The 72,089-nt window shown below is 42.2% G+C and overlaps 1 protein-coding gene across 1 annotated transcript; it reads right to left on the bottom strand.

The window, feature by feature from the left end:
• Window positions 1-36,917: 36,917 nt before the first annotated feature.
• On the bottom strand, window positions 36,918-61,955 carry ntmt2 (N-terminal Xaa-Pro-Lys N-methyltransferase). Its single transcript, XM_060916046.1, has 4 exons — window positions 61,772-61,955; window positions 56,940-57,112; window positions 41,631-41,883; window positions 36,918-37,174 (listed from the first exon to the last, which is right to left on the bottom strand). Exons 1-4 carry the CDS (start codon window positions 61,923-61,925, stop codon window positions 36,918-36,920), a joined length of 837 nt encoding a protein of 278 aa, XP_060772029.1. The 5' UTR covers window positions 61,926-61,955.
• Window positions 61,956-72,089: the final 10,134 nt, after the last annotated feature.

Genomic DNA, 72,089 nt, shown 5'->3' with positions numbered 1-72,089 from the left:
TTAGTACATACAGTCAGTACATTTACATGCACATGAATATTCCACAGTTATTCCAAATATGAAGATATTCAGACTTTGATAAGGGTCAAATACATAAACACCATTCTCCGTTTGGATATTCCAAATTTGGACTTATTCTGAATTTAGCATTTTCTGATTAAGACATGTGGGATATGCTGATATTATTAAGGTTTTAGGAGCAATCTTTGGACATGTGTACAGTGCATTCGGAATATGTGACTCGATTGGGGTTTTTATGGCAGTTTGCGACACATGGCCTCTTGCCTATTTACAGTCTGCTCTGTGCATTGTACACAAACCACCTTGACAGTCAAATGGGAATATTACTGGAATATAAATTTTCATTAGCCATGTAAACAGCTTAGTCGGAATATTGGTGGGTTTTTTTTTTTCAGAATAAGAGCAAAAAAAATGGAATATGTTGTGTTCAGTGTAGTAGTCGAGTCACTAAACCTCGAGTCTGAGTCCAGTCTCGAGTTTCCAGCGTTCAAGTCCAAGTCATTAAAAAAAATATCAAGTCGAGTTCACTATTGATTTGAGTCGAGTCCGAGAACAAGACTCCAACCGCGCCATTTGATGATGGCTGTTTTAGCACTATTAACATTAGTAGTTTGTTCCTGAACATGACGTACGGTATGAACAGGTGAACATGCATTCTCTTTGTCAGAGAGTGTGAAGTATTCTGTCAGAGATGGTTGGGAGATGGAAGTGTAAGTGTAGAAGGTGTGTTTATTAATACAAGTGAAGACAGGTAAACAATCCAGAATGGCAGGCAAAATCGTGAAACAGGTCAAGCGAGGCACAAACAGGCTATCATAGACTCAGCAGAATCAAAGACAAGAAACAGGAAATCAAGGCTGAGGAAACCAAACAAGGAAATAAGGCTAGGTAATGTGTCAGCAACGCAACTCAATACTTTGCAAAGTAAGTGTGTTTTCACAGTTTTTATGCACATTCTCTTACAGAAATTAGTATAAAAATCAATGAAATTAATGTAGATATAAATATCTTATGCCAAATAATTATGGCATTTTACAAAAAATAAAGAAAAAATCTGAGTCCTCATCTCCATTTTACAAGTCCAAATGCAGTTAATGCACGAGTCCGAGTCCAAGTGCGAGTCATCAGTGCTCAAGTGCGAGTCAAGTCACGAGTCCTTAAAATTAGGGCACAAGTCGGACTCAAGTACTACAAACCTGGTTGTGTCTATAAACATAGTGAATGTCAGTTAAGTTTTTGGAAACAATGGTCTTTAATTAGACTTTAAATTAGTGCTTTATTAAAGGCAAGTGAATATGTTTGATGAACCAGTTCCTTTAAGATTGTTAGAAAGTTAGTGTTAGTTTATATCTATCTTATTAAATATGAACCATGTATATTAAAGAGTGTATGTGTATATATATATATATATATATATATATATATATATATATATATACTGCCTTTCTGTGCGGAGTTTGCATGTTCTCCCCGTGTCCGCGTGGGTTTCCTCCGGGTGCTCCGGTTTCCCCCACAGTCCAAAGATATGCAGGTTAGGTTAACTGGTGACTCTAAATTGAGCGTAGGTGTGAATGTGAGTGTGAATGGTTGTCTGTGTCTATGTGTCAGCCCTGTGATGACCTGGCGACTTGTCCAGGATGTACCCCACCTTTCGCCCGTAGTCAGCTGGGATAGGCTCCAGCTTGCCTGCAACCCTGTAGAACAGGATAAAGCGGCTAGAGATAATGAGATGAGATGAGAAGATTATACGGTTGCACGAAGATATGAAGTTTATCTGTAAGTGGTGAACATATTTAACATATTCACAAGCGAATGAAGGAAACAAGTGAAAATATTTTCAACACGAGAAGATAAACTTCATATCTTCATGCCACCGTGTAATGTTCTTTATATTATAGGGATACATCAACAACAATAGGCAAGTTAATCAAAAGAATTTTAATCTCGAACTGGTTCTCCATTTTGACAATGTGCGTCTAGTCAGTGGAAAAACACTGGGAGTGATGTCATCAGAGTGGAATATTGGGAATTATTATGCATACAGGACTCTTTTTTGATGGAATAAAAACACATATTCTATTCCCTTCTAGCGGGGTTCATTCATTTGGTTTGATAGCATGCAATATTGTTAGCATATCACTTATCCTACATGTATTACGTCAGTCTACCCAATGGAGAATGAGTGTTGAATATGGTTTACGATATTGCATGGGGGGCGGCACAGTAGTGAAGTGGTTAGCACTGTCGCCTCACAGCAAAAAGGTCCGGGTTCGAGCCCCGTGGCCGGCGAGGTCCTTTCTGTGTGGAGTTTGCATGTTCTCCCCATGTCCGCGTGGGTTTCCTCCGGGTGCTCCGGTTTCCCCCACAGTCCAAAGACATGCAGGTTAGGTTAACTGGTGACTCTAAATTGACCGTAGGTGTGAATGTGAGTGTGAATGGTTGTCTGTGTCTATGTGTCAGCCCTGCGATGACCTGGCGACTTGTCCAGGGTGTACCCCGCCTTTCGCCCGTAGTCAGCTGGGATAGGCTCCAGCTTGCCTGCGACCCTGTAGAACAGGATAAAGTGGCTACAGATAATGAGATATTGCATGGTTGTCAAGACAATATGACAAAACACATCAGCACTGATGCGCATGTCCAATGAGAGAGTTTTCTGCTGCGCGTGCACAGAAGCATTTCTTTGTTCGCCGGGAAAGAGAAAGACACATTGAACACCCAAAAAGCTACCAAAACTTTATTAGATATTCTTCACGCATATTTACAAGAGAAAAACATACCAACAGACATTGAAAAACTGGAAAAGAGACACATCGGAGACATAAAGCTTCCGTGCTAGCGAGCGACTGTGACAATTTGTAAACAAACATGGCCGCCAGGTTTGCTTCGTTAAAAACAGAAGATTTTGAGAGAATTTTGGCTGCCAGGTCACTCCATTGTGTGTAGTTGTCGATGTAGATTTTAAAAGTAATGAAGTAAATTACATCGGGAAATGAATACTTAAGTATGGATGAAAAATACTGTTGCAAGCATGCGTGGAAGAAGAATCTGGAGACAGAAATCTTAGTTTCTTGGTTGTTAGCCTGTGCTACTTGCTCTTGATAGCACTGATTTGACTGCTTTATCAGCATTCGCTAACATTACTGATGAACACTACACCGGCTGGAAGGCTACTTCACTGCCTGTACCAAGCCACAGGTAAGCTTGAGTTGGCCTTCGAGAATGCTGATATGCTGATATGGATAAAGTGTTTATGTATAATAATACTATTAGCTGGCTTTTTTTGTGGTATATCAGATATATTCCATTTAGCTAGCATGATACTGAACTCATCTTCAATGTGTTCAATATCATGCTAGCTGAATGGAATATATCTGATATACCATGAAAAAAAGCCAGCCAATATTATTATGTATATTACAGTATATGGTGTGCTACAAGTGTTTAAGGTGGTGCCTAGATTTCCAGTTCCCTTACTGATGAAGTTTAACCAAAAACATATTAAAGTTAAAAACACATTTGACTTTTTACATTACAGTGTACATTTTTTTTGCTTTGTAATTTGATTTTTTTCTAGCAATAAATGCTTGAAATAAGTTTCATTATCTGCCAATAAAACAAGACTAATACAACTAATTTCTAGAAATGTGTAAAAAAATATATTTATATTTAGTCATAGGATCATAATTGCAAAAAAAACATCTTTGCTAGTCAAAGTATTAGTATTATATGTATGGATTATACAAATGACCGTCAACAAAATATAAGATTATTAACTTAATTCTTAGCCATTTGTACTTATTTCAAGCTTTCAATAATCTTATTCTATTGGCAGATCATTTTGTTTCTTTCGAGAAATAGACGCCTGAAATAAAATTATTTTTATCTCTAGAAATTGAAAAGTTACCAAATTAAAATGTCTAGAAATAAGTTTAACAATCTTCTATTTGATTTTGTGTAATCTTATTGTAGGAAATACTCCATACATTTGATTATATTGAAGACTTGATCAAATCGCAATGAGCTTTCTATCTAGTTTTGCAGCATTTGGTTCTATAAAGAACCTTTTTCTTTTTCTCTATTATTGATAGATAAACGTTCTATACCAAGTACAAGTACAAAAATTTAATAAAACTGTTTTTTCCTCCTCATAGTTTATCATGTCCTGAAGCCAACAGTTCCAGTGTTGACGCCAACTGTGAATATGAGATGATCCAGGAACACAAATGTGGGCCATGTTCCCATGAAGGGAAGACTGCAGTTGAAGAAGAAATGAAGAAGTTTAATCTGATATCTGTACAGCCCCCATACAGTGCACTGCATGACTCCACTCCACTCACTGACTTCCACTTTCCAGTCTGTAAAGATGAATTGCCTTGTCGAGGATCGTCTGACACGTGAGAAAAGCAAACATTCGTATTGTTTTTCACTATTAAGGAAAGAAGGATGATCTAAGCATGATTAGGATACAGGATATGATGTGTCATTACAGATCTTAGACAGATACACAGAGGATTTTTCACCTTTTTGATCTGCCACATTAGTGAAGTTACTGTCTGATTGGTTCATGTCTTTCATCTCTCTCTCTCTCTCTCTCTCTCTCTCTGTCTGTCTGTCTCTCCATGTGTGTGAGTGTGTGCATCTGGACATAATCTGTACAGGAGAGGAGGAACAGGAGAACAAATGAATTCCATTCCTCATTCTCATCACTGATATCATCGCGATGACAGTCACAGCCGTGAAGGAAAACTCTTTGCTAGAATTTACACATCAGTGTTGCTTCTGTAGTTACTATAATGCTCCAAATGTTAGTGCCAAATTTACAGTACCACTCAAATTTCTACACGCCTTCTAATCCAATGGGTTTTCTTTATTTTTATTAATTAAAAGTCACTTAATGTCTTAAAGTAATGATGGACGTCATTTCTCTTTACTTAGTTGAACGGTTCTTGACATAATATGGATTACTACAGTTATGGAATAGGACTATTTACTGTATATTTATTATTTACTATTTGATCGCAAACGCATTAAGAAGGCAACAAATTGCACTAATTAGCTTTTGACAAAGCATAGCTGTTAATTGAAAAACATGAAGCTGGTTAAGGTAATGCCAGTAGTGTGCAAAGCGTCATCAATGTAAACAGTAGCGACTTTGAAGAATCAAAAAGATCAAACGCTTTTTGTTTACCACATAATTCCATATATTTTCTATATGTTATTTCATAGTTTTGATGTCTTCAGTATTGTTCTACAATGTATCCAAGCATTATCCATAACCACTTATCCTGTGCAGGGTTGTGGGCAAGCTGGAGCCCATCCCAGCTGACTATGGGCGAGAGGCAGGGTACACCCTGGACAAGTCGCCAGGTCATCACAGGGCTGACACATAGACACAGACAACCATTCACACTCACATTCACACCTACGGTCAATTTAGAGTCACCAGTTAACCTAACCTGCATGTCTTTGGACTGTGGGGGAAACCGGAGCACCCGGAGGAAACCCATGCAGACACGGGGAGAACATGCAAACTCCACACAGAAAGGCCCTCGCCGGCCACTGGGCTCGAACCCGGAACCTTCTTACTGTGAGGCGACAGCGCTAACCACTACACCACCGTGCCGCCCTGTTTTACAATGTAGAAAATACAAAATACAGAAAAACCTATGCATGAGTAGGGATGTACTAACTTTTGAATGGTACTGTATATCTTTTCTTATTCAGAACTACTGGTTAAATCTCTTGCATATTTATATGGGATGAATAGCTGATCTCAAATACTACAATTATTTTTATTTCCAATTCAACAGTAGACAGAAAGGTCCTGTTAAATAAGGAAAAAAATTCCCCTTCATAAAACGAGAGGTCATCAGAGCACTTACTGTTTATGTAAACGCAACTAAAGTACAGTACTTTGTTAGTGTTTGGTTAAAACAGACATTACGGATTGTGTGATTCATTGCCTTGCTGTGGGACTAATAGACAAAAAAACAACAGCAAAAAAAAAAAAAAAATCCTGAAACTTCCTGAAAAAAAGGAGGGCTTAGATCTCAAACAGCTCTCAAACATAATAACATTTCCTTGCTAAATCTGTTACGAGGCTGAATAAATGTAATTTTAAATCTGTGCAAATCTTTCACTTCAATAGTCTGTATTTTTTCTGGCATACAAACTTCATTATGTCAGCTTCTTGGTAAAAGCTTTTATTTGGACCATGTGTTGTAGCTGGACTACTGGAAAACAGTGGTGTGACATTTAAGTAAGGGATTTTGTTTTTTTGCATTTCTGTTTTTTCTTTTTCTTCCCCAAGCTTGTAGGCATAGCTAATGCAGCGATAGTAGACTTATGGACTGTAACATAGTAAATTTGTTTATGGGGGAACACTGCAGTTTTGGAGTTGCTTGTAAATTTTAGACTTTAGGCTGAAAAGATTCAGTGCCTCCTTACACTCAGGAGACATGGATATCTGACTTCAAGCCAAAACCAGAAGACTCATAACCAGAAGAAGAAGAAGAAGAAGAAGAAAACCAATGCTGGGAACCAACCCTGCGTCCGAAATCACTCACTCATTCACTACTCCCTACTCACTATCTAGGGAATTCTATATAGTGAGCTCATTGGTAAAGTGAAAAACACTTCCGGACACTACTCCGCCACGCAGAGTATTTACGTCATTACTGTCGCACAGTTAAAACGTGCCGGATCAGTTGGCTGGTGGGTTTTCAAAATAATAAATACATGCATGTATTTTTGTGGGCGGCACGGTGGTGTAGTGGTTAGCGCTGTCACCTCACAATAAGAAGGTCCGGGTTCGAGCCCCGTGGCCGGCGAGGGCCTTTCTGTGCGGAGTTTGCATGTTCTCCCTGTGTCCGCGTGGGTTTCCTCCAGGTGCTCCGGTTTCCCCCACAGTCCAAAGACATGCAGGTTAGGTTAACTGGTGACTCTAAATTGAGCGTAGGTGTGAATGTGAGTGTGAATGGTTGTCTGTGTCTATGTGTCAGCCCTGTGATGACCTGGCGACTTGTCCAGGGTGTACCCCGCATTTCGCCCGTAGTCAGCTGGGATAGGCTCCAGCTTGCCTGCGACCCTGTAGAAGGATAAAGCGGCTAGAGATAATGAGATGAGATGTATTTTTGTGATAAATCCATATTATACTGAGCGTATTTCCCACATTAATCAATACAAAGTACTTTGTGTCTGCTGCATCTTTCAGTTCTTTTAAATCAAGGCTGAATACTTTTTTCTTTGCCGCTGCCTTTTATTAAATCAAATTTGAGGCTTTTGATTAATTCCTCGCTCTGCGCTGTAACTTTTATTCTCATCTCATTATCTCTAGCCGCTTTATCCTGTTCTACAGGGTCGCAGGCAAGCTGGAGCCTATCCCAGCTGACTACGGGCGAAAGGCGGGGTACACCCTGGACAAGTCGCCAGGTCATCACAGGGCTGACACATAGACACAGACAACCATTCACACCTACGGTAACTTTTATTTTTGTATTTTATCTCTTATTCTATTTTAGTTTTTTTCTATTCTCTTACTATTTTTAATTGTACTTGAATGTCCATTTGCTGTATAATGTCTTTCTTCAACACACTTTTTTTTTTCAGCGTGACTGCAATGCATGATGGTATATATTGCTTGGTCAGTGACCATCAGTTGTACACTACTTTTCACAGTGCATTGTGGGATACTTTGAGTGCACTATATAGGGTGTAATAATTTTCACTATACATTCAGACAGCACTACAAAATGGCGAACTCACTATATGTATAGTCCACTATATAGTGAGTAATGAGTGATTTCAGACACAGGCCAAGATTGTCTTACGCCTCAAGCATTTTGAGGTTGGCTTTTCAATGTCACAAGGAAGACGGCTGATTCTGAATCTTAGATACTGATTTATACTGATATACAGTACAGGTGTCGTCCATTTCATGCTGTGAAAGTCTGATCTTCCATTATCTACTGTACATACAGTACTGTGCAAAAGTCTTAGGCACCCTATTTTTTTCATACAAGCTTTGTTACAGATTTCTATTTTATGACTTCTACATTATCGAGTCGGTACAAAAGCATTTTAGAGTCCAAATGTTCATTTTCCAGCACAAAATTAAATGTTACAGAAAAAAAATGTTTGTATCTGAGCAGCATATTACATAAGCGAGCACTATTCAGATTAAAAAAGGAAATATAATGAAGGCTGCTGGGTTTTGGTGCAAAATGAAGAAGCGAGTGTGACAGTCAAAGTGTCCAGAAGAACTGGGGCTGCTTCTGTAAGACGCTCAGTAAAACCTACAGCTCATTTCCTTATCAAACTGCACTCATTGTACCACAGACCACTATTTTTTTTTTAAAGCAAAGGGCCGTCTCACACCAAATATGGACTTTGTTTCATTTATTATGGCTTACTGCTGTTTATCATATTGTTTTAATGTTGAAACATTTCATTTCATTATTTTTAAGCCAAGGGCGGCACGGTGGTGTAGTGGTTAGTGCTGTCGCCTCATGGCAAGAAGTTCCGGGTTCGAGCCCCGTGGCTGGCGAGGGCCTTTCTGTGCGGAGTTTGCATGTTCTCCCCGTGTCCGTGTGGGTTTCCTCCGGGTGCTCCGGTTTCCCCCACAGTCCAAAGACATGCAGGTTAGGTTAACTGGTGACTCTAAATTGACCGTAGGTGTGAATGGTTGTTTGTGTCTATGTGTCAGCCCTGTAATGATATGGCGACTTGTCCAGGGTGTACCCCGCCTTTCGCCCGTAGTCAGCTGGGATAGGCTCCAGCTTGCCTGCGACCCTGTAGAACAGGATAAGCGGCTAGAGATAATGAGATGAGATGAGATTTTTAAGCCATTTTTGGTCTACAGCATTTCTTTACATGTGCCTAAGATTTTTGCACAATACTGTATATACATTTTCCTCTAAAGTGCGATCATTATTGAGCATTCTTGATCTCCCGTGTGAGTTGCCAAGCCTTCTTTTGCTGCAGGTTTGTCTAGGTTGCTCTCATGTGTGTTGGTCTAAAAGAAGTGGCATCAGGCTACACATCCTACCCTTTCTCCTCCAGATGTTGGCATAATGCACGAGTAAACAGAGGTTTTGCTACTGATGCCTGGCACTGGAGGTCCTTCGATGGCACCTATTGTTCCAGGAGCTGAGGAGCATGGAACTGTGGGTACCAGCCAGGCAAAGATCACATGCTACAACTATTTCTCTCTGTTCTCTCCCTCAGCTGTCTACTAAAGGCCCATTAATGAACATCTGGTCATAATTATTGAAGTGTAACCATCAGCAGGATGGAATTGGCCAGCTCTCAACCCCAGTTAGCAGACCTCTGTCTCTCTCTCTCTCTCTCTCTCTCTCTCTCTCTCTCTCTCTCTTTCCACTCCCAGATCCAGAGCTACACCACCCCCAACCCCCCAGTGCCTAAAATAGTTTATATAAGACTGTTTAATGCATTTATTACAGAAAAAAATAATAAACTGGCACAGTTAACTCCACCACAAGCCACACCAGTGTGCTCATTGTTATGGGCTCGCAGCCCTACCAGACATCATATTTACTGAATTGCATTGTGTTTAGACTGGTTCTCACTGACTTGCATACGTGTAGTTTAAAAACACCAACCAGTACACACACCCAGTACAGTAAAGCCTCACACACCCTGGGTGATTTACTGCTTCCATTTATTTTATGAAGGTAATTAAAGATATGCAGTTATTTTTCACTGTCCAAAAAAGTGCAGCTTGTGTGTTTTGTGGATGGTTTACTGCGAGCATGAGATGTTGCTGGCTTTTTACAAGAAGCCACAGGGTTTCCGTGATGTGTCAGGAACACAAATGGGGGGGGGGGGGGGGGTTTGGTTAGCAAAAAGTATGTGAGCCTAGGTTGTTTTTTTGTTTTTTTTGTATCGTGGCCTGTTTTTTTATGTATCATCAGTGTCACAAGTTATATGCTTAGGCTAATATGTTGCTTCGCAAGTTTAGCATGTGCTCTGTCGGTGTGAAATGCTCCTTATTTAGATCCTTCTGTACACCCATGTACACTGCCCATCTCTGGTATAGCTACAGAGGAAAACTACAGGAAAAGTAGTTTGCAGAGGCTCACAGTGGCTTATAATGATGCTATGATGGTGCTGCATCAGGTACCTTGGTGGTGTAGTGCCAGTCATCTGTTTGTGTTCTCTGAGGTGCCTACATGTGAGGCAGTTCACAGGAATCTTATGTATAAGTTCATGTGTCACTTGGATGAATCAGAGAACAGAATCATAGAGGCTTTAACTAGCCCTAGGAAGAGATATCTAAGGTAAACATCCAGGCTTAGAAAACACTGGCGATATAATCTATATTGATGATTGATTGATATATCTCTCATCTCATCTCATTATCTCAAGCCGCTTTATCCTGTTCTACAGGGTCGCAGGCAAGCTGGAGCCTATCCCAGCTGACTACGGGCGAAAGGCGGGGTACACCCTGGACAAGTCGCCAGGTCATCACAGGGCTGACACATAGACACAGACAACCATTCACACTCACATTCACACCTACGGTCAATTTAGAGTCACCAGTTAACCTAACCTGCATGTCTTTGGACTGTGGAGGAAAACGGAGCACCTGGAGGAAACCCACGCGGACACGGGGAGAACATGCAAACTCCGCACAGAAAGGCCCTCGCCGGCCACGGGGCTCGAACCCGGACCTTCTTGCTGTGAGGCGACAGCACTAACTACTACACCACCGTGCCGCCCACTTTGAAGAATCTAAAATATGAAATATTTTGGGGCTTTTTAACACATTGTTTGTTTAGCACATAAATCCATTCATGTTCTAGATGTTATTTCATAGTTTTGATGTCTTCAGTATTGTTCTACAGTGTAGAAAATACAAAATACAGAAAAACCTATGAATGGGTACGGGTGTACAAACTTTTAACTGCTACTATATATCACAAATATATATTTTAAAAGTATATATATATAACTTTGGCATTTGAATCTGAACTGTGTTTCATCCGAACAACAAACATGGTACATACTGTAGAAGAGTTGGAACCAAAAATTTGTAACCCTTTTATTCAAATTAAAAACCAGTAAACTTATAGTTTTATCATCTGTCCTTTTGTGTAATTTGTACTTTGATTAGACAGTGTGTGCTCAGTCTATTAGGTTCTCCTCCCAATATATATTCACTGGCCACTTTATTAGATACACCCACACACCTGCTGTTTTATGCAGTTCTCTAATCAGCCGATCCCTTGACAGCAGCACAATGCATAATATCACGCAGATACAAATCAAGAGCTTCAGTTAATGTTCACTTCAAACATCAGAATGGGAAACACTGTGATCTCAAAGTGTGACTTTCACTGTAGCATGGGTGTTGGTTTGAGCCAGATGGACTGGTTTGAGTATTTCAGAACTTGCTGATCTCCTGGGGGTTTCACACACAGCAGTCTCTAGAGTTTACACAGAATGGTGCGAAAAACAAATAACATTGAGTGAGCGACAGTTCTGTGGGTGGAAACAGAAGCCTTGCTGATAAGAGAGGTCAGAGGAAAATGGCCAGCTTGGTTCAAGCTGCCAGGAAGGATATAGCAGCTCATATAATCACTCTTTACAAGTGTGGTGAGCAGAAAAGCATCTCAGCACGCAACAGCAGAAGACCACATTGGTTCCACTCCTGCAGCCAAGAACAGGAATCTTAGAATCAAGAACAAGTTCCTATTAAAGTAGCCAGTGAGTGAATTTCAGTGGAAAAATAATGATAAATAAGTAAGTATTCCACTTTGTTCACGTTTATGAAACCTGCGACTGAGTCTGTATATGCCTACTGGTGATAAATAACAGAAACATCACCAAAATGGGGTAGAATATATTATCCCATTAGAGCTCAAAACTAGGTGGGCGTGTCACGCTGTGTAATCAGGTTTAGGACTGTCCGCTGATTGGCTGTATGAACCTACAGCACTGGGCTTGTTGCAGTTAGCCCACAGCCTCACATCATATCACTCTGTGTGTTTATTTGTACGATCACTAGCGGTGCTATTACAACTTGGTTTATAAAATAATCACAGATAAGATGATGTAGATGCCCTAAAATATGAAACATTATATTGATCATTCTTTTACCTTTGAAAGATGGGCCTGTTAGCACATTGATACAAGCCACCCCCTGGCTAATTTATTGACCTTTCTCAGTTTGCTCGCTAAATCAGCATTAAAATATGAAAAACTTTGATGAACATGTGACTGTATCACAGGTTGGGTGTAAAAAGAAACCTAATATAGTCAATTCAGCTTGCTCACAAGTGAAAAAGGAGTATGTCAGGGCGGTGTAGGAGGAAATCGATTTCAAATGCTCTTTTTGATTTTGTTTTAAGAAGTTTAATTTTTCAGATCATGACAATTAATTATGGGTGCCACGGTGGTGTAGGAGTTAGTGTCGCCTCACAGCAAGAAGGTCCTGGGTTCGAGCCCAGCGGCCGGCAAGGGCCTTTCTGTGTGAGTTTGCATGTTCTCCCCGTGTCTGCGTGGGTTTCCTCTGGGTGCTCCGGTTTCCCCCACAGTCCAAGGACATGCAGGTTAGGTTAACTGGTGACTCTAAATTGACCGTAGGTGTGAATGTGAGGTGTGAATGGTTGTCCGTGTCTATGACTACGTTCAGACTGCACCCTGAAACGACCCATATCTGATTTTTTTGCCCATATGCGACCTGTATCCGATTTGTTATTGACAATCTGAACGACACAGATCCGATTTTTTTCACATGCGACCCAGGCCGCTTGGATATGTGGTCCTAATTCCGATGCATATCCGTTATTTTCACATGCGACTGCAGTCTGACCGGACAGGTCGCATTCATGCGACCTACACGTCATCAACAAGAGACAAACGTCACTATTCTCTGCATTGGCTAATCCCGCCTCTTTGGAAGAGTGCGCTTTTTTTTTGTTTACGTAATACGTAGATGTGCTTATTACGTGTCAATTTGCGCATGCGGGACACTTTTGGTCGTTTTCCAGTTCATATTGGAGATCGCATACAAGTCTCATAATTGGTAATTGTGAACAGCCTAACAAAAAAATCGGATTTCACAACAAATCGGATATGGGTCGTTTCAGGTTGCAGTCTGAACGTAGTGAAAGTGTCAGCCCTGTGATGACCTGGCGACTTGTCCAGGATGTACCCCTGCCTCACGCCCATAGTCAGCTGAATAGGCTCCAGCTTGCCTGCGACCCTGTAGAACAGGCTAAGCGGTTACAGATAATGGATGGATTGACAATTAATTATCTATTGCATATCTATTTAGATTGCCCAATATGAAGTAGCCAGCATCAGAGAAATCAGAAAAAAAATTACAGAAAACAAGAAAAATGGTTTGATTATTCAGACCTGGCAGCCATGATGTCATAGGCCAGGTGTCATCAATACAACGTCCACTATGGATGATCTAATGGCAGTCTGGATGTGTCAACCTCAACCTCAACCTCATTCTCCTCTGATAACTCTCATTACATATTCAGCAGGACTGGCTGACATCAGCAAGCTCTCTCTTTCTGGTTGGATATTTGAGAGCAGCGCTTAGACATCTGTACAGACCTGCAGGGAGATATACTGAGCATGTGAAAATGTGTTTCTGGTTAGCGTGGCTAGATTGGAGCAAGCAGCAAAGAAATAGAGGCAGATGTCTTTATTTTACTGTAAGTTATTAACAAGCAAAAATGACTAAATGCTTCAGTTTTCCTGTAATGACCTGGAGAGATTTAATCAGGTCCATATTGGTTGCTTTATTTTGGAACATTACTGTATTAGTCGTGTGTGTGTGTGTGTGTGTGTGTGTGTGTGTGTGTGTGTGTGTGTGTGTGTGTGTGTGTGTGTTTATATTGTTCTCACCACTATTTTTCTTTCTTTCATTCTTTATGTATAGTAATATACATAATATAGTTTTACAGGTAGGAATATCAGTAATGATATTGCAGTGGATGCAGTATCACTGTGTAATTTCACCACAGAACCCTTCAGTGTTTTAACACATAACAGACAATATGGGATTAATTTCAAAATAAGGGGCATATTTTTCCTCAACACAAAATTCTAACAGAGGTTTTTGTGACCTCATATTAACAGAAACTGAGTATCTAGAGTATAATAAGAGCTCAGTTGCACGAGAGCAGAGCGGCAGAGGAGAGATCGGAAGTGTGGGTTTGCAGTAACAAAAGAAAAGTCATAGCACAGATGGTGTGAACAAAAGTAGGCAAATAGCATAGCTATGGAGAAGAGAAGAGAAGAGAAGAGAAGAGAAGAGAAGAGAAGAGAAGAGAAGAGAAGAGAAGAGAAGAGAAGAGAAGAAAGAACAAATGAGAAAAAAGAAAAGACAAGAAAAAAGAGAAGAAAAGAAAAGAGAGGGGAAGAGTAAAGAAGAGAAGAAATGAGAATAAAAGAAAAGAGAGAAGAGGAGAGAGAAGAAAAGAGAGGAGAAGAGTAAATAAGAGAAGAAATGAGAATAAAAGAAAAGAGAGGAGAAGAGAAAAGAGGAGAGGAGAAGAGAATGAAAGAAAAGAGAAGAAAAGAGAGGCGAACAGAAAAGAAGAGAAGAAATGAGAATAAAAGAAAAGAGAGAAGAGGAGAGAGAAAAAAGAGAGGGGAAGAGAAAAGAAGAGAAGAAATGAGAATAAAAGAAAAGAGAGAAGAGGAGAGAGAAGAAAAGAGAGAAGATAAAAGAGAGGAAATGAGAAGAAAAGAGAAAAGAAAAGAGAAGAAATGAGAATAAAAGAAAAGAGAAGCAAAGAGAGAAGAGAAAAGAAGAAATGAGAATAAAAGAAAAGAGAAGAGAAAAGAAGAGAAAAAATGAGAAGAGAAGAGAAGAGAAGAGAAGAGAAGAGAAGAGAAGAGAAGAGAAGAGAAGAGAAGAGGCTTTCATGCTCCCCATCTGGCAGCCAATGAAGAACAAAACCCCACAGTTACTTATGGGCTTTGTGGCAGATTCTCTATTCTAAACTCCAAACTTTAAACCCGTGGTCTCTTGAGATGGCAAATTGGGACAGTCTCCATATTACCCCTAACCCCCCCCCCCCCCCCCCCCCCCCCCACACACACACACACACACACACACAAACACACACATACACACACAAACACACTCGCATGCAATTCTCTCTGGGCAGCAGGGAATGCATTTCATGTTCATGGGAAAACCCTTGAAGAGAACGAAGACCCACAGGACTCCAGCTCATCTGCAGCGGCCCACCTCTTTCACAATGCATCCCGCAGCAGTCCTGTATTATCTCATTACCTCATTAGACAAATTACACACACAGAAAAAAATACAGCGTGTGTGTGCATAGAGGGGACTGAAGAGTAAAGCAAATCTGTGAACTGCCAAACCTGATGAGTTATGAAGCTCTGAAGTGGCAGATGTGACACAAGTGTGATTTCAATCGATAAACACACACACACACACTCACACACACACACACACACACACACACTTTATCAGCCGATATCAGTACAGATCTGATATTGTTTCTACTAAGCTTGAGAAAAAGTGTGATTGAAACACTTCACAGATAAACTCGTGTACAAATTACTCACACTGTACAGATAAAAATATCATAAAGTATAATTATTGACTGAGTTTTTTTTCTTGTTTTAGGATTAATTTCCTCACATTTTTCGTTTACAAACGAAAAATGTGAGGAAATTAATCCTAAAACAAGAAAAAAAAAAACAGTCAATCCTCTCTATATGTAAACATTTCCAATTCCAAAAGTAAGTTTGTTTTCCAAATCCAATTCCAATCCTTGCCATTCCGATATCCGGAATGTTTCCCCTGATATCCAATCCACCTTTTTTCAGGTTATCAGATCAGGGGCATCTCTAATAAAAGTTCCAATGGATCTCCATTTAACAGTTATTCCACAAAATCGAATTGTACATGACCTGATAGCTGATGAGGCGCGTCTAGCATCCATTCATCCATCCATTATCTGTAGCCGCTTTATCCTGTTCTACAGGGTTGCAGGCAAGCTGGAGCCTATCCCAGCTGACTATGGGCAAGAGGCGCGGTACACCCTGGACAAGTCACCAGGTCCGCGTCTAGCATTTTTATTTTTTGCAAATTCGATAAATAAAAACTTTATACAAAACGTCCGACAAAATCATTTCCACTTAGAATGTAAACAAATCAGTGAAATGACAGGAGCAATTTGTGAAAAATGCTATAATAATAATTCTTGAAAAATAAAAAGATACGTTCTTACCATCAAATACTTTTATTCCACGTTTTGTTGCTTTTTTGTAATTTTGGGGGTTTTGTTTTCGAGTAGAGTTTTTATTTCATCCTCAGTTGGTTCAGCAGCACACTCCGCCATTTTGTTTTCTCTACTCGCTGTATATGAGCTGATAGCCTTGTAGTAGAGTAGCCAATCAGACTGCAAGATTGATGATATCCAGTGAATGTGGATAGAATAATCATCTTTATTCATTCCTACATCTTCAGTAACCAACTGCTTTAGCCTGAACAGGCTCATAGTGGATCCAGAGTCTAACCCGGGAACCTTGGATACGAAGCAGGAATACATCCTGGAACATCAAAAGTACATTTTCTACTATTTGTTTTTACTGTTTTATGAAATTGTAAGGGCTGAAATGGGTCAAAATGTTTGAGTCAAGGATGCGATCATTTTAGCAAGCATGCTAAACTAATTGCTGCTCATGAATTGCTCGCTATTGATAGGCACAGATCTCTAGCAAAAATGCAAAGGAAAAATTTTGACAAAAGTCAAACACCTGCTTTGAAAGTAAGTGGGAACTTCAATTGGGTGAATTTGATTTCCACCCAAACCATTTCTTTAAATCACTCAGCAGCTAGTTTTTATTTAATGCGGTGTGACGCTGTGTAAAGCCAGACTTCAACCCGCAATGGCAAAGTCTGATGAGAAACGAAGACATGTTTTTTCTTTGTCTTTTAAGGCAGCTGGTCGGCCCTTATTTGCAACGGTTTGATATTTTCCACGCTGTACATCCGGGGCCTTTTTTAAAGTCGGCGTCAGCGTGTGCAGCAGGTCGGAGAGCGGCAGCTTTGAAGTGTGACTCCACAGTCTCGCCACATCTGCTGGCAAGATGTGTGTTTGTGGGGGATGTGGAGCACTGAGGGGGTTTGGGGGAGATGGGGTGGGGTGAGGTGGGGGTGGCGGTGTATGGGCGGGTTTATCTGTATTTTTCAATGTCATGTGACAATGAACAACACTTCTTCACACAGTCCCAGAAAGTGAGGTCCTGAAAGTGAGAAACCATGTTGTGGAATGTTTTAGAGCATAGAGTAGCATTCATTTAGCATGGTGTGGCATTGTTACACTATATACAGTACATTGCAGCAATAAAAAATCAGCACTAGTCAAAAGTTTGGACACCCCTACTCATTCATTCATAGGTGTTTCTGTATTTTGTATTTTTTTACATTGTAGAACAATACTGAAGACATCAAAATTATCAAATAATATATGGAACAAAGATGGAATTAAACAAAAAAGTTGAAAAACAAACCCAAAATACTTCATATTTTAGATTCTTCAAAGTAGCCACCATTTACCTTGATGATGCTTTGCACACTATTGGCATTATCTTAACCAGCTTCATGAGGTAGTCACTTGGAATGCTTTTGAATTAACAAGGGTGCCTCCATCCATCCATTATCTGTAGCTGCTTATCCAGTTCTACAGGGTCGCAGGCAAGCTGGAGCCTATCCCCTGACTACGGGTGAGAGGCGGGGTACACCCTGGGCAAGTCGCCAGGTTATCGCAGGGCTGACACACAGACACAGACAACCATTCACACTCACATTCACACCTACTGTCAATTTAGAGCCACCAATTAGCCTAACCTGCATGCTTTGGACTGTGGGGGAAACCGGAGCACCCAGAGGAAACTAACGCAGATATGGGGAGAACATGCAAACTCCACACAGAAAGGCCCTCGCCAGCCTCTGGGCTCAAACCCAGGGCCTTCTTGCTGTGAGGAGACAGTGCTAACCACTACACCACCGTGCCACCCACAAGGGTGCCTTGTTACATGTTAATTAGTGCAATTTCTTGCCTTCTTAATGTGTTTGAGATCAAACAGTAAATAATAAATAATAAAAATACAGTAAATAGTAAAATACAGTAAATTCCATAACTGTAGTGATCCATATTATGTCAAGAACCACTCAACTAAGTAAAGAGAAATGACATCCATCATTACTTTAAGACATGGTGTCTTTTATTTAATAAAAAATAAAAATAAAAAAATGAATTATAATGTGTGTCCAGACTTTTGACTGGTCCTGTAGATAAATGTGGGATAGGAAGTATGTAGAATTAGCAGGAAATAGTGCACATAATCTCACTTCCTGACATTGGTGTAGTTACCTCACCTGGGAAGGAGTCCACCGGGGGGCAAGGTATTGTTTTCAGTCGGGTTTCTTTCTTAGTTTTTTTGTTAACGATATTACCGGACAACAGCTGGATCAATTTTCATGAAACTTTCAGGATAGATGGGCATTGGTCTCAAATAGAACCTCCAACATTTTGAAGGTCATCCGGTCAAGGTCACCAAAAAGGTCAAAATTGTTTTTGTTGTGACTACTGCCTCGTATAGAGGCGCTAACCACTACGTCATCGTGCTGTAAGAGTGTAACACTCGTGCACTGCGCATGTGCATACATGTGTTCCAATTAAAATGGCCGGTGGGTGTATACAATTCAGTTCACCATTCAAAATAAATGGACTAAAGAAATCGCTTTCAGACATGTTTATGGTTATTACAAAGGGAAAGTGCGTTCCACTGAGCTCTAGCGCTGGGCCATTTCCGGGAAATAAGAGTTTGGGTCATAGTGACAGTGTGTGTATGTCAGCCTCGGTTCGGAGGTTTCAGTTTTGAAAACTGTTAGAGGTAAGAGTAGAATAATATAAAGCACAGACACTTGGTATATTTTACTTCTCTGATTTTTAAATTGTTCATATATATATGCAATATTCACTGTAAGGACATGGTATCAGAAAATAATTTTATTTATAAGCAGTAGCCACATGAACCCATAGGGTACCTATTTTTTTTTCGCAATATCTTCCTTCATATTCATCATAAGTGCTACCGGGCGAGGTTTGTTTTGCCTGGCAACACTTGTTTTACAGTTTAATTTGAATACAAAAAGTCAGTCTGTGTTTTAAAACTTGGTCCAAACCAAAACAACAAAAATGCTTTAAGGCTGTTGTAACTTTTTTTTTTTTGCTATTCTCTTCAGAACTTAAAACACTTCACACTTTTGAGGCCAAGGGTGAACCGTAATGATGTAAAGAGCCACAAAAATCTGTCTGAAGCTTGTCAGGCGCGGTCATGCTATCTTAATCCCACTCACCTCCATGTAGCCGCAGCTCTGACTACCTCCAAGACATCACTTCTTGAGTAAATGGTGGTGAAACCACCGAGACAGTGGTTTAATCATGAGTTTATGGAGCCGGCTTTCAGCAATGCCAGTGTGTGACACGCCGCATAGCAATTTCACATTTAGTTCGCCAAGACTGGTTGGCCTACGAACAGTTACTTTTTTCTCAAGGCAGCAGTGTCAGTAACACACTCTGATCCATTTGTAATCGTTATTAAAGTCATATTTCTCAGCTTGGCTCGTAAAATTTGTTCAAAATGAGCCTGGCCTTCACGCCATGAGCCCTTTGCTGCCACTGTAGAGCTGTTGTTTGTCAAAGAGGCTAATATTTCAGCTTTGTGCAAATTTTGTCATCATCTAAGCCTAGTTTATGTCAACGTGAGGACATGAATTAGGTGAAGTAACATTAGTTCCAAGGATTAGACTGCTTCGCTGATGACGACTCGTCATCCTTTACTTCTTCACATTTTTTTGTGTGTCATGCACTGTATTCTAACCAAGTTTGACAAAATCTTTCAAGTATTATACATGTGAAATGAACCCAAATTCAAATGCTTCAATGGATCAACACTGCTATACAAAGATGGAGGATAAACAAGTGAGATGCTGCTTCTCACTTCCTCAAAGCTTCCAATGTGGTCACGAAAGAACCAACAGCTGAAAAAATTTTTGCAGGCTGAAAACGGACATCTGACAGCATGAATGAGATGTACAGAAGATGTACAGAGGCTTAGACGTGAAAACACAATATAAAACAACTTTGTACTTCAGAAAAGAAGGAATAATACATTTCAGAGCAAATTCCAACTACAACCCCGATTCCAAAAAAGTTGGGGCAAAGTATAAATTGTAAATAAAAACAGAATGCAATAATTTACAAATCTCAAAAACTGATATTGTATTCACAATAGAACATAGACAACATATCAAATGTCGAAAGTGAGACATTTTGAAATTTCATGCCAAATATTGGCTCATTTGAAATTTCATGACAGCAACACATCTCAAAAAAGTTGGGACAGGGGCAATAAGAGGCTGGAAAAGTTAAAGGTACAAAAAAGGAACAGCTGGAGGACCAAATTGCAACTCATTAGGTCAATTGGCAATAGGTCATTAACATGACTGGGTATAAAAAGAGTATCTTGGAGTGGCAGCGGCTCTCAGAAGTAAAGATGGGAAGAGGATCACCGATCCCCCTAATTCTGCACTGACAAATAGTGGAGCAGTATCAGAAAGGAGTTCGACAGTGTAAAATTGCAAAGAGCTTGAACATATCATCATCTACAGTGCATAATATCATCAAAAGATTCAGAGAATCTGGAAGAATCTCTGTGCGTAAGGGTCAAGGCCAGAAAACCATACTGGGTGCCTGTGATCTTCGGGCCCTTAGACGGCACTGCATCACATACAGGCATGCTTCTGTATTGGAAATCACAAAATGGGCTCAGGAATATTTCCAGAGAACATTATCTGTGAACACAATTCACTGTGTCATCCGTCGTTGCCAGCTAAAACTCTATAGTTCAAAGAAGAAGCCGTATCTAAACATGATCCAGAAGCGCAGACGTCTTCTCTGGGCCAAGGCTCATTTAAAATGGACTGGGGCAAAGTGGAAAACTGTTCTGTGGTCAGACGAATCAAAATTTGAAGTTCTTTATGGAAATCAGGGACGCCGTGTCATTCGGACTAAAGAGGAGAAGGACGACCCAAGTTGTTATCAGCGCTCAGTTCAGAAGTCTGCACCTCTGATGGTATGGGGTTGCATTAGTGCGTGTGGCATGGGCAGCTTACACATCTGGAAAGACACCATCAATGCTGAAGGGTATATCCAGGTTCTAGAGTAACATATGCTCCCATCCAGATGACGTCTCTTTCAGGGAAGACCTTGCATTTTCCAACATGACAATGCCAAACCACATACTGCATCAATTACAGCATCATGGCTGCGTAGAAGAAGGGTCCGGGTACTGAACTGGCCAGCCTGCAGTCCAGATCTTTCACCCATAGAAAACATTTGGCGCATCATAAAATGGAAGAAACGACAAAAAAGACCTAAGACTGTTGAGCAAATAGAATCCTACATTAGACAATAATGGATTAACATTCCTATCCCTAAACTTGAGCAACTTGTCTCCTCAGTCCCCAGACATTTACAGACTGTTGTAAAGAGAAAAGGGGATGTCTCACAGTGGTAAACATGGCCTTGTCCCAACTTTTTTGAGATGTCTCACAGTGGTAAACATGGCCTTGTCCCAACTTTTTTGAGATGTGTTGTTGTCATGAAATTTAAAATCACTTAATTTTTCTCTTTAAATGATACATTTTCTCAGTTTAAACATCTGATATGTCATCTATGTTCTATTCTGAATAAAATATGGAATTTTGAAACTTCCACATCATTGCATTCCGTTTTTATTTACAATTTGTACTTTGTCCCAACTTTTTTGGAATTGGGGTTGTATTTTTAAAGACCTAAGGCAGTTGTATCGAGGGAAAAACAGGGAGTACCTGCTGTATTAGTTATCATTTTAGTGGATTTGATGGTGTTTCCTGTCAAATACTTATTATCCTATAGACATTCACTGGATATGAGCAATTACATGTTCTGATTGGCTACTGTACTACTAGGCTATCAGCTCATATACAGTGAGTAGAGAAAAACAAAATGGCGGAGCATGTTACTGAACCAACCGAGGACGAAATAAAAACTCTGCTTGAAAACAAAACACAAAAAATATGAAAAAAGCAACAAAAAATGGAATAAAAGTATTTGATGGTAAGATCGTATCTTTTTTAATTTTTCAAGAATTCTTATTATAGCATTTTTCACAAATTGTTACTGTCATTTCACCGGTTTGTTTACATTCTTCATCTTTAAGCATTAAAGGGCGGCACGGTGGTGTAGTGGTTAGCACTGTTGCCTCACAGCAAGAAAGTTCTGGGTTCGAGCCCCGTGGCCGGCGAGGGCCTTTCTGTGTGGAGTTTGCATGTTCTCCCCGTGTCTGCGTGGGTTTCCTCCGGGTGCTCCAGTTTCCCCCACAGTCCAAAGACATGCAGGTTAGGCTAATTGGTGGCTTTAAATTGACTGTACAGTAGGTGTGAATGTGAGTGTGAATGGTTGTTTGTCTCTATGTGTCAGCCCTGTGATGATCTAGTGACTTGTCCAGGGTGTACCCCGCCTCTTGCCCGTAGTCAGCTGGGATAGGCTCCAGCTTGCCTGCGACCCTGCACAGGATAAGCAACTACAGATAATGGATGGATCTTTAAGCATTAAAATTACGCACGTATGCAATTCGTCACATGTCTGCTAAGCGGAAATGATTTTGTCGGACGTTTTGTATAAAGTTTTTATTTATCAAATTTGCAAAAAAATAAAAATGCTCTGTTTCTCAAAATCCAGTCAATTTGGATAGAATAAAACAGTTTTTTCAGTCAAGCTCGTCATACATGGCTTATAGCCAACTCGGGGCTACATGCCTCGTCGGCTATCAGCTCATGTACGACTTGATTTCATAGAATAATTGTTAATTATGCTTGATTGTGGTAGTTCTGTAAAACATCCATCCATCCATCCATCCATCCATTCATCCATTATCTGTAGCCGCTTATCCTGTGCAGGGTCACGGGCAAGCTGGAGCCTATCCCAACTGACTATGGGCAAGAGGCGGGGTACACCCTGAATAAGTCACCAGATCATCGCAGGGCTTCTGTAAAACATAGAAAAATAAATAAATAAATAAATAAATAAAAACCCAACCACCACTGTCCTTCTTGACTCACTTGCTTTGGAAAACAATATGTTTGAATCACAGGCCTAAACGGCTTTGGCAGAAAAATGATTGAAGTGGGCATAAAATGCATGTGAGATTCATTTGGGCTCATTATTGTATCATCTTAAATGTCAAGGAATTGAAACCAGCATGGGGAGCACATTCGAGAGTCTGAAAGAGAAGGAAAAGGTGGTTGCACATGGTTTTAGTAGACAACAGAACCAAACTATGAAAAACAGGAGGTTCTGCGTTATTTCTGCCTCTCTCCTCTGAAACTAATTTAATAACTCTACTGTTAAACCTCATCCACTGACATTTAAATGAGGTGTGTTGCGTAGCAAATGAAGCTAAATTTAGGTTGCATATGCAAGCGTAAAAGAATGCTTTGCTTTCAAACCAGCATTGTATTATGCACAATACATACAAGACTACATGTAACTAACACACACACACACACGAGCTATTTTGGTGTTAGCGTATCAAGTGCTTTTATTTGAGCACAGTTAGCTGCAGGCAGATTAAGACATAGAAGTTAGTATGTAGGAGTGTTGACTTGGTTTACAGCTTGTGCACCCCTTTGGGCACCGGTTATTCCCTACGCCATAAAAAAAACAAGCAGCTCGAATCACCAAGACAGACGTCTGACCACATCAGGCTGAGTCAGACATACTCACTGATGGAGCAGCCATGGTTTATGGCACCCATTTAACATTAACCATAACTTTGTTTTGCCCTGTACAGCCCTTTTGACCACAGTGGTAAAGCTCAGCTAGACTGGTAGTTAATTTTCTACTTAATTTCTACTAATTTGTCTAGTATTAAAGGTTCAGCAAATCATTTCAAAAGGATAATGTGATGTATTGATGATGCGATGATTTTATACCGGTTGTAATACAGCAGAAGTATCTCATGGCTTTTCTATTAAAGCTCCTGCTCAAATGTTTTTAGGGAGAAGTTTTTCCAGGTCGAAAGGTGTGCACATTTCAACACGAGCGTTCATTCAGGTCCAAGAACATGCTGAACTCCTGGAGGTCTCCTTTAGCCAATGGGAGTAACCGCAAATGTTCAGAAGTCTTATTATGGAAAACGTTTGCACTTGCGTGTACTTTCTTTTCTTTGTGCAAGGCCAAATCCCCAGACGGACACAACTCATGGCTAGCGGATTTGTATGGAACTCGAAATACATACAACCTGAAATCAGAAAAAGTTGGGACAGTATGCTGAAATTGAAATTAAAACTGAAAAAAAAGATGTGTGAATAATCTTTGACCTTCCATCCATCCATCCATCCATCCATCCATCCATCCATCCATTATCTGTATATATTATGTTCTACATGGTCGCAGGCAAGCTGGAGCCTATCCCAGCTGACTATGGGCGAGAGGCGGGGTACACCCTGGACAAGTCGCCAGGTCATCGCAGGGCCGACACACAGAGACGAACAACCATTCACACTCACGTTCACACCTACGGTCAATTTAGAGTCACCAGTTAACCTAACCTGTATGTCTTTGGACCGTAGGGGAAACCGGAGCACCCGGAGGAAACCCACGCGGACACGGGGAGAACATGAAAACTCCACACAGAAAGGCCCCCATTGGCCAATGGGCTCGAACCCAGGACCTTCTTGCCGTGAGGCCACAGTGCTAACTACTACACCACCGTGCCACCCTAACCTTTGACCTGTATTTTCAAAATAAACACTTAAATCAATTTTGATTCTTGTTAAAACATTTTTAAAAAATTAGGACGGTAAAGCGTTTACCATTTTGTAATGTTTGCCATGTTCAGTAAATAATACTACATTTGGTTTACCTCAGAAGTGGAATGACGCCATTATGCACTAGAAGGTGACATGGGCGTGACTGTTCACTCCCATCCCATCCCACACCCACAAAAATACTGTCTCAATTCCAGGAAGAATGACTCCTGTCCTGTCTCAATCCTGTGTTCAAAATAAAGAAAATGGATTCATATTAGAACTGCATTTATTAATTTAATCATATTAGAATTGCACATTTATATCTTGCCCGGGGGGTGGCACAGTGGTGTAGTGGTTAGCACTGTCACCTCACAGCAAGAAGGTCCAGGTTCGAGCCCCGTGGCCGGTGAGGGCCTTTTTGTGCGGAGTTTGCATGTTCTCCCCGTTTCCTCCGGGTGCTCTGGTTTCCTCCACAGTCCAAAGACATGCAGGTTAGGTTAACTGGTGACTCTAAATTGACCGTAGGTGTGAATGGGAGTGTGAATGGTTGTCTGTGTCTATGTGTCAGCCCTGTGATGACCTGGCGACTTGTCCAGGGTGTACCCCGCCTTTCACCCGTAGTCAGCTGGGATAGGCTCCAGCTTGCCTGCGACCCTGTAGAACAGGATAAAGCGGCTAGAGATAATGAGATGAGATGAGATATCTTGCCCGCTCCGTTGTCTTTTTCTTTTTCCTGTCCCAGCCAAGTGATGCAGTGAAATTGACTACCAACCTGTGGAAATCCCACACAAATCCCATCACCTACAGGATCCCCCCCCCCCCCCCCCCCCCAGTCAGCTTCGACACTCACCTGCCACTTTATTAGGTACACCCATATCCCTGCTGTTTTATGCAGTTCTCTAATCAGCCAATCCCTTGACAGCAGCACAATGCATAAAATCATGCAGATACAAATCAAGAGCTTCAGTTAATGTTCACTTCAAACATCAGAATGGGAAACATTGTGATCTCAAAGTGTGACTTTCTTTCACTGTGGCATGGGTGTTGGTCTGAGCCAGATAGACTGGTTTGAGTATTTCAGAAACTGCTGATCTCCTGGAGTTTTCATACACAACAGTCTCTAGAGTTTACACAGAATGGTGTGAAAAACCAAGAACATTGAGTGAGCGACAGTTCTGCGGGTGGAAACATCTTGTTGATATGAGAGGTCAGAAGAAAATGGCCAGATTCATTCAAGCTTCCAGGAAGGCTATAGCAACTCATATAATCACTCTTTACAAGCATGGTGAGCAGAAAAGCATCTCAGCATGCAACAGCAGAAGACCACATTGGGTTCCACTCCTGCAGCCAAGAACAGGAATCTTAGACTCAAGAACAAGTTCCTATTAAAAGTAGACGGCCTTTCGATTTCATAAAATCGGTGAAATTTAGTTCCCTCTAAAATTTGGTCATTTTGATATATGTTTATTTCTGTAATATCTTTTTTAAAAAAAACAGGCCATTCTGTGGCTGGGAAGCAGGGGCGATTCTAGCATCTGATCTTTGGGGGTGCTTAGCCCCCAGAGCTGACAGAGGCACCTGACTTGAACGACAGTGTTTCCACATTTATTCCGCATTTAGACTAGACTTAACTAGACAAGAAGACTAGACTAGGGGCGGCACGGTGGTGTAGTGGTTAGCGCTGTCGCCTCACAGCAAGAAGGTCCTGGGTTCGAGCCCCGTGGCCGGCGAGGGCCTTTCTGTGCGGAGTTTGCATGTTCTCCCCGTGTCCGCGTGGGTTTCCTCCGGGTGCTCCGGTTTCCCCCACAGTCCAAAGATATGCAGGTTAGGTTAACTGGTGACTCTAAATTGACCGTAGGTGTGAATGGTTGTCTATGTGTCAGCCCTGTGATGACCTGGCGACTTGTCCAGGGTGTACCCCGCCTTTCGCCCGTAGTCAGCTGGGATAGGCTCCAGCTTGCCTGCGACCCTGTAGAAGGATAAAGCGGCTAGAGATAATGAGATGAGAATGAGAAGACAAGACTAGACTTATGCAATGTTTTAACAGAAGCTGACCTAATAAACTATGATATCTACACATTTACAACCACTGACACAAATATTTACGTTATATTTTTAACTAAACAAGACCTACTACTGCATTTGTAATGTTGGAGCTATTCATTTTGAACAGTGGTAATTGTTAATTAATGTGTTATTGTGTATTGTGTAATAAGTGTCTATTATTATGATTTTACATTAGTTTACATTAGTAAACACTATGTTACATTAAATAAAATTGACTAACACACGGTGGTCTAGCACCGTAGCACTTGTACAGCTCTGCACAAAAGTATCTCGATATGGATGATAAATGTCGTTTTTATCATTCTGTTCATAGACCAGGGAACATCAATATTGCATTATGCATATTATTGTGTTGTGTTTAACAATTGTAACTCCAGTCCGTACTTTCACATCTCGCTATGTCAGTAATACTCAGGTGCTACTTTGAGTTCCTCATCGGCGTGGAATCCAGTTTAAAAAAACACCATGTCGTAGCAAGCACTCGCGCGGACAGGCAACCCAATCAGAGGGGACGCAAGGGGGGGGGGGGGGTATTTTACTGCTCATAGAACTATCACGTAACAGGTGAATTCAAGAACACACACACGCCCGCGCTGCCGCGCACACATTCATTGCGCAGTGCGCGAGGGCACTTATTTCTGAAAATTACTTCCAAAAGCAGTGTTTTTGAGGGTGCTGAGCTAGGGGGTGCTCAGCTCGTTTTTGGGGGTGCTTGAGCACCCCCAAAAATAGGCTAAACACGCCCCTGCTGGGAAGTTATTTAATTTTGAGGGGATTCCCTAGCAAATAATGTGCATGAAATTGCTCTCTTCACACAGTCAAGCAGACAGAAGAAGTCCATGTGCGCATGCCCAGGTTTATCTTTGTCTTTCTTCTTCTTTTTCTTCATCTTTTGGGTTTTACGGCAGCTGACATCCAGTGTTGCATTACAGCCAAATACAGGTTTACCTCGACTATGCACTGACAGTTCCATCATTCTGTCGCTAAACGAACAGCTGATCACACCAAGGTGCTCGCTGACTGCCGATATTTATTAGTTTGGTCTTGCGTTTCCTTTCCTTCGCAACATAATGTCTTTTCTCCTCGCTTTCCGTTACTGTAGTCAGTCTTTCACGTTTCATTCGCACACTCACGTCCTCCATTTTTCTCTCCCGTTTCAAATTTGTATCCCACAATGCCTTGCGCAAACAGGGAAAGCCCACCACGTGATGCATGACGTAGTATCTTGTATTGCGTCATGGTGAAGCAGGAAAAAATAGCAGATAATTTAGGGCCACGTGGCCCTGAATTCATTAATTGTTCTATTTTTTTAAAAAATGAATAAAATTGGAAGTCTGTGATTCGAATTCAGTAGCTTTTGCTCACACTAAACAAAAATAATTGGATGTCAGGGAAAATTCTTTTTATGACCTACACTTGAAAACTCTGAAAGACAGTATAGCTTTAAAGTGGCCGGTGAGTATATTTCCATCCTCTGTGCTTTAGAGCTACAAAGTGGGGTAAAAAAAAAACATGGACACCTCTATGTGCATCTTTTGTTAGCAACAAGCTCGCTAACTATCTGTGACAAGTGATGTATATTTTCCTCCTCAAAACAGTGAACTATATAGTCAGTGTTAGAGATTTAACAAGCAAATATGTTGATTGATCTCAAGCAAACACTTGTATATACAATATTTAAAGGTAATTAGTGCTGCTGTGATTATTGATGATGATGCCGCCGCTGCTGCTGATGTTGATTTGAGATTACTTGTTGAATACGAGGTCGTGAAGAGGAGATTATAAGGAGGAATTACAAATTGAGGGGGGGATTTTCTTTGGCATTTCCTGACCGAAAGCCGCGAATTATGAGTTACGACCTTTATTTGGATGCAGCATAAATCTGTACTGAGGGTCAGTGAAATTAATTTTACACTTAAGGGGATCCCTGGCTCCAAAATGTTTGAGAACTCCTCATCTAAAGAACTGTTTGAATAATGTACCTTCTACAATTATTTATGATGGCAAAGAAAACTAAGAAAATATCCAACTATGTGGTGAAAAATAAATCTTTTGGAAACAACAAAACATGAATCTCAGGAATCAGGTCCAGAAAAAAATCTCCAGGGAACTAAAAAAGGCTCGTCTAAAAACGTCTTCTATGGGAATTCTGTAAAATAACCTTATCTAGCATCTTTATTTTTAAGAGTCTAAACGCATGCTAGTTCAATACTGCAGTAGAGCCATTGATGGCTAATGCATGTTATGGTCTGTTGTAACTGCATCCAGTGCTGAACGTCTCTTTTTAACAAAATTACTGTTCTCCATAGAACATAATTCAGGAAAAAGCAATGCTGTTGTGAGAACAGCCCAGTAAAAAGATTTCAGCTGACAAGGAGCATAAGGTTAAATGCTTTCCCTAGGCAGCATGTAGTGTGTGTTTATGACCACAGTAGCCAACTCCAAATCACCAAGACTATCCCTCTTAATCATTTATAGTGAGGTGTCCATGACTTAATATCCCTAGAAACCTTACTCCTGATTTGTCCCTTGGCAGGAAGGGATTGAATTCCATAGGAATAGAACAGCCTCCAGCTATTTGAGCTTCCTGTCTGAGTTCTACTGCAACACACGAGGAAGAAAAGCCGCATCAAATTCAGACGTCATAACATGATGTTTAAAAACCTGCTGGATTTCTTAAGTTCAAAGGAGAACTCTCATCTTAGATTTACTTATTTATCTTTTGTTATTGGGCGGCACGGTGGTGTAGTGGTTAGCGCTGTCGCCTCACAGCAAGAAGGTCCGGGTTCGAGCCCCGTGGCCGGCAAGGGCCTTTCTGTGTGGAGTTTGCATGTTGTCCATGTGGGTTTCCTCCGGGTGCTCCGATTTCCCCCAAAGACATGCAGGTTAGGTTAACTGGTGACTCTAAATTGACTGTAGGTGTGAGTGTGAATGGTTGTCTGTGTCTATGTGTCAGCCCTGCGATGACCTGGTGACTTGTCCAGGGTGTACCCCACCTTTCGCCTGTAGTCAGCTGAGATAGGCTCCAGCTTGCCTGCGACCCTGTAGAACAGGATAAAGCGGCTAGAGGAGATGAGATGAGATGAGATCTTTTGTTATCATCACGTTGAGCTTCACTGCGCACTGTTTGCTGATTGACTTTTCAGACTAATTACAGCATCTGTGTTGGGTAAAGACCCCAATTAGCTGTCGTTCAATTTCAAGTTTCAGTAGGTAGAGTTTTCGCCAGGCGCCAATTACCAACTGTGCATACCATCACCAAAAATACAGTGCCTCCAAAAATTATTCACCCCTCCCCCCATGTTGTATATCAGAGTAGGATTTTTTCTGCTCCTATTGAAGTGCATTTCTACAGAAATACATTTAAATAAAACTATTTAGACATCTTCAGAATGATTAAAAAATGCTCAGTTGATAAATATTCACCTATATGAGCCAATGTGTTTCTTAACTGTAGCACAAGACATGCTGGGTCAGGTTTGTTTGTGCCAAGGGTTCACAGTAGTATTGCAAAAAAAACTTTTTCTGCTATGATGGTGCAGTTTTGTTCAATAGTCTCCCTTCACCAATTCAGAATTGTAAAACTTTTAGAGTACAAATTGCTCTGCATCCAGTATTTTACTTCTTAATGTACAACCAGGGCAGCACGGTGGTGTAGAGGTTAGCACTGTCACCTCACAGCAAAAAGGTTGTGAGTTCGAGCCCAGTGGCTGACGAGGGCCTTTCTGTGCGGAGTTTGCATGTTCTCCCCGTGTCCGCGTGGGTTTCCTCCGGGTGCTCCGGTTTCCCCCACAGTCCAAAGACATGCAGGTTAGGTTAACTGGTGGCTCTAAATTGACCGTAGGTGTGAATGTGAGTGTGAATGGTTGTCCGTGTCTATGTGTCAGCCCTGCGATGACCTGCCCAGGGTGTACCCCGCCTTTCGCCCGTAGTCAGCTGGGATAGGCTCCAGCTTGCCTGCGACCCTGTAGGACAGGATAAGCAGCTACAGATGATGGATGTGTGTATATATGTGTATATATATAAGATTTTGGCATCTTCTTCCCTTTCTCAATGCAAATTTTCTCCATTACTGCCAAATTTCATAGAAAATGTTCGTGGACAGCTATTTTCAGGTCATGCCACGGATTTTCAACTGGATTTAGGTCTGGGATTGACTTGACCATTCCAAAACACGAACATTCTTCTTGTTCATGTCACTCCTTTGTTGTCTTTCCTCTGTCCTTTGTCAATTTTCACCCAAACTGTAGATGTCTGGCTGACTAAAATGGGGTCTCCTCAATAGTGTACTTGTATTTGGCTCCATCTATGTTGCCTCTGATGCCAACAAGCTTTCCAGATCCTCCTGCTGAAAAGCAACCCCGGAGCATGATACTACCACCACCATGCTTCATCATCGGAACAGTGTTACCTGGGTGTGTTTGGTTTGCACCATACATTATGTTTTGGCTTTTGACCAAATGGATCAACTTTAGTTTCATCATACCATAAAATCATTTTCCAGAAGCTCTCAGATTTTCTCACATGGCCTTTCTCAGAAGTGGCTTCCTTCTGGTCATACTCCCATAGATGCCAGATCTGTGAAGAGCTGATGATATTGTTGAAGTCTGCATAGGATCTTCTATTTCAGCCAGTGAGCTCTGTAAACACCTTCAATGTTGTAGCTGGTCTCTTGGATACTTCCTACAATTCCTCTTCTTGCTGGTTTAGTTTGCAGGGTGGTGCAGTGGTTAACATTGTTGCCTCACAACAAGGTTCTGGGTTTGAAACTCCCAGGCAAACTGGGGCCTTTCTGTGTGGAGTTTGTATGTTTCCCTGTGCCTGAGTGGATTTCTTCTCACAGTCCAAAGCAGTGTTGTAGTCGAGTCAGTAAACCTTGAGTCCGAGTCCAGTCTCGAGTCCCCAGTGTTCAAGTCTGAGTCAAGTCTCATCTCATCTCATTATCTCTAGCCGCTTTATCCTTCTACAGGGTCGCAGGCAAGCTGGAGCCTATCCCAGCTGACTACGGGCGAAAGGCGGGGTACACCCTGGACAAGTCGCCAGGTCATCACAGGGCTGACACATAGACACAGACAACCATTCACACTCACATTCACACCTACGGTCAATTTAGAGTCACCAGTTAACCTAACCTGCATGTCTTTGGACTGTGGGGGGAAACCGGAGCACCCGGAGGAAACCCACGCGGACACGGGGAGAACATGCAAACTCTGCACAGAAAGGCCCTCGCCGGCCCCGGGGCTCGAACCCAGGACCTTCTTGCTGTGAGGCGACAGCGCTAACCACTACACCACCGTGCCGCCCTGAGTCAAGTCATTAAAGAAAATTTTGAGTCGAGTCCGAGTCGAGTCCACTATTGACCCAAGTTGAGTCCGAGTCAAGTCTGAGAACAAGACTCCATCCACACCATTGGACGGTGGCTGTTGCTGCCTTTATGTGAAACCGTTTCTGCTACTGTGTTGGACTAACATTACTGCTTGACTGCTCCATTTTAGTTAACAGGCTACAGATAAAAAGCTTGTTCATTGCTCAGCAAGCCCTGCCCATTATCAACAGGGCAAATAACATGAGAGAGGGTTAACACTAGCTAGTTCATCGCTCAGCAAGCCCCGCTATCAACAGAGCAATGAACATAGCGTGTCACTTCCTTCTCTGGATGGAGTCTTACCAAATGATGATTGAAGTTCGAGATTGTCCCCGTCGTCCCCTCGATAGTTCTTCTACATATGGAACACATAGCAGTGCGTTTTTCCCCCACTGCACGAGAAGTCTGTATAAGCAAAGTGGACAATCCTAGGGGCTTCTCTCCAGGCATTTTAGCACCATTAGCATTAGCTTTTCCTGAACATGATGTATGAACAGGTGAATGTGCGTTTCCTTGCACAAAATTAGTATTAAAATTAATTAAATTAATGTAAATATAAATATCTTAAGCCAAATTTTGGCATTTTACAAAAAATAAAGAAAAAATCCGAGTCCTCGTCTCCAATTTACGAGTCCGAATGCAGTTAATGCACGAGTTCGAGTCCAAGTCCGAGTCATCAGTGCTCAAGTTCAAGTGGTTACTCTAAATTGCCCATAGGTGTGAATGTGAGTGTGAATGGTTGTTTGTTTCTGTGTTAGCCCAGCGATCGATTGATGACCTGCTCAGGATGTGCCCTGCCTCTCAAAGTCAGCTGGGATTGGTTCCAGCTTCCCCTGCAAGCCTGACGGATAAGCGGTATAGGCGATGGATGGTCTGATCTTGGTAGTGTCTGGGTTGTGCCATATTTTTTCCACTTTGTTATAATGGATTTTACAGTGCTCCTAAGAATGTTCAAAGCTTTGCTGATGTTTTAAGAACCTTTTCCAGCCTTTTTCCTCCTAACAACTTCATCTTGAAGCTTCACAGGCAGTTCCTTGGTCAGCTCTAATTTACCATTTTAATTGTGAGACTTCCCAAAGTCAGAGATATTCATTGTTCAAGCATCCAATCGGACACAGGTGGATTTAAAATTCACGCAGGTGTACCCTGTTTAACATATTTAGTCTCAAGAAAATTAAGTACCGGTCCTAATTTAAATTGCTAAGAGAAAGGGGGTGAATAAAGCAATCTAAATTTGGAATAAGCTTAACCGTTCATGTCTTTTCTTATAAACTGGCTTGTGGAATTCTGGAAAAGTTGGAAAGGTGGGTGCTATTGGTATTAGTTTTGACTCTTTACCTGGACTCAAGCCCAATTCACCACTAATATGACTGGATTTATTAATGGTGCTCCTCTTAATAGCTGCCAGGCTGCCAGCTAGAAAAGTGAATTAGATTAGAGCTGATAGTACAGATTGCCAGGCACGCTAACCATTTCTGAATATGTGGCAGCTGTTTGTTCATATATTATCCAGCAGGAACCCAGCTTAAGGCCTGAGGATGTTGGAAGATGAAAAAGATTTTTCTCAGAAAGGCCCATGTGTGAGAGGAATTAGAAGAGAAGCAGCTTCGTTCACACAGCGGAACTGAACAGCATCTAGACATCTGACTGCATGTCGTGCAGTGAAGGCTGAGCTTCAAAAAAAAAAAATTCTCGACAGACCATCCATTCATAGGAAGGAGGAACCTTTGGAGGTTTTCGACTTGCGCCAAAACATTAGAGGCGACGCCATGATGCTCTTTATGCAGATGAGAGCTGACAGGACTGGACAAGCTCCAAAGCAGATATACAAAGGAGCCTCTCTGTCGAGAGCATGAACAATTCCACACGAATCCTCCACATTAAAGAAACCATCTGAGAGTCATTTACCTAAACACTATGGTCTTTGCCATGCTTTGGGAAACAAAAACAAAATTCTTTTGGGTCATCACTGTGGCCTTTTTGGGTGGATTTTAATTACTTATTAGCATGAAGAAAGGACAAGCTTGGGGGCAAGAGCAATAACTTTGTATTTGTGGTTGTTTTTTTCTTGTCAAAACATATTTTGTATGTTATTTTGCACAAATAATTTACTTGTTTTTTTATCTTTATTGTCAAAGACAAACATTCTTCTTTAATAATCTCATCTCATTATCTGTAGCTGCTTTATCCTGTTCTACAGGGTCGCAGGCAAGCTGGAGCCTATCCCAGCTGACTACGGGCGAAAGGCGGGGTACACCCTGGACAAGTCGCCAGGTCATCACAGGGCTGACACATAGACACAGACAACCCTTCACACTCACATTCACACCTACGCTCAATTTAGAGTCACCAGTTAACCTAACCTGCATGTCTTTGGACTGTGGGGGAAACCGGAGCACCCAGAAGAAACCCACGCGGACAACATGCAAACTCCACCGCCAGACATGGGGCTCAAACCCGGACCTTCTTGCTGTGAGGCGACAGCGCTAACCACTACACCACCCCTTCTTTAATAATAATAATAATTAGTATCAGTAATAGTGGTGGTAGTAGTAAACATTTGCAATATCAAAATTATATAAAATTATAATTAACTTATATAAATTAATAATTATCACCCATAGTCAGCTGGGATAGGCTCCAGCTTGCCTGCGACCCTGTAGAACAGGATAAGTGGCTACAGATAATGGATGGATGGATGGAAATTAATATTTACACCATTGATATTTCGAACATATCAAAAAAAAGCCCTGAACCACAAGGTGTGATTTTTTTTTTTTTAATTGCTGTCATTATTTTAGTTTAATAGTTCCTCATTTTGGTGGCACGGTGGTGTAGTGGTTCGCACTGTCGCCTCACAGCAAGAAGGTTCTGGGTTTGAGCCCAGCAGCCAACAAGGGCCCTTCTGTGCGGAGTTTGCATGTTCTCCCCGTGTCTGTGTGGGTTTCCTCCAAAGACATGCAGGTTATTTTAATTGGTGGCTCTAAATTGACCATAGGTGTGAGTGTGAATGGTTGTTTGTCTCTATGTGTCAGCCCTACGATGATCTAGTGACTTGTCCAGGGTGTACCCCGCCTCTCGCCCATAGTCAGCTGGGATAGGCTCCAGCTTGCCTGCGACCCTGCACAGGATAATTGGCTACAGATAATGGATGGATGGACTTAGTATCTCATTATTTTTACTCAGTAATTAATTTAGTAAGTCAAAATAATAAGATACTAAAAAAGATAAGAAATAACAATGGAGCAACTGAGCAAATCTGAGCAAACCTTGTGTTTTGGGGCTTCTGTAGAAACATACCATTTGAATTAAAATAAAGTAAAACTCAATGACCGTTTATAATCAACAACAAACTAAAGCAAACAATTGTAAGCAGAGAACAAGTTTGTTTTAATAATAATAATAATAATAATAATAATTATTATTATTATTATTATTATTATTATTATAACTTTATTTTGCCAGGTATGTGAACACACACGAGGAATTTGACTCCGGTTTCACTTCGCTCTCTTAGTACAAACAGATAAAAAGCGTAGACAAAAACAAAAAGCTATGTGCATGTAGAAGGGTTATTATTATTATTATTATTATTATCTGATGGTATGTGGTGGATTAGTCCTCCACCCTTTGCTCAGCCTATTTCATGTCATTAACCACTCATTTTGCTTTGTGTCTGACTTCTTCAGGGTGACAAATGTTTAGGAGATGCTGATTTTTACATCTGGGTCTGTGCTAAAATGCATAATTTTATTTAGTTTTGCTGTTTTTACAGTATAATGGACAAATATTTCTGTACGAGCTGTTAGCCTACATGACCACAGACATATTCTGCAGATTTAAATGACAAATTTCTGAATATTTTAACAGCATACGGTATATGGGGCTGCCACTATTTTGTGATTTAAACATTTCTTTTGAATGGAGCAAATTTTACACGATTCATAAAGTGTTATTTAGTGTGACAAGTGCTTAGAAATATTGCATCCTAAAACAGACAGGCAAAAAAAGAATTATAATGGTTAAGACAGACCTCAATAATGAATAATGACATCCCAGGCTATGACTTGTTTATTTCTATATTCACGCCTTACTCACAAAGGAATGTAAATTGTTTTGTAGAGAAATGGACATTTTATTAGACGTTATGCTGAATGTAATTTAAATAATTTATTTGAAATGACAGCATGTGTAATTAAAATGGAATTAAATAATTGTAGGTCTTCAGATGACCAGATGTTTGAATATATGGGTGTGACGACATACAGGTTTAGTTCTACAATCAATCACATATTGTACAGGCATAACAATGTGACAGACATTTTATTTCTAGATACAAAAAATATGCTACAAGATTCTTACCTGTCAAAACCCAGAGAAGGCTTTAACCCATTATAAATATGCCGGTTTCTCGAACCAACACAAAATAATGCATTCACTGTGAAAGTCCAAGCAGATACTGTTGACTGAAAACTGTGAAATCGATTTGTGTAGTTATTATACTGTGCATTTTTCATTGATAAAACTCCACCTGACATCTTTACAGTGCTTTCCTTGAAATACTGACATACTGCCAGCTCACTTCATGGCAATCATCCACACAGGAACAATGATGTCAGGGAAGCCCTCCTGCTTCTGCATGTCCAGGATGGTGAGGCCAGCTTTCTGGATAATGCTCTTCATAATGTCCAGATGGCGGATGAGGCTGCTGTCAACAGGGTCCAGCCGACAGCCCTGCCGTGCCATGTTATCCTTTATAATGATGATCCCATTGGGCCTTAGGCTCTCCTTTGCTCTCATCAAGAACGCAAGCAGATCTTTATCTGTCAGGTGACCTGGCCATAGTTCATAATGTAAATGAAGAGCTTTGAAGAACAGTAGAACAGCATCATTGTCAAAAAAACATAAATTTGTATATTTGGAAATCTATTAATCACAAATGAGCTTGTCAATTTTACAGTGTGTTGAATTACACAAGAAAATTCCAACTTATAGAACTGCTTTGGAATCTCTATCAAAATCACATCCTCATGCTAATTCACAGCTGATGGAAGATTTAGTGCTTTATTATTATTATTATTATTATTATAACCCCAAATCAGAAAAAGTTGCAATAGTAAGGAAAATACAAATTAAAAAAAAGAAAGCAGTGATTTCTAAATTGACTTTGACTTGAATTTCATTGCAGACAGGATGAACCCAAGATATTTCATGTTTTGTCTGGTCAACTTCATTTCATTTATTAATATACATCCATTCCTGCATTTCAGGCCTGCAACACATTCCAAAAAAAAGTTGGAGGGGAGCAAGGGCACAAGCCAAAGCTGAACACCCGTGTTCTTTGATCCCTCAGAGCACTGCATCAAGAACCGTCATTCACCTATAGCTGATATAACCACTTGGGCTCGGGATTACTTTGGCAAACCTTTGTCAAGCACTACAATACGGAGTATTGTAGTGATTGACAAATACCAATTAAAACTTGACTGTGCAAAAAGCAAGCCTTATGTTAACTGTGTCCAGAAGCGCCATCGATTTTTCTGGGCTCGGAGGCATCTGGGATGGACCATCACACAGTGGAAATGTGCATTGTGGTCTGAGGAATCAGTATACCAGGTCTTTTTTGGAAGAAATGGACACTGTGTGCTCTGGACCAAAGACAAAAAGGACCATCCAGGCTGTTACCAGCAACAAGTCCAAAAGCCAGGGTCTGTCATGGTATGGGGTTGTGTCAGTCCCCTTAGTAAAAGTAACTTACACTTCTGTGATGGAGCATTAATGCAGAAAAGTACATTGAGATTTTGGAACAACATATGCTACCTTCAAGATGACATCTTTTCCAGGGAGATTTCAACAAGACAATGCAACACCACATTCTGCACACATTACACAGGCATGGCTGCGGAAGAAGAGGGTGTCTGTCCCCTCTGTCCACAATAGACAAATTTTGAAATGAAAAATATGACAACAACGACCCCGTACTGTTTCATACTGTTGCATAAGACCTGTTTACAGGAAGAAGGGGACAAAATAACAACTGAAACACTTCATCACTTGGTGTCTTCAGTTCCTAAACATCTTTTAAGTGTTGTGAGAAGGAACGGCAACATTATAAAGTGGTAAATGCTTTACTGTGCCAACTTTTTTTTAAATGTGTTGCAAGAATCAGAATTGAAATGTGTTTATTTTGATAAAAAAACAATATCATTCATGAGTTAAAACATCAAATAATGTGCTCTTGTATTGTTTTGAATGCAATATAAGTCAAAGATTATTTACACATTGTTTTCAGTTTTAATTTCAGTTTTAACATACTGTCCCAACTTTTCTGATTTGGTGTTGTACATATTTTAAATATCATAGAAATGAGTAAAAGTAACTTCCATTTCTGCCTCTCAGCTTTTACCCTGATTGTTCATTTCATGCTCCCAGAGGTCTGTGCACTTGACCTTTTATGGAGTTTTGTGGGCATCACTACGTGCAAATGAGCTGTGATAGGAATGCGCTTTGCACTTTACAGGTGATCAACATACAGTATACTAGTGCATCTAAAAAAATTAGAATATTGTGAAAAAGTTCAATATTTTCCATCAGTTATTTAAGAAAGTGAAAATGTTATATATTATAGACTCATTACACATAAACTAAAATGTTTCAAGCATTTTTCTATTTTAATTTTAATCAGTATGGCATACAGTACAAAAACATAAAAAAAAACATCTCAAAATACTAGAATATTTCATTTCAAGTTTGAGTAAAACAGTATGAACACAGTGTATCTCTCGGTCTAGTTCAGTACACACAACCACAATCAGGGGAAGACTGCTGACTTGACTGTTTTCCAGAAGATGATCACTGATGCCCTCCACAAGGAGGGTAAGCCACAAAAGGTCATTGCTGAAAAGGGTGGCTGGAAAAGGTGCACAAGCAACAGGGATGGCCGCAGTCTTGAGAGGATTGTCAAGAAAAGTTGATTCAAGAACTTGGGAGAGCTTCACAAGGAGTGGACTGAGGCTGGTGTCAGTGTATCAAGACCCATCACGAACAGACATCTTCAAGAAAGGGGATACAACTTTCGCATTCCTAATATCAAGCTACTCCTGAGCCAGAGACAATGTCAGAAGTGTCTTATCTGGGCTAAGGAGAGAAAGAAATGGACTGTTGCTCAGTGGTCCAAAGTCCTCTTTTCAGATGAAAGTACATTTTGCATTTAATTTGGAAATCACGGTTCTAGAGTCTGGAGGAAAAGTGGAGAGGCGCAGAATCCAAGGTGTTTGAAGCCCAGTGTGAAGTTTCCACAGTTTGTGATGATTTGGGGTGCCATGTCATCTGCTGGTGTTGGTCCACTGTATTTTATCAAGTCCAAAGTCAACACAGCCATCTACCAGGAGATTTTAGAGCACTTCATGCTTCCATCTGCTGACGAGCTTTTTGGAGATGCTGATTTCCTTTTCCAGCAGGACTTAGCACCTACCCACAGTGCCAAAACTACTACCAAATGGTTTGCTGACAATGATATTACTGTGTTTGACTGGCCAGCCAACTTGCCTGACCTGAACCCTGTAGAGAATCTATGGGGTATTGTCAAGAGGAAGATGAGAAACACCCGACCCAAAAATACGCTGATCAAAAGATACACTGAAGGCCACTATCAAAGCAACCTGGGCTTCAGTAACACCTCAGCAGTGCCACAGGCTGATCACCTCCATGCCACACCACATTGATACAGTAATTCATGGTAAAGGAGCCCCAACCAAGTATTGAGTGTATAAATGAATATACTTTTCAGAAGTTGGACATTTCTGTATTGTAAATCCTTTTTTTGATTGATCTTAGGGAATATTCTAATAATTTGAGAAACTGGATTTCTGATTTTCATGAGCTATAAGCCATAATAATCAAAATTAAAACAAAAAAGGCTTTAAATATTTCACTTTACATGTAATGAATATAGAATATATGAAAGTTTACCTTTTTGAATTAAATCATGAAAAAGGAACTTTTTCATGGTATTCTAATTTTTTGAGATGCACTCGTATGCAGAGGTGGAAAAACCCGGGTGCAGAAAGTAAAAACCCTGCCACGTTTTTGCTCCAGCCAATTCAATGAACCAGCTGATCCTAATTACCACATCCCCTAAGCCAGGTTGATGAGCTAATTGGTGAAATCACCTGTGTTGAGAGCACAGGCAGAAGGAAAACCTAAGCAGGACTTTTACTTTGTCAATCCAGTTTTTCCACCTCTGCTAGTATGTGAGTAAGAAGAAAATCAGCATTTTTGAACCCTTTGTAAATCCAGCTCAAAAATGCACTTTTACAAGGCTTATGCAAACATTTACTCAAACATTGATCAATTAGGCCCACTTAATACAAACCAACAACACACTATATATATATATATATATATATATATATATATATATATATATATATATATATATATATATATATATATATATAGTGTGTGTGCAGCATGGTGGTGTAGTGGTTAGCACTGTTGCCTCACAGTAAGAAGGTTCTGGGTTTGAGCCCAGTGGAGATATATACAGTATAAACACCTTTTTATGATCATTGTGGACGAAGCTTTGCCAAGCAAGCTGGCACAGATACAACAGATAATTCACTCATTCTTTCATCTTCAATAAACATCTTATCCTGGTTAGGGTTGCAATAGATCTAGATCCTATCCCAGGAACGTTGGGTGTGATATGGGAATACACACTGGATGTGACACCATTCTATCACAAGGCATCTACAGTACAAGCACATTCTCATACTCATTAACACCTGGGGCAATTTTTGAGAGGTTAAAGGAAGCTGGAGAGCATACATCAAAGCAAACACAAGAAATGTTTTGTTGCTGCACATTACATTTTTCTCCTTCATTTTGTCATATGCAAACGTTTGCACTCAAATGCAAATGTAATTAAATTCAACAGTAGTTACTGCCACCAACTTTGTTGGAGGAGGTTATGTTTTCGCCTCCATTTGTTTGTTTGTTTGTTTGACTGTTCCCAACGTAACTCAAAAAGTAGTGAATTAATTTTGATGAAATTTTGACCAAAGGTGGGCCATGGGTCAAGGAACAGTTGATTAGATTTTGATGCAAATATGAATATGTGGCTTGGCATTCTACCAAGTGCTCTTCGAGTTTAATTTTTTCTCAGCTGTTTTAAGCTCTTTCTCATTCATGATGAATGAATCACCAACAAACCTTCATTCAGAATTCATCCAGGAAGCCATGCAGCATCGCATACAAGTGCACAGTGTAAGTAGATATACACTCACTCACAAGCTACCCACTGCATCCAGATGACATCGTATCTATCGAGCGGAGGGATGAAATCCTGCAGGTTGTCAAGGTAGTAGGTCTCCACACGGTCAGCGTCGTCACCCAAATAACACTCATGGGCATGGAGAATGAACTCCTCCATCATGTCCAGCATCTCCATGGTTTCAAATACAGGAAACAGAACCCCTTTCGACACCCGGCCAATCCCACAGCCACAATCAAGTGCCCGCTTGGTACCGGTCTGCCCTGGTCCCTATCACGATTACATAAAATAAACAGGTCCAACTCAGGTGAGTTATTCTTCAACCATTTGATGTTTCTATAGACATGCTGTCTTGTGTCAGCATAAACTATACAGTGGTTCTTGAAAGTTTGTGAACCCTTTAGAATTTTCGATATTTCTGCATAAATATGACCTAAAGCATCATCAGATTTTCACACGAGTCCTAAAAGTAGATAAAGAGAACCCAGTTAAACAAATGAGACAAAAATATTATACTTGGTCATTTATTTATTGAGGAAAATGATCCAATATTACATATCTGTGAGTTGCAAAAGTATGTGAACCTCTAGGATTAGCAGTTAATTTGAAGGTGAAATTAGAGTCAGGTGTTTTCAATCAATGGGATGACAATCAGGTGTGAGTGGGAACCCTGTTTTACAACCCCGATTCCAAAAAAGTTGGGACAAAGTACAAATTGTAAATAAAAACGGAATGCAAGAATTTACAAATCTCAAAAACCGATATTGTATTCACAATAGAACATAGAAAACATATCAAATGTCGAAAGTGAGACATTTTGAAATTTCATGCCAAATATTGGCTCATTTGAAATTTCATGACAGCAACACATCTCAAAAAAGTTGGGACGGGGCAATAAGAGGCTGGAAAAGTTAAAGGTACAAAAACAGAACAGCTGGAGGACCAAATTGCAACTCATTAGGTCAATTGGCAATAGGTCATTAACATGACTGGGTATAAAAAGAGCATCTTGGAGTGGCAGTGGCTCTCAGAAGTAAAGATGGGAAGAGGATCACCAATCCCCCTAATTCTTCGCCGACAAATAGTGGAGCAATATCAGAAAGGAGTTCGACAGTGTAAAACTGCAAAGAGTTTGAACATATCATCATCTACAGTGCATAATATCATCAAAAGATTCAGAGAATCTGGAAGAATCTCTGTGCGTAAGGGTCAAGGCCAGAAAACCATACTGGGTGCCCGTGATCTTCGGGCCCTTAGACGGCACTGCATCACATACAGGCATGCTTCTGTATTGGAAATCACAAAATGGGCTCAGGAATATTTCCAGAGAACATTATCTGTGAACCCAAATCACCGTGCCATCCGCCGTTGCCAGCTAAAACTCTATAGTTCAAAGAAGAAGCCGTATCTAAACATGATCCAGAAGCGCAGACGTCTTCTCTGGGCTAAGGCTCATTTAAAATGGACTCTGGCAAAGTGGAAAACTGTTCTGTGGTCAGACGAATCAAAATTTGAAGTTCTTTATGGAAATCAGGGACGCCGTGTCATTTGGACTAAAGAGGAGAAGGATGACCCAAGTTGTTATCAGCGCTCAGTTCAGAAGCCTGCATCTCTGATGGTATGGGGTTGCATTAGTGCGTGTGGCATGGGCAGCTTACACATCTGGAAAGACACCATCAATGCTGAAAGGTATATCCAGGTTCTAGAGCAACATATGCTCCCATACAGATGACGTCCCTTTCAGGGAAGACCTTGCATTTTCCAACATGACAATGCCAAACCACATACTGCATCAATTACAGCATCATGGCTGCGTAGAAGAAGGGTCCGGGTACTGAACTGGCCAGCCTGCAGTCCAGATCTTTCACCCATAGAAAACATTTGGTGCATCATAAAACGGAAGATACGACAAAAAAGACCTAAGACAGTTGAGCAACTAGAATCCTACATTAGACAAGAATGGGTTAACATTCCTATCCCTAAACTTGAGCAACTTGTCTCCTCAGTCCCCAGACGTTTACAGACCATTGTAAAGAGAAAAGGGGATGTCTCACAGTGGTAAACATGGCCTTGTCCCAACTTTTTTGAGATGTGTTGGTGTCATGAAATTTAAAATCACCTAATTTTTCTCTTTAAATGATACATTTTCTCAGTTTAAACATTTGATATGTCATCTATGTTCTATTCTGAATAAAATATGGAATTTTGAAACTTCCACATCATTGCATTCCGTTTTTATTTACAATTTGTACTTTGTCTGTGATGACCTGGCGACTTGTCCAGGGTGTACCCCGCCTTTCGCCCGTAGTCAGCTGGGATAGGCTCCAGCTTGCCTGCGTTTGTCCCAACTTTTTTGAAATCGGGGTTGTATTTAAAGAACAGGGATCTATCAAAGTCTGATCTTCACAACACATGTCTGTGGAAGTGTATCATGGCATGAACAAAGGAGATTTCTGAGGACCTCAGAAAAAGCGTTGTTGATGCTCATCAGGCTGGAAAAGGTTACAAAACCATCTCTAAAGTGTTTGGACTCTTTGGACTCCACCAATCCACAGTCAGACAGATTGTGTACAAATGGAGAAAATTCAAGACCATTGTTACCCTCCCCAGAAGTGGTCGATCAACAAAGATCACTCCAAGAGCAAGGCGTGTAATAGTCGGCAAGGTCACAAAGGACCCCAGGGTAACTTCTAAGCAACTGAAGGCCTCTCTCACATTGGCTAATGTTACTGTTCATGAGTCCACCATCAGGAGAACACTGAACAACAATGGCGTGCATGGCAGGGTTGCAAGGAGAAAGCCACTGCTCTTCAAAAAGAACATTGCTGCTCGTCTGCAGTTTGCTAAAGATCAGGTGGACAAGCCAGAAGGCTATTGGAAAAATGTTTTGTGGATGGATGAGACCAAAATACAACTGTGGTTTAAATGAGAAGCATTGTGTTTGGAGAAAGGAAAACACTGCATTCCAGCATAAGAACCTTTTCCCATCTGTGAAACATGGTGCTGGTAGTATCATGGTTTGGGCCTGTTTTGCTGCGTCTGGGCCAGGACAGCTTGCCATCATTGATGGAACAATGAATTCTGAATTATACCAGCGAATTCTAAAAGAAAATGTCAGGACATCTGTCCATGAACTGAATCTCAAGAGAAGGTGGGTTATGCAGCAAGACAACGACCCTAAGTACACAAGTCGTTCTACCAAAGAATGGTTAAAGAAGAATAAAGTTAATGTTTTGGAATGGCCAAGTTAAAGTCCTGACCTTAATCTAATTGAAATGTTGTGGAAGGACCTGAAGCGAGCAGTTCATGTGAGGAAACCCACCAACATCCCAGAGTTGAAGCTGTTCTGTACAGAGGAATGGGCTAAAATTCCTCCAAGCCGGTGTGCAGGACTGATCAACAGTTACCGGAAACATTTAGTTGCAGTTATTGCTGTACAAGGGGGTCACACCAGATACTGAAAGCAAAGGTTCACATACTTTTGCCACTTACAGATATGTACTATTGGATCATTTTCCTCAATAAATAAATGACCAAGTATAATATTTTTGTCTCATTTGTTAACTGTGTTCTCTTTATCTACTTTTAGGACTTGTGTGAAAATCTGATGACGTTTTAGGTCATATTTATGCAGAAATATAGAAAATTCTAAAGGGTTCACAAACTTTCAAGCATCACTGTTCCCCATTAACATACTAGGAATTGATTCCGTCGTTAGATTAATTTAATAGTTGGGCTATTTCATGGATAAAATTCTGCTCTAGAATCATCCTGATTTGACTATTAAAAGCAATTAATCACATCTATATTGATCTTGATACATACATCCACTGGCTACTTTAATAGAAACATCTGTGTCCAATCAGCCAATTATGTGGCAGCAGAGCAATGCATAATGGCCCGGTCCCACAATACCAATAACTCTAACCACAACTATAATGATAACTATAAATAAATTGGTCCCCTACAGTTTATGTGGTTGGTGCTCACACCAGACCAATAGCGATACCTATAGCCCAGGCCTGGGTTTATCTGTATCAGTGAGATTGCTTCTGGAGTGATTTTTCCAGGCCTGGACCTGATCCAATAAAACATCTGACCAATCGGGTAATTGTTTACATATTACGTTGTCTGAGCATGTGCTATTTTTCCCAAACATCTTTGTACATCCTTGTTACATCATGAAGTCACAGAATACAGATTCACAGAAAATAAAAAAATATAATACAAAGCACGAATCTTTTATTCATGGATACTTGATTTTCCGTGAAATATCAATAGTAAATTAAGAAAGTAAACATTTCAATGCAGGTAAGATATTTTAATTATGAACTTCAGCAAGCCAAACATTTAATTGTTTTCAACTTCTTAATTTTTTTATCCATGATGAATCATCCATATGAAATCAGTAACCAATCTGTAATCTACTGAAACATCCATGACCAATCCGTAAATTATTAGCATCCGTGAGGCAGCCGTATTAAAATTCGTAACCACTCCATATTTTGTATCATTTGTTATTATATTTCCGTAATTCATGACCGTATTTTGTCAACCACCAGTGTGTGTGCATGGGTTGTTTTGAAGTCCAAGCTGTACAGTATGACCCAGAATAATGTGCTACTACTTGGAAAAAACTTCCATGACTATTCCTAAGTTGCATGCATTATTTACCTGAGTGGCAGGACCAAGCGATATTATAGTCGGGATTATAATTGTGGTGTGACTGCTCCAGACTGGAATTAAATTCAAGCATAAGTATAGTCATAGTTGTAGTTATAGTTATAGGTGTTGTAGGACCGGGCCCTAATATTGTGCAGATTCAGGTCAGTGAATGTTCACATCAGACATCCGAATGGGTAAAAATGTAATTTCAGTGACTATGGCATGGTTGTTTGTTCCAGATGGGTTGGTTTCAATATTTTAAACTGCTAATCTCCTGGGATTTTCACACACAACAATCCAACAGAATGTGTGAAAAACAAAAAAAGATTTATGGTGATCGGCGGTTTTAGTGGCAGGGAAAAAAAATTGATAAGAGAAATAACCACTCTTTACAACCATGATGATCAGAAAAGCATCTCAGAGCACAAAACATGTCTAGCCTTGAGGCAGGTCTGTTACAACAGCAGATCACATCTGGTTCCAATCCCATCAGCCAAGGATGGTAAACATCACCTGGTCTTTTTCACGTTTTCAAATGTTTAGTTTTGGTGATTGCGTTATTGCCGCATGATTGGTTGATTGGCTAATATTATATGAATGAGCAGACTTACACATGTTCCTCTTCAAGTGGTTGGTCAGTGCATATTCAGTATACGACATTGCTATAGGTCTCTTGGCAGTCTCTCTGATAAGTCTTCTTCTTGTCCTTTTATTTGGTGGGATGTCCTGTTTTTAGTTACATCTAATGTTTTGTACATTTTTTTATACCCCTTTCCTGATTGATACCTTTCAACAACGAGATTCTGTACATGCTTTGTAAGCTCTTTATGGACCACATCTTCAGCAGTTGGATGAAACCAAGAAGATGTCAAGAAAATCCGACAGAAACAGCTGATCATTATATGGGGTTAATCACAGAGGTTGGAAGTAATTAGTTATGAAGCATCTGTACTTAATTTTTCTGACAACTTTTTACTTTTATTCCCTACATTTAACACAAATATCTGTACTTTCAGCCCTGTGATGACCTGGCGACTTGTCCAGGGTGTACCCCGCCTTTCGCCCGTAGTCAGCTGGGATAGGCTCCAGCTTGCCTGCGACCCTGTAGAACAGGATAAAGCAGCTAGAGATAATGAGATGAGATCTGTACTTTCAACCCCTTACATTTTCAAACCAGGCTCGATACTTTAGTTTTAATGGATTATTGAAATGACAATAACAATAACTCATAGAAAAGACGACAGTGACGACACCAACCCTGAATCTGAGTCAAAACATGAGCTGCGTTCAAATTCAGCAAACTGAGGCGAATGGTTTTTTTTTGAACTTTTAAACTTTTTTTGGTGTACATACCAAATTGTTTGATTTAAATACCTAAGGCTTTAGCTGTATGTGATTTATGTTCTTCAAACTCTGCAAATAAGCTATTAGCAAGCATGTAAGGAGCCTAGTAAGGTAAGGATGGCTATAAGTTACTGTTCTGTGGTTAGCATGCTGTACCTGGCTAGCTGCTAGTCAATCGGATGGGTTATTTAATTGTCACAAAATACTTGGCAATTAAAAATATTTGCATTGGACCATTTTATATATGATATTATTTAATAATTAATTGAAGAATGTGGGGGTTTGCCTATTTCTGTGTGCACTGAATATATAATATATTTAGAGGATATGACACGGTTGCGTGAAGATATGAAGTTTATCTTCGAGTGGTGAACATAATCATGAGCGAGCGAAGCGAAAGAGTAAAAATATTTTCAACACAAGAAGATAAACTTCATATATTGGTGTCACCATGTAACGTTCTTTATATTAGATGGACACATCCACAAAAAAATACAGAAGTTAATCAAAAGAATTTTAATTTTGAACCAGTTCAGCATTTTGACAACGCACATCTAGACAATGGGAAAATACTGGGAGTGACATCATCAGAGTGAAATATCGGGAATTATTCTATCCACATTCACTGGCTATGAGCAATCGCGTGCTCTGATTGGCTAATCTACGATTAAGCTACAGTTAGAGGTTTTTAGCTTTCTCCTGAAATGTTTTCTTTTATTTCTTCTTCCTCAAGGTAGTAAAACTCGCTTTCACTGTGAACACTGTCGTTATTGCTATCCATGCTGTAAAATTAATGCTATTCTCCTGAGAAATGCTGGCAAAAATTTATAAGATTTTTGATAATCTTATAAATAAATCTTATTAAAACAATAAATGTTGACAAAAAATGCTGCTATGTTTGTTGTTGTTGTGAACGAGCGAGTCGCCAGAGGTCCGTAACCAGTGTTGCCAGATACTGCTGACATTTTCCAGCCCAAAATATGTTCAAAATCCGCCAAAATGCACTTAAAACCGCCCAAAATGTAAAATGTACTTGATGCCTATCTTGTAAAGTAAAAATATGCAGCTAAAGTCCAGTATACTATTTGTAAATCGAACAACAATGCAAACAACTTCTAAATAGCAACATGAGCCTGTCAGTGCTGGAGGTGAATCGGCTCGGTGTGGCTGAATCAGATTATAATTTTGCAATCATCTACTGTGTTCTGAATCCTACATGCACCAGTAGGTGGCGCACACGCAGAATATTCTGTAGGCTATGTTAGGCTACGATGCATATCTAACATCTGCAGTGCTGAGGTTATTTATTTTTTATTTGTCTTTTATTTATTTATCTAGAGCGGCACGGTGGTGTAGTGGTTAGCGCTGTCGCCTCACAGCAAGAAGGTCCGGGTTTGAGCCCCGTGGCCGGCGAGGGCCTTTCTGTGTGGAGTTTGCATGTTCTCCCCGTGTCCGCGTGGGTTTCCTCCGGGTGCTCCGGTTTCCCCCACAGTCCAAAGACATGCAGGTTAGGTTAACTGGTGACTCTAAATTGAGCGTAGGTGTGAATGTGAGTGTGAATGGTTATCTGTGTCTGTGTGTCAGCCCTGTGATGACCTGGCGACTTGTCCAGGGTGTACCCCGCCTTTCGCCCGTAGTCAGCTGGGATAGGCTCCAGCTTGCCTGCGGCCCTGTAGAACAGGATAAAGCGATGAGATGGATAATGGGATAATGAGATGAGATTTATTTATCTTTTTATTTATCCTGTTTGTTTTATTAATTTTATAGGCCTAGTTATTCTGCTTAATTTATTTTTGTCTACATCCATGTATTTTCTTCATCTGTTATCCTGATTTTTGTGGATTTGTTAGATTGTACCTGTTTTATATACTTCAATTAAAAAAAAGTGAGGCTACGATGCATGGCTGAATGTAACATGAGGAGAGAAAATGGAGAATGGATTGCGTCATTCTTATTTACTAGTTTATGAGTTCAGTTTCTGCACTACATTACACACATTCATATTTGTCTTACAGTTACATCGACTTTTTTTGTTTAAATAATACTTAATGAGATTAATGATTAATTTAGGCCAATGCTCGATTTTGGTTGTTTAAAATACCTAAGGGGCACTGGGTAAACTAGGTCTATGACTTGCCTCAGTTGACCAAAGATAGCTGTTTTTCCTGTTTTCCTTCGCATATTCAAGAACATCATTCGGCTTAGTTTAATATGGATTGGATTGGATGTAGACTAATGGATGTAGATAGTACAGGTAGTCGTCGACTTACGAGTTGACTGCGTTTGGTTACGACTGACCGGTCGTAAACTGATCTGGTCGTAAGTCGGCCTATGTTAAATGAACGTAAGTATGTTGTGATGTGTAATGATATTGTAATCATCTTAAAGTCTTATTTTATCAACATTTTATGATTTCATTACCTTGGCTCATAATTTGGTTTAAGTCAAACACTGCATACTACACTGCGTACAGTACAATTCGTTTAATATGTGCAAAACAAAAAATATGAAATACAGGTGTGAAAAATAGAAAACATTTTAGTTTGAAACATAGCAAAATACAAATGTAAAACATAGCAAAATACAAAATTTAGTGACCGCTGGCATCACTGGTGCTTGGCTGTGGGTAGTCTACATCATCATCAGCTGTTGCAGCGCTCGGGCTGGCGGGAGGATTTGCTCGTTTCATAAACCAGGAGCTGGGGCAGAAACTGTATGACGGAGCGCGCGAGGGAGCGCGAGAGAGACTGCGCATGTGCCTGGAGCTGGGGCGGAAACTGTCGTACGCTCAGCTAGCTCAGCTGGGAAACACTTGCCAGTCATAACCAGATGGTCGTAAAGTCGATTGGTCGTAAGTAGCATAGGTCGTAAGTCAACGACTACCTGTACATAGAATGTGCTGCATCAAAGTTCTTCGAAGGCTATATAAGTGTCTCTGGCTGCAGTCTCACACAGAACGTTGGTGCGAAATATTTATAAACATCTGATTAAAAACCCGCCGAACTAACGTCAAACCCGCCCAATTTTTGTCAACCAGCCCAAGCCATTTTTTGCCCGCAAAGTAGAATTCAAAACCGCCCAATCTGGCAACACTGTCTGTAACCGGGGTCCCAGCCAATCAGAGCGCAGGATTTGGACCGCGAAAAAAATAAAATATATTATTATACATAGAGGACACTTTTTGAGGGAATAAAAACATGTATTCTATTCCCTTCTAGCGGGTTTCATTCATTTGGTTTGATATCATGCAATATTGTTAGCGTATCTCTTATCCTATGTATATTATGTCACTCTACCCAATGGAGAATGAGCGTTGAATATGGTTTATGATATTGTATGGTTGTCAAGACAACATGACGTCACACATCGGAAACGTAAAACTTCTGAACTCGCAAGTAATTGTGACAGTTTGTAAACAAACATGGCTGCCAGGTTTGCTTCGTTAAATACGGAAGATTTTGAGAGAATTTTGAAAGAGAAAGATGTGTTGAACACCTGAAAGGAATGTATAATAATAATAATTTGGCTGGCTTTTTTTCATGGTATATCGGATATATTTCATTAAGCTAGCATGATATTGAACTCATCTTCGACTCGTTCAAGATCATGCTAGTTGAATGGGATATAAAACCCCTCCTAGAACTGCCACCTAATTGTGGTGGAGGGGTTTGTGTGCTTGAATGATCCTAGGAGCTATATTGTCTGGGGCATTATGCCCCTGTCAGGGTTTCCCAAGGCAGACAGGTCCTAGGTGACAGGCCAGACCAAGAGCAGTTCACCAAAACCCCTATGGAGAAAAAACAGAAAACCGTGACGTCGCCCAGTATGACACAGCCGGGTCCCCACCCTGGAGCCAGGCCTGGGGTTGGGGCTCGTATGTGAGCGCTTGGTGGCCGGGCCTTTGCCCATGGGGCCCGGCCGGGCTCAGCCCGAAGAGGTGACGTGGGCCCGACCTCCTGTGGGTTCACCACCCACAGAGGTAGCAGTAGGGGACTGGTGCAGTGTGGATTGGGTGGCAGTCGAAGGCAGGGGCCTTGACGACCTGATCCCCGGACACAGCGGCTGGCTGTTGGGACATGGAATGTCACTTTGCTGGGGGGGAAAGAGCTTGAGCTTGTGCGGGAGGTTGAGAGGTACCGGCTAGAGATAGTTGGGCTCACCTCCGCACACAGCTTGGGCTCTGGAACCCAGCTCCTCGAGAGGGGCTGGACTCTCCACTTCTCTGGAGTCGCCCGTGGTGAGCGGCAGCGAGCTGGTGTGGGCTTGCTTATAGCTCCCCAGCTCAGCCGCCATGTGTTGGAGTTTACCCCAGTGAATGAGAGGGTCGCCTCTCTGCGCCTTCGGATTGGGGAGAGGGCTCTTGCTGTTGTTTGTGCCTATGGCCCAAATAGCAGTATAGAGTATCCGGCCTTCTTGGAGTCCCTGGGAGAGGTACTGAGGGGTGCTCAGACTGGGGACTCCATTGTGCTACTGGGGGACTTCAATGCTCACGTGGGCGACGACAGTGACACCTGGAGGGGCGTGGTTGGGAGGAACGGCCTCCCCGATCTGAACCCGAGTGGTGTTTTGTTATTGGACTTCTGTGCTAGTCACGGTTTGTCCATAACGAACACCATGTTTGAGCATAGGGGTGTCCATAAGTGCACGTGGCACCAGGATACCTTAGGTCGGAGGTCGATGATAGACTTTGTAGTCGTTTCATCTGATCTCCGGCCCTATGTCTTGGACACTCGGGTGAAGAGAGGGGCTGAGCTGTCAACTGATCACCACCTGGTGGTGAGTTGGATCCGCTGGCGGAGGAGGAAGCTGGACAGACCTGGCAGGCCCAAACGTATGGTGAGGGTCTGCTGGGAACGTCTGGCCGAGCACTCTGTTGGGGAGGTCTTTAACTCCCACCTCCGGGAGAGCTTTTCCCAGCTTCCAAGGGAGGCGGGGGACATTGAGTCTGAGTGGACCATGTTCTCTACCTCCATTGTGGATGCAGCTGTTCGGAACTGTGGCCGCAAGGTCTCCGGTGCCTGTCGTGGCGGCAATCCCCGAACCCGGTGGTGGACACCAGAAGTAAAGGATGCCGTCAAGCTGAAGAAGGAGTCCTATTGGGCCATGTTGACCTCCAGGACTCCTGAGACAGCTGACGGGTATCGGCAGGCCAGGCGTGCTGCAGCTCGGGCAGTTGCGGAGGCAAAAACTAGGAACTGGGAGGAGTTCGGGGAGGCCATGGAGAAGGACTATCGGTCGGCCTCAAAGAAATTCTGGCAAACCGTCCGGCGCCTCAGGAGGGGGAAGCAGTACTCTGCCAACACTGTTTACAGTGCAGGTGGAGAGCTGTTGACCTTGACTGGGGACATTGTCGGGCGGTGGAAGGAATACTTTGAGGATCTCCTCAATCCCACCATCATGTCTTCCACTGAGGAGACTGAGGCTGATGACTCAGAGGTGGACTCGTCCATTACACAAGCCGAAGTCACTGAGGTGGTTTGCAAGCTCCTCGGTGGCAAGGCACCGGGGGTGGATGAGATCCGCCCTGAGTATCTCAAGTCTCTGGATGTTGTGGGGCTGTCTTGGTTGACATGCCTCTGCAACATCGCGTGGCGGTCGGGGACAGTGCCTCTGGAGTGGCAGACTGGGGTGGTGGTCCCTCTTTTTAAGAAAGGGGACCGGAGAGTGTGCTCCAATTATAGGGGAATCACACTTCTCAGCCTCCCAGGGAAGGTTTACTCCAGGGTACTGGAGAGGAGAATTCGACCAATAGTCGAACCTCGGATCCAGGAGGAACAATGCGGTTTTCGTCCTGGTCGCGGAACACTGGACCAGCTCTATACCCTTCATAGGGTGCTCGAGGGTTCATGGGAGTTTGCCCAACCAGTCCACATGTGCTTTGTGGAGCTGGAGAAGGCATTCAACTGTGTCCCCCGTGGTATTCTGTAGGGGGTGCTTCGGGAGTATGGGGTTCGGGGCTCTTTGCTAAGGGCTGTCCGGTCCCTGTACGAACGGAGCAGGAGTCTGGTTCGCATTGCCGGCAGTAAGTCAGACCTGTTCCCAGTGCATGTTGGACTCCGGCAGGGCTGCCCTTTGTCACCGGTTCTGTTCATAATTTTTATGGACAGAATTTCTAGGCGCAGCCAGGGGCCGGAAGGAATCCTGTTTGGGAACCACAGGATTTCATCTCTGCTTTTTGCGGATGATGTTGTCCTGTTGGCTTCTTCAAACCAGGACCTTCAGCATGCACTGGGGCGGTTTGCAGTCAAGTGTGAAGCGGCTGGGATGAGAATCAGCACCTCCAAGTCCGAGGCCATGGTTCTCGACCGGAAAAGGGTGGCTTGTCCTCTCCAGGTTGGTGGAGAAGTCCTGCCTCAAGTGGAGGAGTTTAAGTATCTCGGGATCTTGTTCACGAGTGAGGGAAGGATGGACATTGGCGTGAGATCAACAGGCGGATCGGTGCAGCCTCCGCAGTGATGCGGTCGCTTTACCGGTCCGTCATGGTGAAGAAGGAGCTGAGCCAAAAGGCGAAGCTCCCAATTTACCGGTCGATCTACGTTCTGACTCTCACCTATGGTCATGAGCTTTGGGTAATGACCGAAAGAACAAGATCGCGGATACAAGCGGCCGAAATGAGTTTCCTTCGCAGGGTGGAGTAGAGCCGCTGCTCCTCCACATCGAGAGGAATCAGCTGAGGTGGCTCGGGCATCTTTTTCGGATGCCTCCTGGACGCCTCCCTGGGGAGGTGTTCCAGGCATGTCCCCCCGGGAGGAGGCCCCGGGGAAGACCCAGGACACGCTGGAGGGACTATGTCTCTCGGCTGGCCTGGGAACGCCTCGGTGTTCTTCCCGAGGAGCTGGCCGAGGTGTCTGGGGAAAGGGAAGTTTGGGCTTCCCTGCTTAGACTGCTGCCTCCGCGACCCGGTCCCAGATAAAGCGGAAGAAGACGAGACGAGACCATGAAAAAAAGCCAGCCAATATTATTTAAATATAATATAATTTTACATTGTATTTGAGCACATTTTAGAGACTGTATTTTTGTACTTTTACTTGAGTAAAGAAGTCGAATGAGTACTTCTACTCTTACCAGAGTCTTTTTTTTTTTACACAAGTATCTGTACTTCTACTTAAGTAAAGAATGTTCATGACCTCTTTTATGGTCTCTTTAATTTCATGACTTCAGAATCACTTCATAGTTGACAGATAATTACTTTTGAATGAGTTTGAATGTGATTGGTTAATTCTGTGCACAGTCACATGCCCTATTATAAAAGGGTGTATACCTGTAATTTTTAACAGGGGTGTATAGACTTCTTACATCCACTGTACATGTATACCTACATGGAGACGCAGCTGCTGTAGACACAGTACTGTGCAAAGGTCTTAGGCACATGCAATGAAACACTGTAGAGCAAATATGCCTTCAGAAATAATGAAAGTAAGTGTTTCTACATTTAAAAATACTATAAAGATCAGTAAGCAGTAATGCATTAAAAAAAAGTCAATGTTTGGTGTGAGACGACACTTTGCTTGGAAAAAAATAGCAGTCTCAGGTACAATGAGTGCAGTTTTATAAGGAAATAAGCTGTAGGTTTTACTGAGCATCTTAAGCCAGTATCTCACTGGGCTGTGAAAAATTGTGAACATCATTTGTGAGAGAGTTTCAAAAGTGTCTTGAAACATTCGCAGGGCTTCTCAATTTCCTCGCATGAGTCGCAAAGTGTCGCTCCTTCGTCGCTGAAATTTTGAACATGTTCAAAAAATTTGTGCGAAAAAAATTCTCTCAAAATAGCCGCAAACGCGTCGCTGGTGTCGCAAAGCTGTCACGAACCCTTCTCAAGTCAGTTTCTGTGAGACAGGAAGTGCGAGTGTATCTCACTGGGCTGCGACGAGTTGGAGACACAACAATTGTGGTAAAATATGCGAATATCAATTCAGTGTGATTCCAAGTGAAAATTTGCATATTTCATCGCAATTGTTGTGTCTCCAACTAGTCGCAGGCTGTTGCAGCCCAGTGAGATACTACCCTTACAGAACCAGCCCCAGTGTCACAGTCTGGTCCAGTCCATCCATGCCTTAGATTGTGGGACTTCCATGCCAGCTCCAGGACAGGAATTCAGTCCTGCCTTGCTGAAGGCCATTTCCTGAAGCAGCACTCCCACACCTGCTACCACTCCTCTCCCATCAGCCAGGGATTTTTAAGAACTGTTTGGAGCTACTCCATTTGCCAGACTGTCTCTTGTAGACTTTCCTCGCCTTGCTACAGCTCGTTAGTATTGTGTCTTCTTGATTCCCCCTGCCTGAATTTGTCCTTGTTTTTCTGTCCAGTGGTTAGCACAGTCACCTCACAGCAAGAAGGTTCCGGGTTCGAACCCAGCGGCCGGCGAGGGCCTTTCTGTGTGGAGTTTGCATGTTCTCCCCTTGTCTGCGTGGGTTTCCTCCGGGTGCTCCAGTTTCCCCCACAGTCCAAAGACATGCAATTAGGTTAACGTGGGGCGGCCTTGGGCTGAAGTGCCCTTAAGCAACGTACTTAACCCCTGACTGCTCCCCGGGCGCTCTGGTGTGGCTGCCCACTGCTCTGAGTGTGTGTGCGTGTGTTCACTGCTTCAGATGGGTTAAATGCAGAGGATAAATTTCACTGTGCTTGAAGTGTGCATGTGACAAAAGGTTTCTTCTTCTTCTTCTTCAGTTTTTGCCCCCGTTTTTGCCTGCCAGTTCTTTTGAATTGTGTATTTTGCTACCTCTGCCTGGATTTCCCTTGTCCCTGTGTTCATCAGTTTTTGTGAAGATTTTTCTGTCCTGTTTTTTGTCCCTGATCGTGTCTACCTGCTCCTTTGTGTTTTTGACCTCCTGGCCTGTTTTTTTTTTTGACTACCAATTTTTTTGCCTGAGCCCTACTGTACCTTTGGCTTTCTGCCATCTACTTCATTAAAGAAGTTTTCTCTTTACACTGCCTGTTTTTGAGTCTGCTCTTGGGTCCTCACTTCATCTCAGCTCATCACTCGTGACAGCCAGTTCTTCTGGACACTTTGACTGTCACACTTCCTTATTATTTTTACAGTAAAACCCAGCAGCCTTCATCATGTTTTTGTCTGAAAAGCGGTCCGTTATGTAATATGCTGTTTTCTTTCCTGACATACAAACATTTTTCTGTGACATTTAATTTGTGCTGGAAAACTAATGTTCTGAAAACATCGTGTTTTTGTGCTGGTTCCATAATGTAGAAATCATAAAATAAAAGTCAATAACAAAGTTTGTATGAAAACAGTAAGGTGCCTATGACTATTGTAAATTAATATATTTAAGGTATTGCCATAGGGAGTGATTAAAATTTCATACAACAAACTTCTTCAGGAACTGCCTGGAGCCCTCCAGGTCCACCTCGGAGATCTCCATAAAACCTCCCATCATACCCTCCTCAGAAGCTGGAACATCTTTGTAAAAATTCTGGGCCCTGTAGTAGAACTGCTTCTCTCCCATGATGTACTCACAGGTCACGGCATATAGTTTCACTGTAGAGGGACAAATATACAAATAACATCAGGTCACAATATTATCAAGCGCCTCTAGGCACATTACAACAAGGTGTAATATAACTAGGAGCTCATCTTCACAGTTGATGGAGAGACCTCAAGCTGAAATACATTAAAAACCTATAAATAAGGGGGCGTCGTGGCTCAGGTGGCTAAGGCGCCATACCATAAATCCGGGGACCCGGGTTCGATTCCAACCCGAGGTCATTTCCCGATCCCTCCCCGTCTCTCTCTCCCCCTCATTTCCTGTCCTGTCTCTACACTGTCCTATCCAATAAAAAAGGTGAAAAAAGCCCCCAAAAAATCTTTAAAAAAAAAAAAACCTATAAATAATAGATATGGGGCTCTATACATTGCAAATAATCAAAGCACCATGTCAGAGGTTCCAACTTGGGAAATTGCAAAGAGGAAGATTCTCCCTCTTTGCGAGTAGCTCGGAGGGAGACAAGTTTGAGCGCCGTAGGCGTGAAGGCAAGTTTTATATATCATTATCTCTAGCCACTCTATCCGGTTCCAGAGGGTGGCAACAAGCTGACTACAGGCGAAAGGTGGGGTACACCCTGGACAAGTCGCCAGGTCATCACAGGGCTGACACATAGACACAGACAACCATTCACACTCACATTCACACCTACGGTCAATTTAGAGTCACCAGTTAACCTAACCTGCATGTCTTTGGACTGTGGGGGGAAACCGGAGCACCCGGAGGAAACCCACTCGGACACGGGGAGAACATGCAAACTCCGCACAGAAAGGCCCTCGCCGGCCACGGGGCTCAAACCCGGACCTTCTTGCTGTGAGGTGACAGCGCTAACCACTACACCACCGTGCCGCCCTGAATATCATCAGTTTTGAAAACAAAAAATCAGGTATGTGGCAAGAGTAAGAATAATTTAAGCTTGTTTAATGATTTGATCTGGCCCAAGCAATGAGGACAAAACTGCGCTGCTTTGAAAATGTAAATTGAACAGCTTGATGAAAGTGCGCTGATGGTTCCCATGGAAACCCCGTGTCTCCTGCACTGCGTTCCTCTGCTGAGTCGTGCGCTCATTTGTTTTTGTGTTCTTGGTCTCAGAGCCGCACGCACCAAACACACACAGAAGACAGAATCAACGTTTAACATAATTAACAATGCACTTTTTTACGGAGACGTTTTAATGTTCTTTATTGTTTTTTATCCAGTTGAATATTTAGCCTACAAATGTATTTTCAGCTCTTAAAAATGACCGAGGTCCAGACCGCGGGGGCCTCGGAGCTGGCTACGGCCATCATCAAGTTATATATATTTTTTAACTAATCATGTGTAGTAAGGGCGGGCGGGAGATTTTTATGTTGTCAGCGGGAGGTCGGGAGGATTTTCTAAATGTTCCCTAAAGCAGGAGATCTCCTGCCCACGGTGGGAGAGTTGGAGCCTCTGCCATGTGGAGGAATGTGCATTCTGAGCAGACAGTGTGAATTATTATTATTTTTTATACACATCAGTGGAATGACTTGGACATTATATAATCCTAGCCATTTACAACCACATCATCATCAGACTCGGCCAAGATTTCTATTACAACATTGCGTCACACATCTCCTGTGTGCCATGGCCACACGGAGATATTGTACCCCAAACCCCGTGTCCCTCAAGATTGTAGCAGGGAAGGTGAGTTTTCAAGATTTCACTGAGTGATAGCTTGGGCTCCAGAGGAGAAGGCAGGATAACATCGCTTCTCCTTGGGCTTGGAAATAGTGCCCAAAGAACGGCACTCTCCTCTGTCTAAGTCTTACAGAGACAGGTGGTAAGTCCCCGTAGATCTCCTCCAGGGTGGCATGAGTGGACTAGTGGATATTTTGCACACATCGTAGAAGGTTGGTGTAAGTCTCATCTAGTCTTTGCTGTTCTTTGAGTCTTTGGGTCCATATCTCAGCACTGTGAAGGAGGATGGGTTCCACAACAGATCCGAACAGGTCTATCTTCAGTTTATTGTCGAGGTTAGAGTGCCATATTCTGTCAAGAGCGTTACAAGGCCAATGCCTTTCAGATCTTGAAGTCCTTATAAGAGTCCATTATAATCTTATAATCGTGTCCATATAATAATGGACAACCACATAACCATTTCCTTCAACAAAATGTAATCTTATAATTCTGGAGTTCTTTCCAAACGAGCGAGTATTAAAATGATGAAAACCTGAACAAGTATTAGTAAAGAATAAAACACAGCAACATGTACTGTCATAGAAAAATAATCAAGGATGGGTTAATGTAATGCTGTTACCAGCCCAGAATTATTTTCCAATAACAGCATGCATAAAACGTTTTATTTCTTTTATACTACGGTACAGTGATTTGCCAACAATCACAATTTGCATTAATTAAAAACAACATGCATTTTATTCATTGACAGTATTGTAATGTTTCGTGTTCTGGAGCAGAACTCAAGCAAGCTAGTTCTTGTTATCATTTATGTTAAAATAACTGTTATAACAGTTGTTCATTAGCCTCTCTTTAATCACTTTTAATCAGCCTCTCTTTAATCACAAGCTCTCTGTCCTAAAGAGTTCCCTCTGTCAGAAAATTAAAATACTCATCTTTATATCTGACTGATACAAAGCGCTGACATTCGAGACTCCTTCCAAAAATGCAAAATAACAGTTTTAATCTGTTTATGTGTAACACAAGTAATACAAGTCCATATCTAAGTTTGTACTATAGAAACGATAATGTATTAAAAAGACAGCATTAAAGCTATACTGCCTTTCAGATTTTTCAAGTTTAGGTCATAAAAAGAATTTTCCCTGACACCCAGTTATTTTTGTTTAGTGGACCAAAAGCTACTGAATTCAAATCACAGACTTCCAATTTCATTAGTTTTTTTTTTTAAATAGAACAATTAGTGAATTTAAGGCCATGTGGCCCGAAATTCTCCACTATTTTTTCCTGCTTAACCATGACCCAATTCAAGATACTACGTCATGCATCACGTGGTGGGCTTTCCCCGGTCATGCAAGGCATTGTGGGATACAAATTTGAAACAGGAGAGAAAAAAATGGAGGACATGAGTGTGTGAATGAAACGTGAAAGACCGACTACAGTAATGGAAAAAAAAGAAGAAAAGATATTATGTTGCGAAGGAAAGGAAACGCAGGACCAAACTAATAAATATCGGCGGTCAGCAAGCACCTTGGTGTGATCAGGTGTTTGTTTAGCGACAGAATGATGTAACTGTCGGTGCACGGTCAAAGGTAAACCTGCACATGTGCACACGGACTTCATCTGTCTACTTGACTGCATGAAGCGAGCGATTTCATGAACATTATTTGCTCGGGAATCCCCTCAAATTAAATAACTTCCCAGCCACAGAATGGCCTGATATTTTGTGAGATATTACAGAAATAAACATATATCACAATGACCAAATTTCAGAGGGAACTAAATTTCACTGATTTTATGAAATCGAAAGGCCGTCTAGCTTTAATATAAACATTTCACCTGGAACTACTGTCAGAGCCGTACTGTTATAGAAAATTAATCAACACCCTCTCACCAGAGAATGGAGAACAGAGATATTGAACACCTTAAGAAACTGAATTGTAATTGATTGTAAGTGTTGAAGAAGGATCATTAAGGACTGTTTACCAAGAAGTGAGAACCTTGCAGTCAGAAACTATATGAGCAAGTCAGTTGTTAAGGAGATATTTGAGAAGCAGGTCACACGATTGGTAGTATGAATGCAGTGTGATCCTGGCATGTGAGGAAAGTGGTGTGGAGATCAGAAATAGTAACACGGGGTGAGATCCAGCAGAGAAAAGAGCTTGAGTGACTACTTCTGTTGTTTTACATACTTTTTACCCTTTTATACAAAGATATGTGCTCACTTTATATCACTTAACATACAGTACCAGTCAAGAGTTTGGACACACTTTCTAATTCAATGGTTTGTCTTTATTTTTATTAATTAAAAGACACTTCATGTCTTAAAGTAATGATGGATGTTGTTTCTGTTTATTTGTAGTTGATCGGTTCTTGACATAATATAGATTACTACAGTTGTGCAATAGGGCTATTTACTGTATTTTTATTATTTACTATTTACTGTTTGATCTCAAATGCATCAAGAAGGCAAGAAATCACACTAATTAACTTTGGATGAGGCACAGCTATTAATCGAAAAGCATTCCAGGTGACTCCCTCATGAAGCTGGTTAAGATAATGTCAATAGTGTGCAAAACGTCATCAAGGTAAACGCTGGCTACTTTGAAGAATCGAAAATATCCAACATGTTTTGTTGTTTTGTTTAACACTTTTTTGTTTACCACATAATTCCATATCTGTTCCATGTGTTATTTCATAGTTTCAATATCTTCAGTTTTGTTCTACACTATAGAAAATACAAAATACAGAAAAAGCTTATGAATGAATAGGGGTGTCCAAACTTTTGCCTGACACTGTAGATATTTGTGTGTCGTTTCCAATTAGTAAACTTAAAAAGATGACCAACAGTTTTCAAAAAAGGATTTTCAACTGTAAAATTCGCATGAAAGATTTTGTCAACCTCAACCTTTATTCTGACATTTTGAGACGTTCGAGAGAACCATTTCTACTTTTTAACAATTTCAGTACTACAATGTTAATCTGAGACACTTGCCACCTACCCAAAGGTATCTGCTCCAGCAGGTAAAGGTAGCTGGCGAAAAAATCTTGCCTGAGCGTATTGTGCAGATTTAAAGACATGCTGTTTTTGCAAATTTTGTCATCCGTCTTCTCCCACTGTTCCCGGAAAGCTTGATGCGTCCTCCTGAAGTCCATGACGGATGTTGAATCAGATTGCAATAGTCTGTGAATAAAATCTGGGAGTTAAAAAAACCACCTCTTAGTCTCTCTTTTCTTCCAGTATGTAAGATTTTGAAGGTGCCTTGGTGTTGCTATTTGTGTCTCTGCAGCTTGGATGTATCTGATCAGCTGGGAATCCTTTTTCTCCCGAGCGTGTTGAAAAGTGCTGCAGATGAATCAGTCACATGTTTCAGGCCTGGGGTTGAAGTAAAAGGCAGAAGTGGAAAAGATTAGCCAAGAAGAAAGACAAAACTGCCTGATGAAATCACACACGACAGCCGAAAGCTCATGGGAGAGCTGAGCTTTCAGCTCGGCCAGTTTGTGTAGTGGCCATTTTTAGTATCTCCTTGTCTTGTATGTATACATAGTGTCAGATGTCAGTGACTTTTACCATGCTGTTATAGACAGAGTATGAACACGTCCAGTGCAACCCAGACATGCTGGCTTCATCTGTAGATCAGCATTTTTTTTTTTAGTTGTGATTTAGTAAACTGTTTTACACATCGACACCCGTTCAGTGAGATGATTAGAGGAGTACAAACACCATTGCTACCTTAGGTCTACATAGACAACCCTAGCATAATTATTTCTCATTTTTCCTGCTTGTTTTCCCTTCTTGTTCAGATGCATGCCACTGTTTGGTGTTTCATTTAAAATCTTTGTCTAAATACCAATTGAATAACTTGGTGCAACCTAAGAAAAGTCTGGAACAGGAATCTTCCTGGGAAATTAGATGCCTAGTGTAGTATGTAGTAACTGTGACAAATTGCAGGCTTCGCATTTCTTGGGTCTGTTATCGAGAAACCACTATCAAGTTCACCGATAATTTTAGGTTTAAAGAAGATGTAATGTTAGCTGGGAAACCGTGACCCATGACTGGAACTTAGTTCATGTGATAATGTGAACGAATAAATGATCCTTTATGGGCTCTATTCAAGTCATTTCCACTCACCACAGTTTAGGCCTCCATAAGCTATTTTGTACAATATATGGCCAAAAGTATGTGGACACCTAAACATCACAGTCATATGTGTTTGTTGAGCATCCCGTTCCAGATTTAGTCCTTGTTTGCTGTTATAATAATCTCCACTCCGCTGCCAGGCAACAGCAACATGGACACCAAAAGACTCCTTATTCAGGCTAATATTAATATTTTAGCAAGCTATTGAGTGGATAACATAATGTACGAAATGCAAAAGCATAATGAAAAGATGAGGCTGTTGGGAATATCAACATTTTCCTCAGACATATTGTAAAATTATGAAGAAAACTCTATATAACTAAAATTACAATATAGTAATGTATCATCCACCGAAAAATGCACTTCCATGGCCTCCACCATTTGTCAGCAAAAACATCACATCTCATGAACTCGTGGGGCGTGCATATGGACTCTCCTCATGAACATATTGAACACTACCCCATTAGTTTCATCCATCCATCCATCCATCCATCCATCCATCCATCCATTATCTGTAGCCGCTTATCCTGTTCTACAGGGTCGCAGGCAAGCTGGAGCCTACCCCAGCTGACTATGGGCGAGAGGCAGGGTACACCCTGGGCAAGTCGCCAGGTCATCACAGGGCTGACGCATAGACACAGACAACCATTCACACTCACATTCACACCTACGGTCAATTTAGAGCCACCAATTAGCCTAACCTGCATGTCTTTGGACTGTGGGGGAAACCGGAGCACCCGGTGGAAACCCACACAGACACGGGGAGAACATGCAAACTCCACATAGAAAGGCCCTTGCCGGCTGCTGGGCATGAACCCAGGACCTTCTTGCTGTGAGGCGACAGTGCTAACCACTAAACTACCATGCCGCCCTCCATTAGTTTCAGTGAAGGGAAATTTTAATGCACGGGTGGCACGGTGGTGTATTGGTTAGCATTGTCGCCTCACAGCAAGAAGGTCCTGGGTTCGAGCCCAGTGGCCAACGAGGGCCTTTCTGTGTGGAGTTTGTATGTTCTCCCCGTGTCTGCGTGGGTTTCCTCCGGATGCTCTGGTTTCCCCCACAGTCCAAAGGCATGCAGGTTAGGCTAATTGGTGACTCTAAATTGACCGTAGGCGTGAATGTATGAATGGTTGTTTGTCTCTATGTGTTAGTCTGCGATGATCTGGTGACTTGTCCAGGGTGTACCCTGCCTCTCGCCCATAGTCAGCTGGGATAGGCTCCAGCTTGTCTGCGACCCTGTACAGGATAAGCGGCTACAGATAATGGATGGATGGAAAATGTAATGCTACAGCATACAAAGACATCCCATAGAGTTGTGTGCTTCCAACTATGTGATATCAGTTTGGGGAAAAAACACATATGTGTGATGATCGGGTGTCCACATACTTTTAGCCACATTTTTTTTTGAAAGTGTTCACAGTCTCATCAGTAGACTAATGCTTTGATCTTGGAACAAGATGTTCATGAACCAACCAGCTGCCAAAACACACTGGTCAAGATAGTTGGTTAATCATTTTCTCCAGCTGGTAAGTGTTGGTAGAAAGGAAACAATTTCTGAATTACTGCTCTTTATGCTACATCATGATACTTATTTTTATAAAGAGTAAGTCACCGTGGTTAGTACTGTCACCTCACAGCAAGAAGGTTCTGGGTTTGAACCTTGTGACCAACCAGGGCCTTTCTGTGTGAAGTTTGCATGTTCTCCTCGTGCCTGTGTGGGTTTCCTCTGGGTGCTCTGATTTCCTCCAATAGTCCAAAGACATACAGATTAGGTCAGCTGGCTACTCTAAATTAGCGGCACGGTGGTGTAAGTGGTTAGCATGGTCAGTGTAAGTGGTTAGCACGGTCGCCTCACAGCAAGAAGGTTCCAGGTTTGAACCCCGTGGCCGGCAAGGGCCTTTCTGTGTGGAGTTTGCATGTTCTCCCTGTGTCTGCATGGGTTTCCTCTGGGTGCTCCGGTTTCCCCCACAATCCAAAGACATGCAGTTAGGTTGATGTGGGGCAGCCTTGGGCTAAGGTGCCCTTGAGCAAGGTACCTGACCCCTGACTGCTCCCTGGGTGCTCTGGTGTGGCTGCCCACTGCTCTGGGTGTGTGTGCATGTGTTCACTGTTTCAGATGGGTTAAATGTAGAGGATGAATTTCACTGTGCTTGAAGTGTGCATGTGACAAATAAATTGTCCATAGGTGTGAATGTGAGTGTGAATTGTTGTTCATCTCTATGATAGATTGGTGACCTGTCCAGGGTGAACCCCACTTCTGACCCAAAGTCAGCTGGGATTGGCTCCAGCTCAACTGAGATGCTGATGGATAAGTGGTATAGAAGATGGATGGATGGATGGATGAAGTAGGAAGCTGGTAATTTTACCACCTGAGAAAGCTGGACTACTAGTTTGACCAGCTCAAGTTCAGACTGGTAGCTGATCAGACCAAGCTGCCTTTTTCACAAGGGGATTGGAGGTCATTACTTACACTCACTGGCCACTTTAGTAGGAACTTGTTCTTGATTCTAAGATTCCTGTTTTTGGCTGCAGGAGTGGAACCCAATCTGGTCTTCTGCTGTTGTGTGCTGAGATGCTCTTCTGCTCACCATGGTTGTAAAGAATTGCTATGAGTTACTATATCCTTTCTGGCAGCTTGAACCAATCTGGCCATTTTCCTCTGACCTCTCTTATCAACAAGGTGTTTGTTTCCAGCTGTAGAACTGTTGCTCACTCAGTGTTTTTTTTTTTTGTTTGTTTGTTTTTCGCACCATTCTGTGTAAACTCTAGAGACTGTTGTGTGTGAAAACCCCAGGAGATCAGCAGTTTCTGAAATACTCAAACTAGTCCATCTGGCTCAAACCAACACCCATGCCACAGTGAAAGTCACACTTTGAGATCACAATTTTTTCTGTTCTGATGTTTGAAGTGAACATTAACTGAAGCTCTTGATTTGTATCTGCATGATTTGATGCATTGTGCTGTTGTCAAGGGATTGGCTGATTAGAGAACTGCATAAAACAGCAGGGGTATGGGTGCTCCTAATAAAGTGGCCAGTGAATGTATTTTACATGATTTATTAGCCTATTGTTTTGTAGCTCTGAACATGGCGGCATCTCCCTACCTGTAGGGACAGGTAGGGAGAGACTTTAGTCTGTCGAACTCTGAAAGTTCACAGACAACACCACCCTCATTGGACTCATCTCTGATGAGGATGAGTCTGCCTACAGGTGGGAGATTTACCATATGGTGTCCTGGTCCAGGCAAAACAACTTGGAGCTCAATGCTCTAAAGACAGTGGAGATGACTGTAGACTTCAGAAGGAGCATTGCCACACCCTCCCTCCATCACCTTGCTTGACTCCCCAGTAACCTCTGTGGAGTATTTTCGCTTCCTGGGCACTATAATCACCCAGGACCTTAAGTGCAAGATGAATATCTGCTCTTTCACCAAGAAACCACAGCAGAGGATGTACTTCCTGCGGCAGTTGAAAAAGCTTGATCCGCCAAAGACAGTGATGGTGCACTTTTACACCGCCATCATTGAGTCCATCCTCACCTCCTTCATCACCATCTGGTATGCTGCTGCCATTGCCAGGGCCAAGGGCAGACTGCAGCGCCTCATTCGCTCTGCTGAGAGGACGATCGACTGCAACATTCCGCCTCTGAGGAGAGCAGAAAGGATTGTGGCCGACTCCTCTCACCCCGGACAGAAACTTTTTGAGATACTTCCCTCTGGTAGGAGGTTGTGGTCCATTAGAGGCAAAACCTCATGCCATAAGACCAGCTTTTTCCCCACTGCAACTGGCATGATCAGTAAGGTCAGAGACCCCCACTGATTCTAACCTCTTATTCTGTAGATTTTGCACATTCATGGTCATGTCATGCATCTTCATTCTGTGAACTTTTATTGCACATTCCGGCACACACTGTCTTCCTCTTTTTCTTCCCATAGCCAGCAAGGGTCATAGGGACACCACTGATGACATTTTAGATTAGGGATTAGATTAGATAAAACTTTATTGATCCCTTTGGGAGGGTTCCCTCAAGGAAATTAAGATTCCAGCAGCATCATTACAGATAAACAGAGAAAAGAAATAGAGGAAAACTTCTAGATAAATTAAAATAAATTAAGTATTTACATATACAAATATAAAAAGAATAAGATATAGGGAAGAGAGGAAGGGGCAGGGGGAGGAGGAAAAATAAAAAGGGGGGGCGGCAGGAGAGATATTGCACTTTATATTGCACATTATATTGCACATTGTCTGGTATTGCTTATTGTTAGGCTAGGCTAGACTACTGCTCCTTCCCGTCCTCTGTTCTCCTGTTACCCCTCCTCCCTCCCAGAGAGGGGTTGTACAGTCTGATGTCATGAGGGACAAAGGAGTTTTTGAGTCTGTTCGTCCTGCACTTGGGAAGGAGCATTCTGTCACTGAACAGGGTCCTCTGGTTACTGATGACAGTGTGCAGAGGGTGACTGGCATCGTCCATGATGTTCAATAGTTTGTCCATAGACCTCTTCTCTGCCACCGTCACCAGGGAGTCCAGCTTCATGCCGACCACAGAGCCGGCCCGCCTGATCAGTTTGTCCAGCCTGGATGTGTCCTTCTTGGATGTGCTGCCCCCCCCCCAGCACACCACGGTGTAAAACAAGACACTGGTGACCACAGACTGATAGAGCATCCACAGGAGTTTCCTGCAGATGTTACAGGACCGCAGCCTCCTAAGGAAGTATAGCCTGTTCTGTCCCTTCCTGTATACGTGTTTGGTGTTGCAAGTCCAGTCCAGCTTGCTGTCCAGCCACAGCCCGAGGTACTTGTAGGAATCCACAGCCTCCACCTCGACTCCCTCGATCAGAACTGGTCGTGACCTTGGTCTGGACCTCCCAAAGTCAATGACCAGCTCCTTGGTCTTCAAGGTGTTGAGCTGCAGATGGTTCCTGTTGCACCACACAGCAAAATCTCTCACCAGGCTCCTATACTCCTCCTCTCTGTCATCACTGATACACCCAACGATGGCTGTGTCATCGGCAAACCTCTGAATGTGACACAGCTCCAAGTTGTAGCAGAAGTCTGCGGTATACAGGGTGAAGAGAAGAGGGGCTAGCACCGTGCCCTGGGGTGCTCCGGTGCTGCTAATCACGGTGTCAGACATGATGTCCTTCAGCCTGACATACTGTGGCCTGTCAGTGAGGTAGCTGGAGATCCAGGTGACCAGGCAGGGGTCCACTCACATCCTGTTCAGTTTGTCCTGAAGCAGTAGGGGCTGGATGGTGTTGAAGGCACTCGAGAATTCCAAGAAGAGGATCCTCACTGTGCCATTTCCCTTATCCAGATGCGAGTGGGCTGGGTGTAGCAGGTAGAGGATGGCGTCTTCCACACCAACACCTGCCCAGTACGCAAACTGCAGACAGTCCTGGGCATGTTGTACCTGGGGTCTGAGGAGGCTGAGGAAGAGCCGCTCCAACATCTTCATCAGATGTGAAGTGAGTGCCACCGGTCGGAAGTCATTCAGCTTGCTGGGCCAATTCTTTTTGGGAACTGGAACGATACATGATGTCTTCCAGAGGGTGGGCACTCTCCCCAGCTGCAGGCTGAGGTTGAAGATGCGTTGGAGTGGTTCGCCCAGTTCAGCAGCGCAGGTCTTCAGTAGTCAGGGACACACCTTGTCTGGGCCTGCTGCTTTCCTGGGGTGAAGCTTCCTCACTTGACCTCTGACCTGGTCTGCAGTAATGCATGGAGGAGTCTGTGTTGAGGTGGGGGATGAGGGGGCTGCTGTGATGACTGGGGGGAGATGTGTTGAGGGAAGAAGGAGAGATGGCTGCAGTGAGGGAGAGGGTGGGGGGACGTGGGCTGGTTGAACCGATTGAAGAAGTCATTCAACTCATTCGCCCTCTCCACTGTCCCCTCAACGACTCTGGTCTTTGTATTGTGGCCTGTGATGGTTTTCACACCTTCCCAGACCTCCCTCATGCTGTTCTCCTTCAGCTTCTGCTCCACCTTTCTCCTGTAGCTGTCCTTAGCTTCCCTCATGCAGCGTTTTACCTCCTGCTGTGCTGCTTTCATCGCCTCCCTATCCCTGCTCCTGAAGGCGGCCTTCTTCCTGTTGAGGACAGCTTTGACTTCCTGTGTTACCCATGGCTTGTTATTAGGGTAACACCGTACAGTCTTAGCGGGGGAGACCACGTCTGCACAGAAGTTGAGGTAATCCATCAGACAGTGTGTCAGCCCCTCTATGTCCTCACAGTGTGGGCTAAGCAGCACATCCCAGTCCGTGATGTCATAGCAGTCCCTGAGGGCATCTTCCATTTCAGGGGACCACCTCCTGATGGAGCTAGTTGTTGCAGGCTGCCTTTGAACCAGGGGGGTGTACTTTGGCTGTAGAAGAACCAGGTTGTGGTCAGACTTCCCTAGTGGGGTGAGGGGTGTGGCTCTGTATGCATCCCTCACATTAGCATACAGCAAGTCAATTGTCCTGTTATTCCTTGTTGGACAGTCCACAGCCTGGTAAAAAGCAGCCAAAGTAGAGTCCAAAGTAGCATGATTAAAGTCCCCAGAAATGATAATAAATGCCTCAGGGTGCTGTGTCTGCAGCCTTGCTGTGACAGAGTGAATCCTCTCACATGCAGCGGCTTCGTCTGCCCTCGGAGGGATGTAAACATAGATGGTGATCATGTGACTGAACTCCCTCAGCAGATAATATGGCCGCAGGCTAACGGCTAGCAGCTCCAAGTCCGGGCAACATAAAACTGTCTTTACGGAGATATGTCCCGGGTTACACCAGCGGTTGTTAACATAAATGATGAGTCCCCCACCTTTGCTTTTCCCACATATGTTAGTGTCTCTGTCGGCTCTCACAACAGTGAATCCCCGCAGGTCCACGTTAGCATCCGGTACGAGGTGTGTTAGCCATGTCTCCGTAAAGATAAACAAGCTGCTCTCCCGGTAAATCCACTGGTTGTTCAGAGCAGAAAGCTCGTCGACTTTATTCGGCAGCGAGTTCACATTCCCCATGATAATGGAGGGAATGGATGGTTTGCAGCACCGCCGGTTGTCTGCTAGTCTAGCCTTTAGCTTAGCTCCAGCTTTGCAGTCCCTGGGTTTCCTCCTCAGCTCCACTGGGATGGGGTGTCGTATCCCAGCTCGTCCCATTGTTTTCAGGGCCAGCAGCTCCTCTCTCGAATAAGTGAGAAAACTGACTCCTGGTTGCGTGTTAAAGTTAAAAATATCCATGTTATATCAGTAAAACACACTATGTCTTCGTAAGAAGAGCAGAAAAGTAAAAAAAAAAGGTGGAAAAAAAGAGGTTTAAAGAGCTAAAAACTACAGAGCTACTGGAGAGGCAGCCCATACATTTTAACAGTCCATCATTGGTGTGTCTAGAGCATTTAAACTTGGCGGAGCCCATTCCTCTCCAAGCATGAGCAATGGACAGTCAGTAAACAGATAACCTCTTTGGACTGTGGGGGAAAGCAGAGCACCTGGAGGAAACCCACACAGACATGGAGAGAACATGTAAACTCCACACAGAAAGGCCCTCATTGGCCACTGGACTCAAACCCAGAACCGTCTTACTGTGAGGCGACAGTGCTAACCACTACACCACCAGGCACACAATGTACAGCTTGGCTATTTATTGCACATATTCTCTTTTTCTTGCCCATTCATGTCATGACTCTTCTTCATCTTCATCCTGTGACCTATTTTTGCACATTCCAGGGCATACTGTACAGCTTGGAGTTCAAAACAACTCAAGCACACACCCCTTAAAGATCATAGGCAACGGTTTTCAATTTATGCACATTTGAAACTTTATATGTTAAAAAACCCTCTGTAATTTTCTTCTGGTTCCAAAAAGTATTGTTAATAAGTAATAATTAAAATAAGTTAAAGCGGATCACTGTGAATTTCTGTTCGGCGATTTTCTTGACCACTCAGCGCGTGACGTCATTCAAGACAAACAAACCGCTTGAGTTGAGTCCACTTCCGTTTACTTGCATTGCTATTCGGCTTGAGTGCAGACATGCGTTCGGGAATGTCCAAAGAAAAACCATGCCTTATTGTTGTGCAGTGAACTGTAACAACGGGACCGGTTCAGGAAGAAATTTTAACCTTTTTCCGAGAGAGGAGGAGAGACGGAGAGAATGGATTGTGCGCGTGAAGCGAGAGGATTGTCTTTTTCCGGAAGAGGCAGAGAGAGTGGATTGTGCACGTGAAGCGAGAGGCAGCCAGGTAAATACGCCACTCTGTGCTCCGATCACTTCGACGACGATTCATTTTTGAAGAATCCCCATCTGTTGGAGAGTTTAGGCGTCAGTGTCAGACAGAGAAGGCTCAAACCTGATGCTGTTCTGACAAAATTCGAGCACAAAATCAAGCAGTCAAAGAACAAATAGACCAGCAACGCTCAAGCAAAAAGGAGATTGGAGGTAAACATTTTTACCTTTTTCATTTAAATGCTCGGTAGTTGAAAAAAAAACATTGATAGATGAGATGAGATGTCAGGCCCGATTTATTGACACTGGGAAATACCGTGGATGGCAGGCTATTGTGGCCTACCCGCGCAATGTCAAGTCACCGTTACCTATATCCACCTATGGCTTTCCAACGGCCATAGGTTCATACATATATGGTTTCACCTCTCGATATTCAATTTGGAAAGTTCCTACTTCAAAATCGCTATCACTTTCAGACATTTTATACAACCTCTCACGACCAAAGTCCGTACACGTGTGCTCGGTTCGCAAGTAAACACAGAACTGCTCCCAGTCTGTTTGCCTTGACTGACGTCACGACGACTGTCCCCTGGCAGTAAAAGTACGCATAAGTGAGATGTAAACAAACCTTCGGAACTTGCGCAAAACAGTATATTTTAACCGTTTTATTCAATTTTAAAAGAAGAAGAAACCTTTATTTGTCACATGCACACTTCAAGCACAGTGAAATTCATCCTCTGCATTTAACCCATCTGAAGCAGTGAACACACGCACACACACCCAGAGCAGTGGGCAGCCACACACAGCGCCCGGGGAGCAGTCAGGGGTTCGGTACCTTGCTCAAGGGTACCTCGGCCCAAGGCCACCCCACGTCAACCTAAATGTATGTCTTTGAACTGTGGGGGAAACCGGAGCAAACCCACACAGACACGGGGAGAACATGCAAACTCCATACAGAAAGGCCCTCGCCGGCCGCTGGGTTT

Source organism: Neoarius graeffei, chromosome 3 (assembly GCF_027579695.1).
Source record: "Neoarius graeffei isolate fNeoGra1 chromosome 3, fNeoGra1.pri, whole genome shotgun sequence".
NCBI lineage: Eukaryota > Metazoa > Chordata > Actinopteri > Siluriformes > Ariidae > Neoarius > Neoarius graeffei.
Note: the sequence above shows the minus strand (reverse complement) of the source record. Positions and strands in the feature narration are given on the sequence as shown.

Excerpts from the sequence above, each read along its gene's own strand:
- ntmt2 (XM_060916046.1), bottom strand. The coding sequence starts at position 61,925 with ATGGACTTCAGGAGGACGCATCAAGCTTTCCGGGAACAGTGGGAGAAG. Across the intron at positions 57,113-61,771 it reads GCTGGAGCAGATACCTTTGG|TGAAACTATATGCCGTGACC; the intron begins GTAGGTGGCAAG and ends GTCCCTCTACAG. Across the intron at positions 41,884-56,939 it reads AGTTCCTGAAGAAGTTTGTT|GGACCAGGGCAGACCGGTAC; the intron begins GTATGAAATTTT and ends TAATCGTGATAG.